A 72,089-nucleotide genomic window follows, 5' to 3' on the forward strand; every position below is an offset into this window, starting at 1 on the left:
TGATTCACAGGTATAATATTTCCCATTAGAGCCTGCTAATTATTTCCACACCATTAGTGGCAGCTCTCTAATGAGGGATATGGGCAGACTGCACTATATCACAGCACTTTCGCTCTCCTCTGCAAGGTTCCATTTGGGGGGGTATGTGGTAATCACCCCATCCCCTTCCTTTTGCCCTCCTAACCCACAGGGGCACAGGGCTAAGGGCATGTTCAAATAATGGCAATATTACATTTGGATTGAATTTCTACTGAAATAGGTGTTGAGGCGGATTCACTGGAGGAATAAGTGAAGTGTTGGCCAGGGCTGTTCTGATGTAAGATCTAAGAGCAGGTTCTAAAAAATTTATTTTTACCCAAACTACTGAATTTAATATAGTTTAGGAATGTTAGTTAAATGGTTTAAAAAAAAAAACACATGTCAAAACGTAAATAACCATGCGCACAATGCTTGGATAAAAGGACAAGATGATTAAAACGCTGGCATAAGTGTATACATGAAACGAAAATCAATTTAAAGTGCAAAAAACTTGTTGCTGATCAGTTTTTGCTTAACCTGTTTTCCTTTATCTTTTTATGGTCATAATTGCTTTAAGGCATTTACATGGCCACACACTTTGTTCAATGACTTATATACACTGTGAAAAGAAAACTGTGTGGAAAAAAACCGGTGTAACTGTAATGAGATCAAACAAAGAGTCAGTAAAAGTGTGACATTCTTGAAAAACCTTTTAAGTAGTTTATCTTGATCTTATACTGCAAGTCGTGAATCAGTCGTTTTAGAATTTTGTCTGAAAAACTTTGGTTTAAGCAACATTCAGGAAGCCATTTTGTTGTCATGTGACAAGCAAACCAGAACACAGGAAATTATGTAATGGAAGAACCCAGTATGTCCTTATGAAGTTCCTTAAAAATAACTGATAATTTGACCTTTCTGATGACATCGCAAATGGGTATAACATACCTTCAATTAATGCAAATGTTTTAAAGTTTTTCTTTTTTATTGACCTTTTTAAAAAGGTAAGCAAATGTAAACGACGTAAGTACTCTTGGAACTGGACACTTCCAGAGTGAGGAAAAAGGCTGGTAAAACCATTCTGGACCACACTTGAACTGTTGCCTTCTGGTTGGCGCTACAGAGCTCTGAGCACCAGAACCGTCAGGCACAGGAACAGTTATTTCCCCTCAGGCTATCCATCTAAAGAACGATTAAAACTGCCCCATTGAGCAATAATTATGTGCAATACACAGCTTAGTCTATTTATATTTATCCAACATACCACACCTCTTCTGCCATTTCATTCCCTTGCTTCTGTATATAACACGTTTGTATATTGTACATGTCTAATATATGTATGTATGTGTATATATATATATATATATATATATATATATATATATATGGAAATCCTTATTAATCATTGACCCATAAGAACATAACTTTAAATAGCACATGTTTTATTTAAATACTACCTCAATACATAGCGCAGTTAAAACGGCGTAAAACCGGTAAGGAACAAGTACTGCAGCCACCAATTTTAAAAGTAACCAATACAGTGCAGAGATAAAAACAAACACTTCCTTTTAAAAACAATCTGCTTATACATTTAAAACAATGCAAATTTAAAGAGATATGTAGACAACCCTCAAATATATACTCAAATGAAAAACTGGTCACCCACTTTATTCACTTTCCTCCAGTTCCTTCTTTAAACTGTGGACAAAGAGATCAGAAGTTAAAATGTGGCATCTTATTAGAGTTAATCAAATGCATTAGTGTGAATGGTGCCTATAGGTTGGGAGCTCAATCTAATGTTATAATACAATTATGAGCAATAGTTACAGCTTATAATAAACATACCTTTTCAAATAAGAGTGGACATTGTCATAGCTGTGGTACTTGCCAGATACACAAGCACACCGGTGGCACTGCGCCCCTCTCTGGCACGGCAGAAGCTGCAGTTACAGATACCCCTGCATGGGGGCAAAGCCATTCCTAGAAGGAAAAAAAAATACCTCAGCAACAATCCTCACCTTAAACATCATTAACAGTATATAGAAACGTACTAGTGTTTGTTGCAATGGAATATCGAAGACTCAAGAGCTTTTAAAATGCAGTTGATGTTACACCATATTGAAAGTAACGTTAAAAGTAGGGCTGTCAATCGATTCAAATTTGATCCAGAATAATTAATCGCATACAAATATTTGCAAATATTCCCCTCATATAATATAATTAAATATATATAAAGATTATACATATTTATATAAATATATAATCATCTTATATATAAATAAAAAAATATTCAGATAATTAAAATGCATTACATTCTTGTAGCAGAAGAGTTAATAATTGATAAGACAATACAAAAAGTGACTTTAGAATACAATGTATTGTTTACTACCATATTATTGATCATAAGTCAATCATTGGCATACAGTTCACAGCAATCCATTTCACAAGTGAATTTGTCAAGCAGTTGGAGATTTATTATGCTTGTTTAAGAGCCCGTCAATCTACACCTGCGTCAGACGTCTCGGATGTGTTGCGTCATAAACATAAAATGTCATTGTTTCAAGTTAAATACTCAATCTTTAAACATATCTCGAGATCCCCTAGTTCGCATTTGCGCTCCTTCAAGTGTTTTGAATGCAAGGACTGTGTTGTGGGTTGTTTTCTTCACTGTATAAACTGTACTTTGCTCATACAGCTGAAATTTCACTTACTGCCCCTCTAGAGTAAACAGGTGGTACTACAAGCTTGCATTTCTCAGGAATCTTCCTTATTATGGTGCGATTAATTGAGTTAATTATTTTAACACATTAGTTTTTGTCAAATTAATCACACCGAATTAACGAGTTAAATCGACAGCCCTAGTTAAAAGACAAACTTTTTATAGTCTGTGCTACTAAATAGTGCAGAACATGACTGACCGGGTTCAGGAGGGCATCATGGACCTCTTCTCCATAGCGGTTTCGGAGACAAGGCCCGCAGAACTGTCCTCGTACACCCACACATTCAGGGTTACAGCAGTTAGTCTTGGTGTCAATAGTCTTCTGACGACACTGATGGCAAGTGGAACCCTGATGAACAAAAGCACAACCCACATAGTCATGTTCAGGCTCATTTCACTGGGTTGCAAACAGCTGTCGTGCAACCCTGCATTAGTGGATGTCTAGGCTAGTGTTTACATCTGGTATTAATATCAGTCTCAGATGATCCAAATCGCAGGCGGTTTCAAAATTATCGGATCACACAAAATGCATCTCGATATTAGTTGTAAACGGGGCTTTAAAAAAATATATATTTGATGCGTCTAAAGGAGACTCACGGTGGCACGGTTGTAAACCTTCTCTCTGACGTTAACACAGATGTTTTCCAGCTCCGCTTTAATGATCTCCTCCACAGGCCGCACCACATGAGGAATCGTCAGAGCTGTTGTAGCTGCGCCGACGTGGCTCTCTCTGCTTAAACACACCAAAGAAATTACATACCGACTCGTTCACCTTAATGCAAACAAGAGCAAGAAGCAGCTATCATGAAATCCTTAAATGAATATTCTGAGTCAAATACGAGTTAAACTCAACTGACAGAATGAGTGGCATAAATATTTATTCAGATGAAGAAAAATATGAGGAATGGGGGCAATTTTTGATGGTATACGGTTGTCAAAAATGTGATGCTTATAATTTTATAAGACCGCTTAGATTTGGCAAGTGATTATCAAACTAAAATCATGTTAACACATATTGTTTAAGTCTTGTTAAAATACTTACTGTTGCAAAAGTATAGCCACATTTACAGATTTGCCCCATTTACTTTCTCTGCAAGTGCCTCACTCTAACCCAATTTGTTTCTTTTTTTTTTTTAAAGAGGGAAAGGTCTAAAAATATGTTTTGTGATAAATTAAGATTATGCCAAAAATGCTGTCAATTGAGCTTCACTTGTATTCAACCAAGAATATTACCTTAATTACATTATTTTCCCTTACCTCCTCTTCGTCACAATCATCATTTCTGTGTCTGCGGACCAAGCTGAACTTGTCATCAAGGTCCTCCTCAGGAGTGGTGGATGGTGGCCCATCCACCAGAGAGCGTGAACGTGTATGAGGGTGAGACGTCCGTTCTGGGTTTCTTCTGCGAGTTGCATTGGTTTCCATTGAGCGGCGTGGAGCACTTCGAGGCTTCACACACACACACAATTACAAATTGAAGGTTAAAAGAACAGAGAAAATAAACCAGGAAAGCCCAGTCCTGAAATCTTACCATGCTGACCAGAGACAAATAAGCCCTCCTCGAAATGAGTCCAGGAACTTTATCCAGTTCAGCTATTAGTTTAGCAAGCTAAAAGATGAAGAAAAAAAAAGGTTAAAACTAGTTGCGTGAATGCCGAAACACACATAAACAGTAAACACACTACAAAACTGTGAAAATGTCCGATTTGGTGAGGTATTGCATTTAAACGGTCATTGACATCTAAAGTGAACATAAACAGCATTTTAACTCTAAACCCCCCCCAAAAAAAATTGTACTTTGGGCTATATAATGAAAGACTTATTTCTAGGGATGCACCGATTGTGAAATTCTGGGCCAATGCTTAAAATATCATTTTGGCCCTCTTACATTATGCCGTGTCATGTCCAGCCAGTGGCTGGTATTATAATTCCACTTGTAGGATCTTCTCTGAAACTGCAGCTGGGTAGGCAACTGTTGTCCAAGTCGACCGCAAATAAACATCGGCCACTGCCATCGTATTTGCCGATAGGCCGATGTCAGTCAACAAGACGAATATCGGCTGATACTGATGTTTGGCTGATACACCGGTGCATCCCTACTTATTTCTTATGAATAATCTTTTATTTTACATCAGTTTCAGGAAAAACAAACAAAAAAGAACTTCGATTTTAACAAAATAGTCACTACCACCATTTGGTATTGAATTTTCAGGCAATGTAATGGATATGTACCATACCCACAATAGAACATTATTCCTAACGTAATTTGGGTCAAACCACCCACCCCTACGAACACATAAAACTATATATGTTGGATATGGAAGACCCAAAACATTTTATATATTCATCATATTTAAGAGTTAGTGTATGAGTTCACATCCTTACCATAGCTTTGTTCTCTTTAATATGTGTAATCAGTGCTCTCTTCAGCATAAAGTTTTCACTCTCAGAGTCGGACTGTGGATCCTTTGGTTCCGGTTTAGCCTCAGGTTTAGGCTTGAGGTCGTGTGCTGCAGGCTTTGAAGGACTGGCTCGTTTGTTCGGGAACTTCATGGCTACCCTGAGCGTGAATGATCTGCGAGTTTTTCTGGGAGGTGAACAGGTCTCAGTGTCGGAGTCCATATTCTGAAAAGAAAGACACGATGTCGGTCATTTCATCATTCAGGTAATTGTCAAATCCACTGCATGCCTCCTCAGTCACAGGTTGGATGTTAAACACATTTTCACTCGGAGCAGAGCTTCTTGTCGGTCTCATACACACACATACATACATACATACATACATATACATACACACACACACACACACACACACACACACACACACACAATGCATGTACAAAAGGTCAAAGGTACAGAAAATGGTCTTCTATATTTTGGGTAACTAAGCAAAACAGCACAAATGAAAGTGCATGTCATACCGAGTTCCCAAAACCATCTGATCCAAAACTGTCACAGCTGTCATCCGAGGAGGAGGTTTCCATAGGAACCATAGCAGTGCTCCTGTAACTGCTCAGGTTCATTCTGGTGGAGGTGGAAGATCCCTGCTGCCCTTGTAAGAACAGAATTAAGAGAAAGTGTTTATACATTATTATAAAGAAAGTGGCATTTATATTCCAGAACCCCCAACCCCCCCAAAAAAAACAGTTTAGATCGGTTTTGTCTTAGTTTGCTGTTTGGAAACAATAGAGGCTCTATTATGAGCAAGGAGATGTCGTTGCTAATAGTATAGACATTTTATTTGACTCAGACGCACAGGTTATATTAGTTGTGGAATGCAAACAACTTTAGTGCTAGTGCTGGCAAGTTTGGACTTGATTGGTCCGGGGAGCATTAATATTGCTGTTTTAATCATATCAAAAAGGAATACAGTGAAAATCAAATCTGTTGGTCAACATTTATCAAACATTTTCTATCTACTTGCAGCTATGTTGACCGCAAGCGTAGCCCTTTAAATGTTAAGTATCCAATGTAAACCTTTTTTATTAACATACATGCGATATTGACAAACATTTCAGTTTATTATAATATATATATATATATATATATATATGAGCAAATATGATTTCTTTTTATATCATTTTGTTTGTTTTCTTAAAGTTGTGTGAGTCTATGCCCTCACCCACGATTTACACCTTCACTCTCTACAACTTCACAAAACCAACACTTGAAAACAATCATGCCCTCGATAACCAGAATATTCCATAAACCTTCCAAATATAATCTAAAATATAAACTAAAATAAAACACGAACATACGTGTATCTTACGAGTAATAAAAAGTTCTGTAAAACTCTTTGTTGAAATGATTGACTCACGCCGAAAAATCCTATATTTGTTTCATCCAAAATACGAGACAGCCAATAAACAGCACACTGCTTGGGTGAGACAGAAAAAAAATACATATTTAATTTTACCTTAGAACGCGTCGCGTCGTGTCGTCGTGTCGTGTTGTAGTCTGCTGGTGTATGCCTGAGCTTTCTCTGTGTCTCTTGAGCCCTGCAGCGGGGAATTTCGTCTGATAGTTTGCGGGTAATTTGAAAGGGGCGTGGCTCTCTTCCGTGCCACAGTCAAGTCCTGAAAGATGTATAAAGTTAATAAATTAACAACATATAGGTTTAATATTCTGGAAGGGTGTGATCCGTTATATTATACATTTGTTGAACATTGGTGACCTTGAATGTGCTCTTATTATGACTGTTGACTAAGGGGGTGAGTCTAAGGGGTGTGGTTCGTTCATTATGTTTTTCAGGTGTGCAATTTAATAAACGACTGCATGCTCCTGTGTGCGTGGGCACGACAGTCAAACGAAACTCGATGGCTACATGAGTTTATTCCTCCGTCATGTTTTAGCCGGTTTTCTACCCTTTATGTTATGATGGCAAAGTCAACAGGTTATGGGCCCAGGAAGGAGTTTGGAAGCCGGTGGAACCGTTTATGTTTTGACGGGGATGAGAAAAATTATGAACTGTGGGAAACTAAGTTTCTGGCGCACCTGCGTCTGCTCAGTTTGAAGAGCACCATACTGAGCGAACCACCTAATGATGACGGTGTAGAAGAAGACGCAGAGAAAAATGAGGACGCGTATGCAGAACTGATTCAGCTGTTGGATGATAAAAGCCTTTCCCTTGTGATGAGAGATGCAGCGGATGATGGAAGAAAGGCGCTAGAGATTCTGAGAGAACACTATGCTGGTAAAGGGAAACCACGAGTGATCAGCTTATATACAGAGCTTACGTCTCTTCAGAAAGCTGTCAATGAGAGCGTCACAGATTATGTCATTCGCGCAGAGACCGCTATTACAGCTTTGAGAAATGCGGAAGAGACTTTAAGTGATGGCTTGTTGATTGCAATGGTTCTGAAGGGCTTACCGGACTCTTTTAAATTATTTTCCATCCACATAACCCAAAGTGATGAAACGATAACTTTCACGGAGTTCAAAACAAAGCTGAGGAGTTATGAGAGCACAGAAAAGTTTAGTGCTGCCTGCTCAGAGGATGACAGCGTGATGAAGGTGAAAGCAAGAGACGGGTGGAAGATGAAATTGACCTGTTTTAACTGCGGACAGAAGGGACATAAGCTGTGGAGTGCATTTCTACTACGAGTGAGCATAGAGAACAGCGACAGTGGTGTAATTTTTGTAAAAGTTCCACGCACTGGGATGTGAATTGCAAGTGGAGAAAGCGGGACAACGTGAAGCAGGTGATGGATGAGAACACACCTTTGTTTTTAAGGTGGGCCAAGTGGATGCCGTCCTGGCCAGCGGGGTGAGGGAAAAAGGTCTCATGGTTGATACAGGAGCCACGTCGCATATCATCCAGGACATTACACAGTTCAAGGACTTTGATAAAAGTTTTGAGCCACATAAGCATATCCTAGAGCTGGCTGATGGAGAGAGGACCAGCGGTATCGCCCTGAGGAAAGGTACGGCCAAAGTTCGCCTGAGAGACAACAATGGTCAAGTGGTGGAAACGATGCTGATGGGGGCGCTGTACGTCCCATCTTTTCCACAGGACATCTTCTCAGTCAAGGCAGCGACGTCCCAGGGAGCAACGGTCATTTTCAAAGAAGGTCAGAACAGACTTGTTCATAAGAACGGTGTAACATTTGACATTCAGGTGTATGATAGACTGTTCTATTTAAGCACGGTTACAAATGATGTTGATCAATGTCATGTATGTTACAATATCCACACATGGCATGAAATTCTTGGTCACTGTAATTATGAGGATGTGTTGAAGTTGGAAAATGTTACAAAGGGGATGAAAATTAAAGGTAGAACTGAAATGTCTAATTTAAAATGTGAAGTGTGCATACAGGGAAAATTTGTTCAGAGCAGGAACAGGGAGGCAGATGAAAAAGCAAAAGTTCCTCTTGGACTTGTGCACACAGACTTAGCTGGACCTATGGAGCCGGTAGCAAAAGATGGTTTCTGTAATGCTTGGCAGACAACAAGGCAGACGAAGGTTGAGGATCCACAAGCAGTAACTTTATTTAACTAAACAAACACAAAGGAAAACCCACGATGGGGAAATAAACATAAGCAGGGAACTCGGGAAGGAAACACAGAGCAGGCTTAACAAACATACCAACAAACATTACTAACATGCAACGATCGACAGGGACTGAACAAACAGGCAGGGTATAAATACAAGACAGGACCAATGAACAACCAGAACTCAAAATGACATGATGAGGTGATGAACAGAAACCAATGGGAAACTAACGAGGACAGGTGAGAACAATGAACAATGAACACAATGGCTAACAAGACTATGGAGGTACAGAAGGTTCAAAAGTGAAAACTATGGAGTGCCGAAAGTATCAAAATGGAAGACAAAAGGGAAACAGTAAAACAGGACAAGGTCATACGTTACATAGCCCCCCTAAGGATCGGATCCCAGACGATCCAAAAACGAGAAAACAAAACCCAAGAAAAAACCATAGAAAACAACATTATGGCACTGGGGGCAGACAGACAGACCAGGGGGGGCACATGAGCAGGGGGGCAGTCCAAGGGGCACAGAGGGCAGGCAGGAAGTCCAAGGGGGGCAACAAGGGGAAATTAAACAGTCCACGGGGGCACAAAGGGACAGGTTTCGATGGTCTGGGAGCTGGCCACCGGGTAGATGCAGGAGGCCTAGGAGGAGACCACTGGACAGGGACTGGGTCAGGGGGCCTGGGAAGAGGCCACGGGACTGGGACTGGGTCAGGAGGTCTGGGGAGAGGCCATGGGACTGGGACTGGGTCAGAAGCCCTGGGAGGAGGCCACAGGACAGGGACCGGGTCAGGAGGCCTGGGAGGAGGCCACAGCATAGAGGCCGGCTTTGGTGGCCTGGGAGGTGGTCGTGGGCCAAGGGCCGGTTCAGGGGACCTGGAAGGTGACCACAGGACAGAGGCCGGTTTTGGTGGCCTAGGAGATGGAGTGGCCACAAGGGAGGCCGGCGGAGCCGCGTGAGGTGGAGCCCAGGAGGACCTCTGAGGCGGAGCCGAGGGAGGTGATGGCTCAGAAGGCCCAGAAGGCGGAGCTGAGGGAGGCTCAGGAGGTGGAGCTGAAGGAGGCTCAGGAGGCGGAGCCGAGGTAGGCGGCGCCGTAGGAGGCTTTAGGAACGGAGACCAGGAAGGCTCTGGATTCTCTGGGGGCAGAGACGTAGGAGGCTCTGAGGGTGGAGCCGTCGAAGGCTTGAGTGGCTCGAGAGGCGGAGCCGCAGGAGGCTCGGGAGGCTCTGAAGGCGGAGCCGTCGAAGGCTTGAGTGGCTCGAGAGGCGGAGCCGTCGGAGGCTCGGGTGGCTCAAGAGGCGGAGCCGTAGGAGGCTCTGGAGGCGGAGCCCTGGAAGGCCCGAGAGGCTTGAGGGGCGGAGCCCTGGAAGGCTCGAGAGGCTTGAGAGGCGGAGCCCTGGGAGGCGCGAGAGGCTTGAGAGGCGGAGCTCTGGGAAGCTCGGAGGGCGGAGCTCTGGAAAGCTCGGGAGGCTTGAGAGACGGAGCCCTGGAAGGCTCGAGAGGCTCGGGGAGAAGAGCCCTAGGAGGCTCGGGAGGCGGAGCCGTAGGAGGTTCGGGAGGCAGAGCCGTAGGAGGTTCGGGAGGCGGAGCCGTAGGAGGTTCGGGAGGCAGAGCCGTAGGAGGTTCGGGAAGCTCTGAGGGCGGAGCCGTCGGAGGCTCGGGTGGCTCAGGAGGCGGAGCTGAGGGAGGCTCAGGAGGCTCAGAGGAAGGCTCAGGAGACGGAGCAGAGGAAGGCCTAGGAGGTGGAGCCGAGGATGGCTTTGGAGGCAGAGCCGCAGGAGGCTCGGGGAGAAGAGCCCTAAGAGACTCGGGAGGCGGAGCTCTGGAACGCTTGAGAGACTCGGGAGGCGGAGCCCTGGGAGGCTCGAGAGACTTGAGAGGCGGAGTCCTGGGAGGCTCGAGAGACTCGGGAGGCGGAGCCCTGGGTGGCTCGAGAGACTCGGGAGGCGGAGCCCTGGGTGGCTCGAGAGACTCGGGAGGCGGAGCCCTAGGGGGCTCGAGAGGCGCTGGCTCTAGGACGGGCATGACCACTGGCGCTGGCTCTTGGACGATCACGGCAACTGGCACTGGCACTGGCTCTTGGACGGTCATGGCTACTGGCGCTGGCTCTTGGACGGTCATGGCTACTGGCGCTGGCTCACTGACATCGGAGGCTACAGGCGCTGGCTCACTGACATCGGAGGCTACAGGCGCTGGCTCACTGACATCGGAGGCTACAGGCGCTGGCTCACTGACATCGGAGGCTACAGGCTCGCTCACCGTGAAAGGCGTGGGCTCTGGTTCGCTCACGGTGACAGGCGTTGGCTCTGGCTCGCAGACCGGGGCAGGCGTTGGCTCTGGCTCGCAGACCGGGGCAGGCGTTGGCTCTGGCTCGTTGACCGTGGCTGGGTTATGCCGGAAGGCGGAAGCCCGTCTTCTCTCCCTCCTACGAGCAGACGAAGTGGACCGCGCTGGTTCTAGGGATACCGCTGGCGTGGGGGATTGTTCGTTGACTGATGGGGTTGGCGTGGCAGGGAGCGCCAGAGACGGCTGGGGAGTCTCCGCTGTGGGTGGTGAGGTTGGGTCCTCCTTGGAAACGACCACAGTAAACGGAGAGCTGCTCAACAGTAGGGTCGCCTCCAGGAGGTCGCGGAGGGTCCAGCCGCGTGTCGCCAGAGGCAACAGCTCCTGCAGCTGAAGGGTTCAGGTTATCCCGGAAAAAACCACCAAGGCAGAGTCCGGGAAGTCGGAGAGGCTTGCCAGAGCAAGGAAGTCTCGGATGTGGCTTTCTATGGGACGGTCCCCCTGTCGCAAACAGAGCAGCCGGTAGTTGGCCTGAAAAACTGCTGGATCCATTGTGTGGTCGATCGTTCTGTAATGCTTGGCAGACAACAAGGCAGACGAAGGTTGAGGATCCACAAGCAGTAACTTTATTTAACTAAACAAACACAAAGGAAAGCCCACGATGGGGAAATAAACATAAGCAGGGAACTCGGGAAGGAAACACAGAGCAGGCTTAACAAACATACCAACAAACATTACTAACATGCAACGATCGACAGGGACTGAACAAACAGGCAGGGTATAAATACAAGACAGGACCAATGAACAACCAGAACTCAAAATGACATGATGAGGTGATGAACAGAAACCAATGGGAAACTAACGAGGACAGGTGAGAACAATGAACAATGAACACAATGGCTAACAAGACTATGGAGGTACAGAAGGTTCAAAAGTGAAAACTATGGAGTGACGAAAGTATCAAAATGGAAGACAAAAGGGAAACAGTAAAACAGGACAAGGTCATACGTTACAGTTTCAGATATATCTTGGCATTTACTGATGACTATTCAGGTGCAATCTTTACATATTTTTTGAGAGTAAAGAGTGATACAGTCAAAGGAACAGAGAAGTTCATTGCTGATGTTTCACCTTACGGTAAAATTAAATGTATGAGATCTGATAATGGCACCGAGTTTACATCCAGGGAATTTCAGTCCCTGCTCAGTAAAAATGCAATTAGACACGAAACCTCAGCTCCCTATTCACCCCATCAGAATGGGACAGCTGAGAGGAGCTGGAGAACTTTGCTTGACATGGCAAGGTGTATGTTAATCGAGAGTAGCTTACCAAAAATGTTATGGACGTATGCAATCCAGACTGCAGCTGTTATTCGCAACAGATGTTATAACAGACGTGTAGAACAGACCCCATACTATATGTTGACTGGAAAGAAGCCTGATCTTTCAAGAATGAGAATATTTGGGTCAGAGTGCTATGCATACAAACAGAACAAGAAAAAGTTAGACTCTCGATGTGAAAAAGGGATTTTCATTGGTTATGACAAGAATAGCCCTGCATATGTAGTTTTCTATCCAGACTTCGGGAAAGTGAACAAAAGTAGGTTGGTGGAGTTTATCACAAAGAGTGGGACAGAATGCCACACTCAGACAGATCAGTTAACGTGTGAAGATGATGTGCGTAGGGAAAGCGCCGAAACTCACCTACCAAAACCTGAGAAAATAGAATTAATAAATCCCCAGGACATAAGATCTGAAACGTGTGACCCAAGCCCCAACACAGGTGAAAGGGAAAGTGTTGAGAGCAGGCGTTATCCACAGAGAGAGAAGAGGCCTCCACAGTATTTGAGGGATTATGAGTGTGGAATAAAATGTGATGATGACCACGCACTAGCCAGTATTGATTATTGTTATAGAGTTGCATGTGATGTACCCCACACTCTAAAGGAGGCTATAAGTTCACCAGAGTCAGAATTGTGGAGTAAGGCCATGCAGAATGAGATGAATTCTCTTAAGGAGAATGATACGTTTACCCTTACAACATTACCGGAAGGTAAAAATATAGTGGGGGGCAGATGGGTCTACACATTGAAGGAAAACCCAGTTGGGACAACATACAAAGCTCGGTAGGTGGCGAAGGAGTATAGTCAAGTTGCAGGCATTGATTATAATGAAACTTTTTCTCCAACTGCTGACATGACATCAATACGTAGTTTAATGCAAATTGCAGCTCAATATGGTTTAGAACTGCATCAAATGGATGTAAAGACTGCATATTTGCACGCCCCTATTGATACTGAATTGTATATGGAACAGCCAGAAGGATTTGAGGTCAAGTCAGAAACAAGTGAGAGGCTTGTCTGTAGACTTAATAAATCACTCTATGGTTTGAAACAGTCAGGGCGGAATTGGAATAAAATGCTAGGAGATTTTCTGATTCAAAATGATTTTATTCAAAATCCTGCTGATCATTGTGTATACAATAAACAAATTGGAGGTGAGAGAATCATACTGATAGTCTGGGTTGATGATCTTCTTATTGCAGCAAGTGATAGTCAGATACTCAGAAATGTGAAAAGAATGTTGGAGGAAAGATTTAAAATGAAAGATCTTGGTAAACTTACACATTTCCTGGGTATTGATTTTGCACAAGGAGATGGTGAGATAAAAATGAACCAGAAAAGGTTCATTATTAAGATTTTGGAGAGGTTTGATATGATTAATTGTAAACCAAGGTCAACTCCATGCGAAAACAGAATGCAATTTGATAATGAAGGTGAACGTGTTGATCTAAAGCGGTATCGAGAAGTGGTTGGTAGCTTGATCTATCTAATGACTTGTACTAGACCAGATCTAGGTTTCATTGTCAGTAAGCTGTCACAACACTTTTCTGAACCAAAGAACCAACACTGGGTAGCTGCTAAGCATGTATTGCGATATTTAAAGGGAACTGTGAACAAGGAATTGTGTTATAAGAGAAATGATGTAAATCTTAATCTCTTTACATTTAGTGATGCTGATTGGGCAGCAGACCAGAATGATAGAAGAATTACAACTGGTTACTGCTTTAGTTTGTCTGCCACTGGTCCTGTTATTTCTTGGAGATCCAAGAAACAATCCACAGTTGCTCTTTCCACATGTGAGGCGGAGTTAATGGCTTTGGCAGCTACTGCACAGGAAAGCTTATATCTTGTCCAGTTATTAAACAAAATGGACAATGAATGTATTTACACACCAGTGACAATTTATGAGGACAATCAAGGGGCAATTGCTTTGTCAAAGAACCCTATATGCCGTCAAAGGTGTAAACATGTTGATATTAAGTATCATTTTGTTCGATCTGCACTTGAAGATGGAAAGATAACTATTGAATATTGTCCTACAGCAGCCATGGTTGCAGATATTCTGACCAAACCTGTAACCAAAGCCATACTTGATAGATTTGTGTGTTTTATTTTTGGTGTGATGTAAATGTACATGATAATTGTATGTTATTCATCCTAAGAGCAAGTGGGGGTGTTGAACATTGGTGACCTTGAATGTGCTCTTATTATGACTGTTGACTACGGGGGTGAGTCTAAGGGGTGTGGTTCGTTCATTATGTTTTTCAGGTGTTGCAATTTAATAAACGACTGCATGCTCCTGTGTGTGTGGGCACGACAGTCAAACGAAACTCGATGGCTACGTGAGTTTATTCCTCCGTCATGTTTTAGCCGGTTTTCTACCCTTTATGTTATGATGGCAAAGTCAACAACATTAAATATGAATTTGCTGATAAAATGCTATTGGACCCTTGAAGTACCTGCATCAGGGTGACATCATGTTTATTTGACATTAAACTCGCTTCCAGGACTTTTAGCCGTGGCGCCAAATCTCTGAGCTCATTTGCATAAGGACGCATAAATCGCATCGAAATACTTTTATGACTGAAACATTATGACTCAGATAAAACAGACCCGTGTTACTTCAAAGTTACACTTAATTAGCAGTTTAAAAATCGACTAAATGTATCCAATATAATAATAAATAAATCTTAAAGAATAACAGATAAATTAAATAATCCTCTATAATACAACATAAATCTACATTTGATTGCAGGCAGACACAGTGTGATAGAAAAGGCCCATGATTATGATATTGATGAAATATTCAGCATATATCTCAAATAAAACTCATTAAATGTTTCATAAATTGGCAAAAGGCAAATTCAAATTTAAGCCTGAGAGTAGTATACACATTATAATATTTCAATAATAGAAACTTTGACCTTTTTTTCTGAAAAGGCTTCATAATTTAAAGCATTTAAGATTAGTGTTTCCAATTTCATGATACACTTTTACCTGTTCTTACGGTTGTTCTTGTCAATAAATAAGATGCTTTTATTGAAGTGCATTTACAGTACACTAAAAATCCCCTTAGAACTATTGGGGTTAAGTGCCTAATGAACAATATTGACAAGGTCATCTCCAACCCATTCCTACCACAGCCTTGCATCACTACAAATCCTCTACATCCCACTTTGCAAATCTGCAACATTTGCCACGCCCACCTCCTCTCCCTCCTCTCTGTGGACGACCTCTGGCGGACCTCCCTTCCTGGTGTTTATGTTCCTGTTTATTAGATTTCTTTATCTACTTTAATCCACTCCCCATAACTGGCCCCACCCTCTTCAGATGCCCCTTTCTTCTTTGGCCCTTCAGTCACCAGTTATATAAGACTGGCTGTTTCATGGTCGTCTGCTGTGTTGGAAGCCTGTGGATCCTTTCTGTGTCACCTGATTATACCTTTTGGCTTCGCCTCTTCCTCCTCCAGTGATTTTAATTATGTGGTCATAATAGATTTTACTGTTGTAGTTATGTTTAGCTCCTGCACTAGGTGGGCTCTCGCACTCGTAGGTGCTCTCTGACATTGTGCTAGATGGGCTGCTGCCCATTGACCCCAGATGCATGGTGGAGAGTTTGAATGAGAGCATGGGGGAGAAACTCCATGAGTCTGTGCACGGAGAGTGCTGCGATAAGGCGATCTCCTCATGGCAGTGGCATAACAACCGAGCACTTCATTTTATCCAATTTAACGAGTGTGCTAAATCTAAGTGCAATTTACATGCCTAGGCAACATGCAACTGGCTGTGTATGGAGTGTTCACAATATTTGGGTCATATGTGCCCAAACAATAGGTGTATTCGCAAAAGTATATGTCAGCTCGATCCAGTCTGGACATTCTCCGTTGACCTCTCTCATCAACAAGGTGTCTCAGTCCCCAGAACTGCCACTCACTGGATGTTTTTGTTGTTGGCACAATTCTACATTTACATTTACATTTATTAATTTGGAAGACGCGTTTATCCAAAGCGACTTACAAAAGAGGAAAACATAAGCGAATCATCTTATAGAGACATTGGTATGAAAAAGGGCTATACTACAAAGTTTCACTAGCATCAGAATAGTATTCAAAACAGATTTAAGTGCAACAAGAATAAACTACATAGTTTATAACTAAGTAACATAAACTATGATTAAACTACAGACTGTTGTGCATGAAAATCCCAGGAGATCAGCAGTTACAGGAATACTTATACCAACATTCATGCCATGATCCAAATCACTGAGATACATTTTTTTTTCCCATTCTGATGGTTGATGAGAACATTAACAGAAGCTTCTGACCCATATCTCCATGATTTTATGCATTGCAATGCTGCCTGACGATTGGCTGATTAGATAATCTCATGACGTGTACAGGTGTTCCTAATAAAGTGGCCAGTGAGTGTACAGCTGTGGCCAAAAGTAAATACATTTTGTGTTTCGCAAAGTTTTGTGCCTCAGTTGTTGTGGTGTTGATTCACATTGTTTCTAGATTATTGTGCAAAAAGCTTCATTGGCCAAAAAATTTTACTTTATCACAAAAAGTGATAATTCTATCATTCTGATTGGATTATAAGAGCAGACTGTAAAATGAGGGAAGAAGTGTTTCCAATCATTGTGTTCTTATTAGCAATGGTTACCTCTAAAGAGAGATGTGCAGCCATTCGCTTTGCATCAAAATGGCCTCAGATGCAAGGAAATTTCTGCAAAGAATATTGCACCTGAAAGAACCATTTAATGGATCATCAAGAACTTTAAGGAGAGAGGTTCAACTGCAGTGAAGAACGCTTCAGGACGTCCCAGAGAGTCCAGCAAGTGCCAGGACCGTCTCCTCCTGAGGAGTCAGCTATGGAATCGTGTCACCACCATTGCAGAGCTTGCTCAATATTGGCAGCAAGTTGGTGTGAGTGCATCTGCATGCACAGTGAGGCAAAGACTTTTGGACAATGGCCTGGTGTCAAGAAGGGCAGCAAAGAAGCCACTTCTCTCCAAGTAAAACATCAGGGACAGACTGAAATTCTGCAGGAAGTACAAGGATTGCACAGCAGAAAACTGGTGCAAAGTTATTTTTCTCTGATGAAGCCCGCTTCCGACTGTTTAGGACATCTGGAAAATCGAAAGTCCGGAGAAGAAAGGTGAACGCTACCATGAGTCCTGTGTCGTGCCAACAGTGAAGCATCCTGTGACCATCCATGAGTGGGGTTGTTTTTCATCCAAAGGCGTGGGATCTCTCACAATTCTGCCCAAAAACACTGCCATGAATAAAGAATGGTATCAAAATGTCCTGCAAGGGCAACTTCTCCCTACGATCCAGGAGCAATTTGGTGATGATCCATGCATTTTCCAGAATGATGGAGCACCATGTCACAAGGCAAAAGTGATAATTAAGTGGCACAGAGATCATTACATTGAAATTTTGGATCAGTGGCCAGGCAACACCCATAGAGAACCTGTGGTCAATCCTAAAATGGCGAGTGGACAAGCAGAAGCCCACAAATTGTGATCAACTCCGAGCACTAAAAAGGCAAGAATGGATCGCCATCAGTCAGGATTTGGCTCAGAAGCTGATATCCAGCATGCCATAGCGAATTGCAGAGGTTATGAAGAACAAGGGTCAACACTGTAAATATTGACTCTTTACATATATTGAATGGTTTTGCCCAAAAAAAAGCCTTTTATGAAATACTTATCATTGTTTTCCAGTATAACATAGAAACATGTGAAAAAATCATCTACAAGCCGCAAACTTTGCAAAACACAACATTTATGTCACTGACAATATATTTGGCCACAGCTGTATATCACCATCCTACCCAGCCCTACTCCATAAGATACAATCAGACATGGGTAGTAATGCGCTACATTAACTCTGTTACATTTACTTGAGTACATTTGTGGTAAAATGTTTGTACTTTTACTTCATTACAATGGGCGGCGTTCTTATCATTACATTACTGGGTTTAATTTTAGTTAATGTGTAAATTATTGAATGGGACTTTTACGACAGTGGATGTTCACACAGCTGCGCACGCTAACACTGACTGTCTCTGAAGATGAATCCATTACTACTGCAGCATCATGCTCTTCTAACTAAGAGAAACACTTTCTTCGCTCTGCACAGTAAAAAAAGAATAGTTTTGTCATGCAATGCATTCATTTAACAGGATATTTCAAGATTCAATTTGCAGCTCCAACTTAAGGCAGCACACAGATTTAAGTTTTAATCTAATGATACACAGGCTTTTCTGTGTAATGTGATGGTCATTTTCAGGGTGATAATGTAATTGGGCTCTTATGACATGTCATTTTTAAGTGTACGTTTTTAAATCTGCAGCAATATATCAATGTGCTTTGTCCCGTGTCCTGCATGTCGTGAGCATTATTTACGCATTTACCCCGTGCCCTTGCGGGGATACTGGAAACTATCGCAGCAACTTCAGGCTGATTAACTGTATCAATTCATGTAAACATCCAAATTAAATGTAAATGCCTTTTGCTCTGCCGGTAACAATATTGACAACTGGAGCATGAACAGACAGCATTTCTGCGCATACTGCCCTACGCAGGCTGTGTACTCTGAGATTAGAGAGCAGTGGTACTGCTGTACAGAACTAAGTATCTAAATTATTTCGACACTGAAAACTGTAACTACACTAAACTTACAACTAAAAGCTATGAAATAGCTTTATATAGAATTTTGACAAATTCCTCCAGATCTGACAAGAGCCCTTAAAGTGTTAGTTCACCCAATATTAGGGATTGACAGGCTCAGTCACTATTCACTTTCAAAATATATAGAAAAAAACAAATGACTGAAAGTAAATGGTGACAAAAGACAAACATGCTGTCTAATATCTACTTATTGTGTTGCATGGAAGACAGAAAGTCAAGCAGGTTTGGAACAAAATGATGGTGAATGATGACAGAATTTCCATTAATAATAATAATAATTCTGTAATAAATGTTAAATGTGTATGTTAAATTTAGAGAGTTAAAGTCTATTATGTCATTTGTGAAAATAACAAGTTACTCACTACTTGAGTACTCTTTTAATTGGATACTTTATTACTCTTACTCAAGTAATTATTTATGTTAGCACATTTACTTCTACTTGAGTAATTATTTTTTAAAGTAATTGTACTTTTACTTGAATAAAGTTTTTGGCTACTCTACCCACCTTAGCATACAATTAACTACAAAAAAACAAAACTTGGATAAAACATTTTAATCTGTGTTTTACCTGAGTTGGACCTGCTTCTGTTGTATGCTTCTCTGATGTTGGTGCCGTTTCAATGACAAGCTCTACAGGTTTGATGACTTCCCTCCCACTGGCTGGACTCCACTTCAGTGTGTGCACATGCCTTGTGCACTTAGGAGATCTCACATTACTCTGACATGAAACCAAGAAGAAGGTTAAAAACAATGATGCAAATCACTCATGTATGACAGCACATAAGTCCCTTATTCGTCCATGGCAGGTTTAAAAATGATGCTTTCTGATTGGCTAGAACAAATTGCCATTTTAATTTCTTAACCAGATATATTTTTGAGTAAAACAGGATACGCAATTAGAAAAATGTAGTCTTGATCTTGATTTCATCCATCTAAATGATTTGATAATGAAAAGTGGTTTTCAGGGTATCTGCAGGTATCAGCACATCCAATTTAATACTTTTTTAATACCATTTTTAAGACCTTTTAAAAAAATGTAACAATCACTATCTGGGTTAATGCATATATTTAAAAACTAGATGCAGTATGAAGTCACATATTAACATAACATGTTACTAATGCGAGTGTAAAGGGCTGGTTTGATACTGTATGCCTAAATCATTTTTATGCAGACATCTACAATAGTTATTTAAAGTTCATTAGTACTAGACCAAAAATGAAATATATATGCCATCATGCAACATGTGAAACTTTTTCCTTTACCTGAGCTATATTTTTGCTATAACGGGGAACAGTGTTTGCAAAAGCTGGCAAATATTTTCTTAAATCTGTATGAGTGGTGCTTTCATTTTGTGAATTAACAGGATGTGCAAAAAGTACAGTAATTCACTCACTCACTTTGTTTATATATATATATATATATTTTTTTTATATTGTGGGTCCCAGTCAAGTTTAGTATTATTATTATAATTTTAAGGGTTAGATTTGTTTTATATAATAGTAATATATTTCTGAATTATTTACTTCACCTTCACTTGGACCTTTTATTTTGGCAAACCTGTAGCCTTTACAGAAAGTGCAGAGTTTATTTAACAGTTTACATTGTTCCTCATTTAAAAATCTGGTTAAACACTGTCATCTCTTGTTTTCTGTGATACTGTGTTGTGTTTTAAGATTTGTATGATATATTGGCTTTGACTTTGTTCTATAGGGCAGCCAATGGAACAGCACCCTCCTACTTCAACTCCCTATTCCAGGTCTATGTCCCCTCTCGCTCCCTGTGATCTAAGAATGAGCGATGCCTGGTGGTTCTATTGCAAAGAGGCACAAAGTCACTCTCCAGATCATTCCCATTCTCTGTTCCTTAGTGGTGGAATATCCAACAAATATCACATATATATTCTTCAGCTATCACAAAAAAAGTAAAATTTTGTTCCAAATTGCATATAGACTGTTTAATATGTACATAGTTATGTAGTAGATATTAAAATTATTATTCAATTATTTGTTTAAAAAATCATATGAATGTAAAGTTAATTCCACCATATTGTTGGATATCCTAAAATAATCTGTGTTGTAAAATATTTTATTTTAACGCTGCAATTTATGTTCGTATTCATTTTAAAATAAGTTAATTCATAGTGGGACTTTTATTTTGAAAACTTACATCACGGCATCTCATCTCATCTCATCTCATTGTCATAGCAGAGTGAAAGCACAGGACAGCGTTGGTTACAGCTACATAAGCACAAATTCCATCATTTGAGCCAAAATGATGGATTGTCTTTTTTTTTTTTTTTTTTTTTGGAGAAATACAATTTTTGTTTAGGTTTTCAAATGATGACACTTTTATATCGAAATTCAAACAATAAATGTTATATTGATGGTTTTTAATGGTGCATGCGAGAGATTGCGGTAGCTGGCCATTCAAACAGGTCGGTGCCCAACGCCCTCACTCTCCAATTTATAGCACAAACAAAATCATAAATGAACATCTAAGTGTATGTTGAAACTTAATGAAATATATCTTCTCTCAAGTAATCGCCTAGTCTGTTAATGTTGAAATGTCAATGGAGAAAATTATTGGGGAAAATCTCAAGCCCCGGCGATGTACACTAAACGCACACACACCAACGGAAAACGGCATGCCAACTCTATTCTCTGATATCTGCGAGGCGTGGAAGGTGTTCATTCGTAATGTTTTTATTCATCCTTACACCCCAAGGACAGAAATGTTCAAAAAAAAAAACAATTAATTCCTCGGGAAAGGTCATTTAATACTTTTTAATACTTTTTAATGGCGTTCATTTTCACCGAATTGATTTATTATTGATATATATATATATTTCATATACTCTTTACTTATTGTATTGTATATTGTGTATTCTATATTGTGTGTATTGTTTACTGTACATTGTATATAATTATTGTGTTGTGTAAGTATGTGTACATTTGATATGTAAATTGTGTTGTGTATGTATGTTGTTTACTGTAATTGGTATATGTCTCGTCACTGTCATGACTGCTATGTTGCTCGGAACTGCACACAAGAATTTCACCTACTGTTGCACTTGTGTACATGGTAGTGTGACAATAAAGTGATTTGATATGATTTGATTTGATATATACCCTGTATATAGAGTGCCGGTATAGAAACAAATAATTTTTATTCCATTGCAAAATATACAAATATACAAATATATAAGTACGTAGTTTGAGAGTGTAGGGTGACCGACTCGATTGCATAATTGACAGTGCGTCTCTGGAGTGGGACGGTCGGTGCAGAGCTCACCAAAAAAAATTGCTGATAAACTGAATTTTTAAAAAGTTTAAATAACGTGGACTGATAGCTTCAACATATACCATCGATTAACAACCTCGGTGCTCACGGTGAAGCGAAACTAGGGGTCTCTCTTGAGCACCGAATATACCTCTGATCTATGAAAAAAGGCCAATGAGAAGTTGGCAGCCAGTATTTGCATACCCCGCCCCCGGACATACGGGTATAAAGGCGAGGAAATAATAGAGTTCATTCATAATTTTTCTGTGGAGCCGGAAATGGTTCTGGCCACTACAGCGGTTCTGCTCAGCGACGTGGCCGGGAAGACACAACGTCTCGTTCCCTCCATCAGGGAACAGAGGTTACATCCGTAACCTAGACGTTCCCCATCTGTCGCTCTCTTCGTCGTTGTGTCAGAGAAGTGACACTAGGGGTCCAATTTAAATCCGCCATGTGCTGAGCCGTGTACGTGTTCTGCTGACACAGGAGCGGGCAGGTATTTCTTACGTGCCAAACGACCGGCTGTGTCAGACTGCACGTACCCTTCCCCAATGCCCCAAAAAAGTTGTCTGAATCCTTCTGGTTACCCTAGACAGGGGAACAAGGCGACGCTTGCCAACCTGGGAACGGGACCTCTTTTCTCTATATATTTCTCGCATAGAGTAATAGACAGCCGGGGCCCTTACATGCATTGAGGGAAGGGGTCTTACCCAATTTCCTATTCTTTCAGGGGGAAAAGACCCTGCAGAGACCACACCTACCCAGCGGGGAGGTAAAGTGGCGAATACATCATGTGTGTTTTTAGGTGACACGTGGAAGTGGCGCAGTGGTAGATCCAGCCTCAGCGAGGGGGAGTTGCTACAACATGGCGACCGGGGGTCCGGGCACCTCTTAGGAACCTGATGATTAAGTCATGCTTACCAAGGGACTTGCCGTCTACTGCGTTGTGGTGAGCCGAGATAGCAGCGACATACACCTTTAGGGTGGAAGGGGACAGCCTCTCTTGCAGGAATAAGTGCACTGGCCTAACTGCGCACCTCTGTGGGTCTTCAGCCCGGGAAGAACACCAATCTGCGAATAAGTGCCACTTCAGGGCGTAGAGATGCCTGGTAGAAGGGGCTCTGGCTTGGTTGATCGTGTCTATGATGGTAGACCGGCTAGATCTTCCGCGTCCCGTCCAGGGACCAGACGTGGAGTTTCTAGAGGTCTGGATGCAGATGCCAGAGTGTGCCCTGCCCCTGAGAAAGAAGGTCCTTCCTCAGGGGAATTTGCCAGGGAGGGGCTGTCGCGAGGAGTGCGAGGTCCGAGAACCAGGCCCAGTTGGGCCAATAGGGAGCCACTAGTTTGACTTGTTCCTCGTCCTCCCTGACCTTGTACAGCACCTGTTCAAGAAGGCTCACTGGGGGAAATCTGCTGCAGGGGCACACCTGCCCGTAGAAAGCAGCGGTCTATCCAGGGTTTTAGTGTTTTGCGGCAGGCGGGGGTGATTGTCACACGGTGCGTGCCACGGCGCCATGCTCATCTCAGGACTCGAGTCTGAAGCCAGTGCTGAAGCGGTCTCATATGCATGAACTCCAGCGGCGTGGCTGCGGTGGAGGATGCTATATGCCCCAGGAGCCTCTGGAAGAGTTTTAGAGGGACCGTTGTACCCGGCCTGAATTTGGCGAGACATCTCAGCACCGACTGTGCACGCTCGTTGGTGAGACGTGCGGACATTGAGACTGAGTCTAACTCCATACCGAGAAAGGAGATGCTTTGAACCGGGGTGAGCTTGCTCTTTTCTCGGTTGACCTGAAGCCCCAAGCTAGTTTCTGTGTGTGCATAGTAACTCTCGGGAGTGGGCCAGTATGAGCCAGTCGTCGAGGTAATTGAGTATGCGGATGCCGGCTTCTTGGAGATGGACAAGGGCTGCCTCTTCGACTTTCGTGAAGACGCGAGGGGACAGAGACATGCCGAAGGGGAGGACTTTTGTACTGGAACGCCTGGCCGTCGAGCACGAACCGTAGGAATGGTCGGTGTCGCGGCAGAATTGAGACGTGGAAGTACGCGTCCTTCAGGTCTACCGCTGCGAACCAATCTAGGTGCTGGACGCATGTCAAGATACACATGTGCGTGAGCATTTTGAACGGGAGTTTGAGCAGTGCTCGGTTGAAAACTTGCTGGTCCAAGATCGGTCGTAAGCCACTGCCTTTCTTGGGTACAATGAAGTAAGGGCTGTAGAAACCCTTCTTCATTTCGGTTGGAAACCAACCGTGCAGGGGCCGGGTTAGGGACTGAGGAGGAGGTCTTGTAATGGCGTCCTCTGGACTCATCAGAACCGGCCGGCCGGGGGACAGTCGTGGGGCTGAAGGCGGATCTGGGACCGCGTCCAGCGTGCCAGGACTGTTGAGATCTGGTGGCAGAGTACCGTGAGAACAACATTTGAGGGCCAGATGACCCAGAGACAAAAGTAAATAGCTCTTATATTGAGAATTTGGTATCGCTGCCCCATTTAAGGGTAGCGGCAAATGAAATAAATTCAAAAGAAGATTCTCCTCCCGGCCCTCCACCGGGGAATGGAGTGGTCTTACCATCTCCGGAGCTAACGTCTTGGGCTCTGGGTCGTCCATCTCAGGAGCACCTGGGAGCCTTCTGGGTCCTCGAGGGGGTCCGTGAGACAGGGGGCATCTACTTCCTGCGGGCTGAGAGCTGGGCCCAGGTTGAGGCGGAGCAGCTTGTTGTTTCATCGCAGGGGGACACCCTCGGCGAGCAGACGGGGCATGGCCCATGGCGGCAGGCTTGCGGCGGGGCAGGATATGAGAGATCGCCTCCGTCTGTATCTTCGCCGTGGAGAACTGCTGGGTAAAGTCCTCGACGGTGTCGCCAAAGAGGCCGAACTGGGAGACTGGCCGTCGAGAAAGCGAACCTTGTCGGTCTCACGCATCTCGACCAGGTTCGTCCATAGGTGTCGTTCCTGGACCATGAGGGTGGACATTGCCTGCCCGAGTGACTGCGCTGTGACCTTTGTGGCTCTAAGGGCGAGGTCGGTTGCTGAGCGCAGTTCCTGCAGCACGTCGGGATCAGGGCTACCCATGTGCAATTCTTTAAGCGCCTTGGCCTGGTGGACTTGCAGGAGGGCCATGGCGTGCAGGGTGGAAGTGGCATGTCCGCGCTCCGCCGTCGAGGGTAGCAAGAGCGGATGAGCGCATGGCTCATCATGCACGTCCGGGAAGAAAGCAACCGCGGGAGTGTGGCGCAGCTGTGAGCGGTGCACAAGCCCGTGGAACCAATCAAGTAGCCGTGAGGGGGAGGGGACGGGATTTGCATAGTGGACCTCTGTGCATCAGGCTCAGACTGGGCGCGCAGACCCAAAGGTGGCGGCGCAGACGAGCCATCAACATCAGACGCCGCTGTAATGCTCTCTGATGCAGTGGTGATTATCGTCATCCAATTCCGGGAGCTCAAGGGACCGGCAGGAAGGCCGAGAAGCGGGCCGCACTTATCCCGAGCTCAGATGGGAGCAAGCAAGCGTGCCGGGGAGGCGGGTGGTTCGCGGGAACACAGCCCGTCATTTTCCCCAAATCGCCTCCAATCCTGTAGGAAAGAGGTGAGGCGTGGGGGGCGGCTGAAGTGGCTTTCTCTCATGACAAAAGTAGCCGCGACCGCAATGCTGCCTCAGCTATGTTCTCTCACTGAAAACATAGACCATTCATAAAAATGCTGCCTGCGTGTAATCGCAACCCAGGTACGCCAGGCAGTTTTTATGACCGTCAGAGGTGGGGAGAAATCAACCGCATCCAGAAACTACACAGTGGCTGAAACACGTCTTTAAAAAGGACGTTCAACACCGCTGTGTATTGCTCTTTTAGAGAAAATCACTCTTTTAACTCTCTTAGAGTTTGGGTTTCTGCACTGTCGAAGCGCCCAGGGGCAATTTGCACTGCCATGCAAGAAGGAGAAATCGCAGCATGCACAACCATCGGCTCAGAAGAAATTTTCTGAATGAACTCTAGTATTTCCCCGCCTTTATACCCGTATGTATGGGGGCGGGGTATGCAAATACTGGCTGCCAACTTCTCATTGGCCTTTTTTCATAGATCAGAGTTATATTCGGTGCTCAAGAGAGACCCCTAGTGTCGCTTCTCCGTCACAATTTCAAAGAGAGCAACAGACGGGGAACTCATAGTTTACAAAGCAGTCAAATGTTTGTGTGCCTGCTATTCCGACTATCCATTTATCAATCACAAATGGAGGCTGCACAAACAGTAAAGCACATCAGGCATGACCGTATTATAACATACTCAAAGGTCTTTCTACTCAGGAAACATTTAAAACTTGTGTTGGTGGAGTAAACATCAGTTGTGAGGTATAAACAGCTTTATAACACAATCATATCAGCTATACAACATAAACTCAACTAATGTCTTGTCACCTGCATTCCTCAAAACTGAGCGCAAACATAATGGAAATATAATTGACAGTGAAATATTGTATCTCTCACCTTTGTCATCTTTAATACATCTACCTCTGGTCTGTTAGCATTAAAGGTCAAGTCTCTGATATTCACTATTGCCACCTCATCTCCATCACGCTCCATGTAAATTTTCCATTTACAGTCCTGCAGAGGTCACAGAGACAGAGTGAGGTACAAATGAGACATCATCAGATAGGATGAGGTTAAAGTGTCTTGTGCAGGTAAAAGTGGGCATACATATGATGCTTGTTTTCAACAAACAGATATATAGACCTGGACATTTATTAGCTGTGTGAGTGTAATATAACCCAACAGTACAACCTAGAGGAAACATTGGGTATTATCAAAATGTGTACATTTTCCAAAGAAAATATGAGTATCACTTGCCTGCGCAAAACTCACCTGCACAATGCTAAGGCATTGTGGGTGGTTGCTAATGTGTTATGAGTTCTTTTAAATGTGCCTATCCATAATGTCAAAATATTATTATTTTACTTCACAGTCACTAGGGTCTAAAGAGGTCTTTCTCTGTTCTCTATTTTTCAGATGAATGGCTACCTGCATGTTGATTAGACCACCTGACTTTGATTTGATGGACAAAAGTTTCTTAAAATATGAATTCTATTTTAAAAACTTTAAAAAAAAAATTAAAAAGTATATATATATTTTTTAAATAGCATAAAATAATATACAACATGTTTAAAAATTGTATGCATAATGGGAGGACTCAAAGCTACGGAAGATCAGAGTGCAGAGAACTGAGCGTGTTATTTTCTAAGGCATGACAAGAGCCTGAGACCCTAACATCCATTCTCATTCACATTAGCAATGGAGATAAGGCCCCTTACTGCGAGGGCACACTACAAATGACTGAGAGAGGTGCATGCTGGACCGAGTGCTACACCCTGACAGAGCGGTAATGATCTGTCCAATCTGCCAGCTTGCAGCTCAGGTCAAAGGTAACAGCTTAATGCACGTGGGCACGGTTTACACACTATACACTTACACAGCATCTCATGGAAAAAATAGATAAATCGACCTCTGTATTTTCATCTTGTTTTAAACTAAATATATTGTAGCATCATTAAAACAAGGAACATTTACTTGAAAAGTAAAACTATATACAATATTATGTCTTTTAACTTAAAATAACTTAAATAATTTGTTTACCTAATTAGCTATGATTTTTAAATGTATACCCTACTTTGAGTGTCTTGGACTACCAGTTTAGTATAATAATTTATAGAGGTTTTACAATGCCCCTCAGAGGATAGGGAGGAAATGTATTATCTGATATAGTTTTGCATTCCCTCACAATAGTTGTGCATTCCCTCGCAATACCTTTATCCACCCCTTCAGAAAGTTAACTATGGTTTTACTACAGTAACCACAATTGAACTTTGGTATTTGTAATGAAACCAAAGTAACCACATTATTTACCATGATTTTCCTACAGTAACTATATAGTTCAACTATGGCATTTGTAGTAGGTAACCATATTATAACCATGCTATTCGTAGTAAAACCATAGTAATAGGCTTAATACAGAAAAACCAAAACTATTTTTACAAAACTTTTAGCCAAAAGCCACAATTTCCACCAAAAAACATGCCCTTATGAAAATTAATAATGGTTTCACTATAGTAAACCTGCAGTAGACATGCAGAACTATAACAATTTTCATTTCCACATTATTACTACGGTTAACCACAAATATCATAGTTAAAATATTAAGTTAAGTTCACCTATGGTTACTGTAGTAAAACCATGGTTAATTTATGTAAGAGATGGATAAATGTATTGTGAATTGTGAATGCAAACAATTGTGAAGCAACCCAAAACTTATTGCGAGGCAATGCAAACAAATGCGAAGCAACCCAAAAGTTATTGCCAGGCAATGCAAACAATTGCGAAGCAACCCAAAACTTATTGTGAGGGAATGCAAAGTGTTTTGCGAAGGAACTTAAAACTATTGTGAGGGAATGTAAAACTTATCATGAAAGAACACAAAATTTAACATAAGGGAACACAAACTATTGTGAAGGAATGTAACTATTGAGAGGGAACACAAAGCAATTCGCGAAGGATGTAAAACTATTGCAAGGAAATGCAAAACGTATTACGAGGGAACACCAATCTTATTATGAAGGAATTCAAAATGTATTGTGAGGGAACGTAAAACTTATTGTGAGGAAACACAAAACTTATTGCAAAGTGTGATAGGGCGGAGGGCGGGGCTGAGACCGCCAACCACGAGCGGGGAGGGGCTCACTGCCGACCGCCTGGAGCAGGAGAACCGCTACCAGGGGTGGGGGAGACCCTTTCTGTTCCCCGAGAATGCGGCAGGGCGTTCCGTCCGCCAGGGGCTGGAGGACTGCCTCCGATCCACTCGGGGAGGTGCGGCTGTTGTCCACTAGAGGGTGGAGGAGTGACCGAGTTTCCCTCCCCCTGTCCGCTCCCAGATTCAGGAAGGCGGGGCTCCCCGGCCTGAGAAAACGAGGGAGGAATGTGACAGGGCAGAGGGCGGGGCCGGGTCGTGATTTTACACACCCAGTCCCTTATCAGACACATCATCGGAGGTGAGCTTCCCTCCCTCCAGGACAAATATATCAGGCGGTGTGTGAAAATCATCAGAGACTCCAGCCACCCGAGCCATGGGCTGCCCTCACTGCTACCATCAGGCAGGCGGTATCGCAGCATCAGGACCCGCACCAGCCGACTACATAACAGATTCTTCCCCCAAGCAATCAGACTTTTGAACACTTCATCTCTCACGATCAATATACATCAGCACTGCACTTTATTAATCTTATTATCTCACACTGGACTGTCATAATTTTATTCTCCACAATACAACTACTGTATATATATTTTTTTAATATACTTTTTATTTTTATTGTATGTGTATTATATATTGTATGTATTGTTTACTGTACATTGTATATTATTATTGTGTTGTGTAATTATATGTACATTTGATATGTAAATTGTGTTGTGTAAATATGTTGTTTATTTTAAATTGGTATATGTCTCGTCACTGTCATGACTGCTATGTTGCTCGGAACTGCACAAAAGACTTTCACCCACTATTGCACTTGTGTATATGGTTGTGTGACAATAAATTGATTTGATTTGATTTGAAGCCAGTTCTCGCCTCCTCCTTTACATTGAACTCCTTTACACAAAGGAACACAAAATATACTGTATTGTGACAGAACTTAATACTTATTGAGAAAGAACGCAAAATGTATTGCGAGGGAAAGTAAACCATTGCAAAGGAACCCCAAACTTTTTGTGAGGGAACATAACAATTGTGAAGAAAAGAAATATTTAACATGAGGGAATGCAAACTATTATGAATGAATGCAACTATTGTGAGGGAGCACAAAGCATTTCGCGAAGGAACATAAAACTATTTTGAGGAAATACAAAACTTATTGCAAGGGAACACTAAACTTATTGCGAATGGAATGCAAAATGTATTGTGAGGAAACACAAACTATTGCAAAAGAAAACAAAATTTACTGCGAGGAAACGTAAACTACTGTGAGGGAACGCAAACTATTTTAGAAAATAATTTCCCTCCCTGTCCTCTAAGATACTAGGTTTATACTTAAAACAAGATAAAAAAAATATCTGTAAATGGGATAAGGATAAGGTTTTGTTGTTAATTGATTTTTTTTGCATAAATATCAAAACATTTTGTTCAATATCTGAAAACAAGTCTTAATATCTTAAGCTAAGTCATTTAGCTTCTTATGTAAATGTATCATGTTTTAGGGATCTTTATATTCATTGGAAAACAAGACAAAAATACTAATAATTTTTTTTTTATAGTCTTAAGAGAGCTTGAGCGCATGCCCGTTTGTGAGGTGAGAAGGGAAAGTGTGAATAGAGAATTGTGAGAATGTGTTTGGTTGCTTTTGGAAGGGACTTAAAGGCATAGCTTCCATGCATGCGCACACTAATACATTGGCCGAGCACAGACCAAGCATTTTCCAAACATTAGCCATGCCTAATAACGGCAGCAGAAACAATGTGCAGTAATGACGGCCAGCGTGGTAAGCTTCTAATGACACCTCATACATAATTCAGCACCTTTCCGGCGACTAAACCCTGATATCCTCATTAACAGCAACACTCAGTGCTGTCAGACGGGCAAAGCACAATCGCAGGGCCTCATTTAGGCTTTGAGAAGTGCAGCTGGTTCCACGATACCGCCAGAAAGAGAGAGAGAGAGCAAGCGAGCGAGCAAAAAAGGCAGAAAAAACCCCAGAGCAGAGCGGGTTTGTTTTATTTTGTGCAAAAAACCTTGCAGTTTGTAAAAACAAGGCTGACACGAAGGCTGACACCAGGCAGAGGAAAATAATTAGCTCTCATTTTCTCAGGCTCCTGTTTCCTTCTCCCTGCTGAGCTTCCTCCGAGCCAAACCACCACATGTCAGGAGAAATGGGAGGCAATTAGCGGCTCCACTTCAGCCCCGCCGCACGCGTTGAAAGGGGACTATTTATGATGGGACAATGAACAGCTGAAAGATTAAATAACATTTGCCTTTTAAAAAGAAAATGACTTCTGGCTAAATTTTTGATTAAATTCAAACGGCAAGTGCAGACGCAGTCATTCTCTAGTGTCGGGCCTGAACAAAGGCTCGCTGGAAAGAGGGGGTGTCTGCTATGCTTCACTTTAGATTTAAAAAAAATGTATTTATCTTCTGCTTTTTTTAAGTGAAAGAAAGAGAAGTAAAAAAATGAGAGGCTTTAGAAGCGAAAATTTATTTAGCGAGAGAGTGGTCAGTCTTCAGTGGGGGCAATATCAGGCATATTTACTGGAGGAAGACAACTTCCAATCAAGGAGCTTTGCAATCCTGACAAAACATCTCAGTTAGGAAAAGACGTAACATATACAACAAAAGCCCCTGTAAACACAGGAACTGATGCCTAAAGAGCAATGCAAAAGTAATGACAGCAATTAACAATAGGGTTACATTCTTTAAAAAATATCAGAATCGTGGCCGTCAAAGGAAAATTCAATGCGGGCAACCATATGGTAATGAGCTTTGAGTGGTTCGGCGGCAACCTATTGGAATATAGAAGTGCTCCGCTCTAGCGAAATCTAGAGAACACAACACTGTAAACTTTGGTTCCAACAAAACAATAGTTCCGAAGACAAAATGGAGTAGAAATGAATTACTGCCATGGCGGTTTTCCCGTAATATACGATCTGTCCCTGTTTGTAACAAAAAATACATAATTTTAATTACTTTCTGTCATCGATCGATTTATTACATTAACATTTAAAATATTTCATGAGGACACACGCTACTTGTGATATGTCTGCAAAAAGATACTGGTCGACATGTCTGGATGTTTTGCGGCCCCTTTAAATATAGATCACAAGACCAAACATTCCAAACGAATGTTGCCACCTATTTCAACTACATCAGAGCATCCACAATCTTCAATAGTGTTGTTGGCAGGGCAGCCAGAGGGAATTTTGATGCTCTTGCCTCCTCTGGTCTGAACGCACGGCAGTGTTTCCAGAAGCGCATCTCTGCAGCAGCGCTGCCCTCTACTGACTGTTCTACCAGTGTATTCCCAATCAACCGGCCCTTTTTACAGCGCGATATGTATGCACTTCCGGTACAGTTCGATTATCGAAATAATTATTCAAAGAAGCCAGTTATTTTGAATCAACAGCGCAAAACACACGGTGCTTCCGGTATAGTCCGATTCCGAACGAATCCTTCTAATATGCCGGTTCTTTTCAATCTACTGGAAGACATGAAAACATGCAGTGCTTCCAGTATACAAGTAATCTTGTACTGATGTGCACGTTATCAATGTCCCACTCAAAATTAAATCAGAACTGTTGAAGTCTCACAAGCCTGAATTACAACATTAGACAACAAAACACAGTCTAACTGTCTCTGGAACTGTTACTGTTTATTTAATGATCACCTGTGACCTATCAAATCAAGCAGTGCAGTTATTGACTGGTTGTACATATGACAATGTATAATTAATGATACACAAATTTTGTTATAAGTGGAATTTTATAAAAATTAAAAAAAAAAAATGAATTAAATATGCCATCACATTTCGTGTTGGTTTAGATTTATTTGTTTAAAATAGAGTAAGGATCTATTATTGGATTGTATTTGTCTCTAAAAAGTCTGTTAACACACTTTTACAAGAGCTGTATTAAATCTAATTTGTTATATCAGCTCTGTACAAATGAAGGAGAATGTGCATTACAGAACTGGAAGGAAAGAAACAAGCCCAGGATATTGCATTATAGCTAACAGGGAGCGCAAGGGATGCCCCTCTGGAAATTTCGGTGGAGGATTTAAACAAAGATGATGGTATGAAAGCCATTTTAGACAAATTGGACTCTGTGTTCTTAAAAGAGAAAAAGGATCAACAGATTTGACTGGTAAACTGCCCTGGATTGGGCACCGATGGCAAAAAACTCTTTGCACAATGTGCACGGATACAGTCCCTACCAGCTTGTGTTTGGACTGTCAATCCTTACTGATAAGCCACAAGCTCTGGAAGGTACTAGTATAAGTACATGTGTAGGACAGCACGTTTCAGATTGGCATGCTGCAAGAAGAGCATTTACAGAGGCTGAATGCTCTCAGAGAATCCAAAGAGCCCTTCGGAGACAACTGCGGCCCACAGACGAAAAATACGAAACTGGGGACAAAGTATACTACAAACATGCAGACAGTGCACAGTGGAAAGGTCCAGGTGTCGTCATTGGCTAGGATGGGGCATTTATATTTGTAAGGCATGGAGGTACTTACGTTCGTGTGCATCTTTCCAGGCTCTGAAAAATGGAGAACTATCGCACAGTGCAGGAAGAATAGATGCAGATAAACAAAGCATTGTGGATAACACTATTTCACAGCCTCCAGGATTATCTGGAATGGACTATGCCAGTGAAACTGACAGTGTGGAAGAAGCACCTGCGAATCAAGGTGGTGAACTTTGGGAACAAAATGACACTTTAACCCAGCCAGGGGGAGAGTTGGGAAATCATATTACTAGACTAAAAGCAAAACAACAAAATTACATATACTGACAGAGAAAGCAGTGAATTACATACAGCACAAATTCTTGGCAGAGCAGGAAAAGCTACAGGAAAACGTAAAGACTGGTGCAATCTACAGTACATTCACCCAAAGACGGTTATAGGCACTACTGGGTCAGCTGACCTGACACATGTGGATGACCTTCAGGTTGTTTCCCTAGATAGTACGTTGCCAAGTAGTAATCACCATGAAAGTGGTGTTGGTCATTAAAAATTAGACTTTTGTCACAGCAAAGAAGGCTGAGCTGGACAATTGGAAAATAAATGGTGTATTTAAGGAGGTGAAATATGTCCTCAGTTAAAGAAATACCTAATGGTTTAGTGCCAAAGGCTAGGTTAGTCGCAAGAGGTTTTGAAGAAATAAATGTCAGTGACCTTCCTAAAGACTCACCAACTTGTGCTAACCCTAAGGATTGTGATGTCAGTCATATGTCAGAGGAAATGGCAGCTGCATTCCATGGATATTATGGCAGCCTTTCTACAAGGAAAAGAGTTGGATAGAAATGTCTACATTCGGCCTCCACCAGAAGCGCAGTGCAAATGAACGCTGTGGAAATTGAATAAATGTGTGTATGGGGTGGCAGATGCCTCTCTGTACTGGTACAACAAGGTTATAGGTACCATGGAGCAGCTGGGGGGTCGTGTGTCACAGATTGACCCTGCAGTGTTCTACTGGATAGTTGACAGTGGTAAATTAACTGGAATTCTTGCTTCTCATGTTTATGATTTTTTGTGGGGAGGTTCCAAAACATTTTCCTCTTTGGTCATCCCACAGTTGAGATCTGCTTTTCAAGTCAGACATGAAGAACACAACAGTTTCAGTTATGTAGGAATGGATATCTCTTCTGGACATGGTGAAATACATGTACATCAAAGCACATATATAAAGAGTCTTCAGTTCATTGTTATGGATCTGGCCAGAGCTGTGCAACGTGAGGCTCCGCTCACAGACTGTGAGACTGACATGCTGAGGTCTAAGATTAGCCAAATTCTTTGGGTTGCCAGACAGAGTACGTAGACCAGATGTAATGTGTGACACGTCTATCCTTGCTTCTACAACAAAACATGCTACTGTTCAGACTTTACATGATGCAAACATGATTATCAGAAAACTGAATTTTCAGAACCTAGGAAGTGTCAGCTCCCTAAAACTGTTTGTGTTCAGTGATGCCTCGATGGGAAATGTTTCAGATGGTGGTACTCAGGGTGGCCACCTTATCTTGTTGATGGGAGAAGATGGAACATTCTCGCCTATCTCCTGGCAGTCTAAGAGAATCAGAAGAGTTGTCAGAAATATTATGGCAGGAGAAACCTTGGCACTCACCGATGGAATTGATAATGGGATGTGTTTGACTGCAGTTTACTCAGAAGTTACATCAGGTGACAGAAATTTGAGTAACTTGACAATTTGTGTGACCCATAATCTTTCCCTTCTAGATGCTGTGAAGTTCACAAAGTCTGTCACAGAAAAGAGACTTCGTCTTTAGGAGCATAAAGGAGCTAATCCATTCTGGAAGTGTCCAGAAAATCCTTTGGTCTGCCACAAAGAATCAGCTTGCTGACTGTCTAACTAAAAAAGGGTACCTCTACATTACTTCTTCTGAAGACTTTAAGTGAGGGTGTATGGGAGCATGAAAAAGTCTAAATAACAAAAAAAAAAAGACAAATATCTATATTAATTTCCTTTATAAGGTGTTCCTGTAATATATGTATTGAGTGTTTTTTTTTAAAGGGGAGATTATTAAGTTGAGCTATAGTCTTGTGTCTATAGAGAGAGAGGGTGTTGGGAGAAGTGAATGGGAGTAAGTTAGTTTGTGTGTGTGGATGGTGCAAATAAAAGCTTCAGACAAAAAACATTTGAGAATCATCATTTAGAGTTAACAAGCACCATTCACATTTAGAATGTAAATGTTAGATAATTTTGTCATCCAATGTATTTAATTTATTTTGTTCATCTGCAATCCCTGTCTCGGTACGGCTCAGCTGAGGGAAGAAAGAAATGACACAGACACCCAATGCTATCAGAAGTTTATTGTTCAGCACTGTGTTATATGGTCCAGAAAAAACACATTCCACTGGACCCCCACCAATGAAATAGTTCTTTACCTTATATGGGGGTGACATACATGTTTGAACTATGTGTGAAACTTGAGAGTAGAGACAAGAAACATTCTAACAAGGGGCAGCTTTGCTTTGTGATGACACAGCAAGCTACATCACCCAGAGAAGTTGTTGAGAAGCATTAATTATTTCACATTGCCCACTTTGATCCTGAATGGATCACGTAGCCTTCTCAACCAACATCAGTATTAGGTATACACACATAATGGAGCATGGTGATATTATGCCTGTTTATCATCACATTCAACTTTTGCATTAATAATTGTAGCAAACATGGGCCAAAATAATAACATAAGTAGAATGCATACAGCAATCGATATAATGGAAGACATCCAGGGTGCGAACCACCCAAACACATTGAAAAATGTCCCCATATTCCCTGATGTTATCAGCTAATTCTTTATTCAACTTATCCATTTCCTTTCATACCTTCATGAATTCACCATCATCAATGTGACCCAGGATCTATGTATAGCATTTGTCACTAAACATTTTACATACTCCTTCTCCATCTTTAGCCAAGAGGTAATCAAACATTTAATACCTCTTGGCTGTACAATACTGTCTAGATATACTTCAGGTTCACTTGAGGCATCACCTTCTATGTACCTGCGTTTCTGGGTGTTTACCCATACCTTCATAACAGAAACATCTTCCTGTAACATTACCATAAAACATAAACCATCATACATTATTTCTAGGAATTGGAATTACACTTGTGAATTACGTCTTCATGTTGACAGTTCCGTGTCCCTCCTCGGGTCCTCCTAATTCGCAGATTCCCGGTTGGGCACTGGCGCTGCGTGTTCAGCTCCTCCAGTGCTTTCACCGTTCACCTTGAATCAGTAAGGCCCTCCTTTGGAGCAAGCATCACGCGACTAGTGTGGATCCACTGCGGTTGAAGGTCAGTCAGCACCCCTGTTCTGGTCACCGGCAGTTCAGTTGTTGGGCCCACTTTGGTTCACCTGACTTTGTTGGTTTCAGACACTTCACCAGAATCTTTGAATCGTTTGTGCATGACTTGATGTCCGGGCCGGAAAGCAGAATGTTGTCAGCATATTGCAATAGACAGGTGGCAGCTTGGTGTCCTTCAAAGTAGCGTGCACTACAGCAGAGAACACAGCAGGCGAGTCTCTAAATTCCTGGGGCATTCTGTTACTATTGGCCTCCATATGTGAATGCGAACAGCGGCTGCATATCAGCCATGACTGACACTGAAGAATGCAGAACACAAATTAATAATAGTAAAATGAGTGTGGTCTGCTGGAATTTAGTTAATAGTAGTGCACATATCCGGTACCACTGGTGACAATGGCATTCATTTTTTCAAATCTTGCGTTAATCGCCATGTATTATTAGCTTTCTTCATAGGATTAATTGGTGATTTATATGATGAGTGAATGTGTTTCAAAATACCTTGTTACAGGCATTGCTGTATTATTGGGCCAATGCCTTGTTCTTTTTCTTTGGAAAGTGGATACTGTTGCAGTATTTTGGTAGGTTAGAGCAGTGTTTGGCAACATATGGTCTTACGTCAATAAGGCCCGCCTCATCTTTGAGGGCGGCCCATAGCGCTGGGTCGACGTTGAGCATTTCCTGTTTCGTAGCAGAAGTGTTGTCAGACGTTGAGCTGCAAACTTCTCCATAATGTCCTGTATACACAGACTGAAAATATACTGAGGGAAACAGCAATTGTAATGAGCTAGAATCCAAAGTTCTTTTTCTCAATTTTATGCATCGGATCACAGACCAGTAGGCAGAATGGAGAGTCAGGCAAAATCACAAAATCATGCATTTTAAACAAGTTTGTGTTATCTAGAGATGTTACGGTTAATTTTGGTGTCATATTACACTTCACAGGAATGCCATTAATTCCCACAGAGTTTAGAGTGTGTCCCGTAATAGAGCCCTCATAGTAATGCGCTGTTAATGAACATTTAGATGCGTCCGTATTGATGATTAAGATATGCGGGTTTTATATAGTAATTATTTGCATATAGTCAGCGTCAATGTTAGTGAAACGATTTTATATCCGTCTGGGCACTTGATTAAAGGAAATGCAGATGTTGTACCGTCGCTCGTATCTTTCTTTGAATCTGAATAGAATACGTCTGCGGCTGCAGCGAAAGAGTTGCCTTTAAATTGTGTTAAATCGGGATACAACAGTGCACATGATGTCTTTGGGAGGTTAGGGGTTAAAGCTTTATTCACAACAATATCATATTTAGGCAGCTTGTTTTGAAACCGAGACCGCTGTGAGCATTTGATTAGTCTCTTTTTGTTCAGGACCTTTGTCCCAGAATGGTTTTATTTTCTTCCACACCTCGTATGACACTTTTATGTATTTATAATCTCACTGAGGATCCTTTGACCCTTTTTACCATAGATTTGGATTTACTCATGAATTGATCTAATTAAGTTTTTTCCTTTTTTTTTCTTCCTTTTTTCTTTCTCCTTTCTCTGACCACCCAACCAAATTGCTGATATATGGCTCAAAACATCCATCATTTTGGATTTTCTTTCGATGGAGGATGGCTTATTTCCTGTCCGATAATGTCACCCTTTTAATAAACACTTCAATAAAATTCCCGATCGACACGGTTCATGCAGATAAAATTTCTCTTCGTCTTTTCCTTAGGACAATTCCCGTCCTCTTCTTATTCATACCAGACTAAGGATATCTTTTAAACTACTGCTGCGGTTGTGGGGTTTTCCCTATTTTACAATAGAGCTAAACCCTCCTTCCTATTTCATAATAGGGCAAATTCCTCCCTCTGAAGGGGCCCCCGAGCAGAGTTATTAACGGAGTTAATATCGAGCCAAATTAAACTACGTTTTATTCAATCTCTCATCAGACAGGAATACTTGATACTTAAATCAGTCTTACCTGTCTGGAGAGATCCCGGACGAGCCCCCAAACTGTTTGATAATTTTGTCATCCAATGTATTTAATTGACTTTGTTGATCTGCGTCTCGATACAGCTCAGCTGAGGGAAAAAAGAAACGACACAGACCTAATGCTATCAGATCCTTCTTCAAAGTTTATTGTTCAGCACTGTGTTATATGGTCCAGAAAAAACACATTTCACTGGAACCCCACCAATGAAATAGTTTTTACCTTATATGGGGGTGACATACATGTTTGAACTATGTGTGAAACGTGAGAGTAGAGACAAGAAACACATTCCTAAAGAACACATCCTATTCTTACAAGGGGCAGCTTTGCTTTGTGATGACACAGCAAGCTACATCACCCAGAGAAGTTGTTGAGAAGTGAAATTAATTATTTCACAGTAAAAAATCCAGTTGAAGTTTTGTATAGTGCCAACAAAATACTTTACTAATACCATTAAAAAAAATGTAATCTGTCTTGTAAGTGATATAAAAATATAAGGCCAAAAATAAAGATCATGTGGATACATTTTTACAACATAGGCTAAATGGATCCTACACATAATAAAGTGGTGAGTAATGGCAGTGTAATTTACTGTAGGGCCTGTGCCTGCTTTCCAGTGATATCCAAACACCAACTCCAGATTTACAGTTTTCCTCAAGTCCTTTGGACTCGGGAGACAGAGGCTCGAGGCCAGCCAAGCACGCTAGCTGACACAACGAAAAGTGTCATTTCATATTTGCTTTTTTGGACACCATCAGTTAGGTTAAGGTGTTGGTTTAGGGCAAGGATGTTTTGTTTACCTCTAATTAGCTTTTTAGTTTAAAGTTTTAGGTTAGGGAGGTACGTTTTCCTAGGTAAAATTCAATCTAATATTCACCTTAAAAACCTGGCTGATTATGACACCATTTCTAGGTATGTCATTAAATATTGATATATCGATTATTGTTTGGCAAGTTATTTTATCCATTTATTTATTCTACTGAATGTTTGACGTGATAGCATTGGGAGACCACAAGGGGGTGATATTAAATTTACTGAAGCAGGTTGCAAGGCACAGGAATCACAACATAGGATTTGTAGAGCTCCTTGCACAGGATGCTTATACACAACAGTTGCAAAGGTTTTTGTACTTAAAGAATAGAAGTGAAATTCATGAGTTTACAGGTTAGTGTATGAAACTGGTTTAAGTGCACAAACTGAAAGATTAGAAATTATTATGGGGGCCTGGGTAGCTCAGAGAATATTGACGCTGACTACCACCCCTGGAGTTGCGAGTTTGAATCCAGAGTGTGCTGAGGGACTCCAGCCAAGTCCCCTAAGCAACCTGGACCGGTTGCTAGGGAGGGTTGAGACACATGGGGTAACCTCCTAGTGATCACGGTCAGTGGTTCTTGATGGGGCGTGTGGTAAGTTGTGCGTGGAGTTTAACATGAGCCTCCACATGCAGAGCCTCTGCGGTGTCATGAACAGCGAGCCACGTGTTTAGACCTGCGAATTGACAGTCTCAGAAGTGGAGGCAACTGAGACTTGTCCTCCGCCATCCGGATTGAAGTGAATAACCACGCCACCATGAGGACCTAGTAAGTAGTGGGAATTGGCCATTCCAACATTGGGAGAAAAGGGGATACATTTAAAAAAATAAATTTAAAAAATGTAAAAACAAAAAATTAATTTTCATGCAATTTCTCTATGCTCCGTGGCGCTGCAGATTTTAGAGCTGTCTCGAGAGATGGCAAGACTGTGCTGTGTATGTACCTTCATAGAAAATATTGACTTCTAATTTTAGAAAACACCATGTCATCCGCCAGACAGTCTGGTGTGCAACCCCCTTTAATTTACCCTGCAGCGCACACATTACCAATGTTTTGTTGAGAAAAATGTTTGAAAAGAAAGACTATTGTGAAACGGCTATTCATATTTATGTCTGAAAAAATCCTGATATATATCTATAATCGTTATTTTGATATTTCAAATATCAATGCGGGAAAAAGGCATCGATCCCAAGCCTAACCATTCCTCTCGCTTTTGTCGCTCACCACTGGACATTTCATTGGGAAACTGCAACATAACTTGTAATGAAGCACGTAATTTCGTTTAGCTAAATTGTTGCCACGGTCACGTAATATTTATGAGATTAGGCTTGTATGGATGGATGGATGGATAGACAGACAGACCACATGACTTGATCAATGGGGGAAAGTGGAACAGACTCAGGTAGTCATGGGTAAGTTTCTTAATTTCAGTCTGCAAAAAAAAAAAAAGATTTGACATAATGTTTAAAACATTACGAGATGGAATTATGAAGGCGTTATGCAGCGCACTGACAATCAGCCAATGACCAACTGTGTGTGAATGTAACATAATTAGTACCTGTTAATGGACTTACACAGTGGTATTAATTGTTGTTTTGCTGCTGTGTCACTTATGAACATGTAATTCATACTTTGTGATATGCCATATACATCTAGTGTAATTCATTCAACTAATCGTGCTCTCTATGGAGCTCACATACTAATGCCTTACAGGTTTAGATGTGTGCTGACAGTTACTAGCATTTTCCTGGGAAAATTGCTCAGTGGTTGCTCTTACATAGCTTAAGAGATTTAAAGGGATAGTTCACCTAAAAATTAACATTCTCTCATCATTAGCTGGGTTTCCATCTTAATGTTTAACATTTTTTAAGCGCATTTCTAAAAATTTTGTTAAAGAAAATATGTATTGTTGCGCGTTTCCCTCCACTATGTCATCATGCACATTATCTTGAGGGGGCCTGCCTTGTCTTGATAAAGCAGCTGAATAACCTCCTTGCTTCGGGGAGAGTTTTATTCGCAGGATCTGAGCAATTTTATCTAGTTTTATTAAATGCTGCCAGGAGATGCCACAGAATAAACGTAATATCTGATATAAAAAGGGCTGAAATGTATGCGATGCCCATACACCGCCAGCCTCTGCCTCTGGTCTGGCGGATTGTGAGGACCCACTTTAAAGATCAGCTCTGGGTTAGTCTTCCTAATGCCAAGGGCATGAAGAATTGTGTGCCAAGGTTGGACCTTTAGTTGGGCCAGTCACATCGAATGGTCAAAAGTAAAACACATAATCGTTTTGTGAATAAACTCTTTCCATCACCTTAATGCAAATTTTTACTAATGCAAAAATCCACCTTCTCCAAGCGCATCAAATTTTATGCAGATTTTGAGAGTTTATTTGCATATCGTGCATTTCCATTCAGGATTTTTTATGTGCTATTTGAAAATGAGCATTAAAAACTGTTGGATGGAAACCCAGCTATTTACTCACTTCCATACCATCCCAGGTATGCATGACTTTCTTTATTTCGCCAAACACAAACTAAGACTTTTAGAATAATATTTCAGCTCTGTTGGTCCATACGATGCAAGTGAATGGTGATCAGAACATTTGAAGCTCTGAAAAGCACATAAATGAAACAGAAAATTAATCCACAAGACTCCAGTGGGTAAATCCATGTCTTCAGAAGCTATATAATAGTTGTTTGTGAGAAACAACTAAAAATTCTCCTCCTTGCCCAGTAGGTGGCGATATGTACAAAGAATGTGAGACAAAAACAAAAGAAAAATAATGTGAAAGTGGAGATTATAGTAAAACAAAAAGACTTAAATATTGATCTATTGACAAACATTTGTTTGTGTTCAGCAGAAGAAAGAAAGTCATACACATCTGGGATGGCATGAGGGTGAGTAACTGATGAGAGAATTTTAGTTCCCTGTCTGTCACTCACTCGACGTTGTGTCAATGAAGTGACACTAGGGGTCACACTTGGGAGCCCGAAAGCCTCTGATCTTTGATAAAAGGCCAATGGGAAAAGGTGAGTTGTATTTGCATGCCACTCCCCCAAACATACGGATATAAAGGAGCTGGGGTGCGAACCACTCATTCAGATTTTCTCTTCGGAGCAGAACGGTCACTATTGATTGAGCTGAATTCCCACAGCTTCCATTCACATCTGCTGTATTCTGACGGCTCATTATAGCAGCTTCTCCCCCCTCTGCACTGGTGCACTGCAGAGATTGCCCCTGGGTAATTCGGCAGAACAAACTAAAAGAGTATATTCTAAAAGAGTAGAAATCCTAAAAGAGTATATTCTAGAAGAGTGGCACACACGGAAACATCGCGTCTTTTTAAAGATGTCTTTCCGTCTGTGTGTTATTCCCGGTTGCGGTCATTATCGCTCGCCTTCTGACGGCCACAATCACTGTCTTTCGTGCCTGGGCCCTGCCCACGCAAAGACATCGTTCATGGATTGGTCATGTTCTCACTGCAAGAAAATGACTAAGGCAATTTTGCGGTCGCGGCTTGCCTTCGTAAAAAGCAAGCCACCCCAGCGGCTCCCCACCTTGGTCCTTCTACCTAGGAGGCCAGCACGGCTAGCACTGGGGGCAATTTGGGGACCTCAGTGGGACCATCTCTGCCAGGTAAATCCCCACGAACCTCCCATTCCCCAGCATGCTCGTCTGCCCCGATCAGGGTTCCGAATGAGTCCGCCGGCTCATCTCAGTGCGAGTTTGACCTCTTGTTCGGGGCCCGCGAAGTTGGCTCGTCCAGTCGGATGCAGAAACATCGGCTGGGCTTCCTCCTTCGGGTGAGGACGCCCAGTCACACAGAGGTGGATCTTTTTGCTTCGGAGGTTATCACTCATACTCATCTATGGTTTGCAAGGACAGAAGTGTCCAGCCCCTTGGGCCAGGATGCACTGTCTCACAAATGGCCGAACTGCCTACTATATGCGTTACACAGGATCTCCCTGTGCAAGCACAGAGTGCTACTCATGGCACCGCTATGGCCAGCCAGAGCATGGTTTCCTTTGTTGCTGAGACTTCTGTCACGCAATCCATGGAAGCTTCCCCCCAGGAAGGACCTCCTCTTCCAGCTGGAGGCCAGCCTCTGGCACCTGGATTCAGCTCGTCTGCAGCTTTGGGTCCGGCCATTGGGTTAAATCCTTCTCTGGAACATTGTATTCCTGCGGCTTTTTTCTGCATGGTGTGAGAAGCAGAGTCTCAATCCTGCAACATGTGACATTCCGAGCACCTTAAGCTTTCTTCAACATTTACTGGAGGAGGGCATAGTGGCTTCGACATTGAAAGTGTGTGTCGCTGCGATTTCTGCATATCGTGTTCCAATTGGGGGATCTTCTCTTGGATCTAACAGTCTTGTCTGCAGTTTTCTGAAGGGAGCATGCCGTCTGAAGCCTGCTCGGAATCCTCACTTTCCCGTGTGGGATTTGCCTCTCGTGCTTGCATTCCTTTGCTCATCCCAATTTGAGCCCTTGCAACGAATTGACACTAAATGTTTAACCTCGAAGACTGCTTTTTTGTTGGCTATTGCTACTGCGAAAGGAGTCAGTGAGTTGCACGTGCTGTCTGTTAGCAAATTGTGCTTGCATTGGTTGCTGGATGACTCCGGGGTGGTCATACAACCCAATCCTTCTTTTCTTCTAAAAGTCCTTCTACCTCAGTTCAAAAATCAGCACATTGAACTGGCCTCTTTGCAGACTTCTTCAGGGTCTGACTCAAGTGCTCAACTTTTGTGTCCTGTTCGTGCCTTGAAGTGTTATGTGGACACTACTGCTCAATTTAGACAGTCAGACCAGTTATTTGTCTGCTATGGTGGTGTGAAGATAACGCTCCAGTGTCAAACCAGAGGTTGTCAAACTGGATAGTGGAAACTGGCTTACAAGGCAGCAAGGCAACCATTGCCCTGGGGGCTAACTTGCCATTCCACTAGGGCCATCTCATCTTCATGGGCTGTTTTTAGAGGAGTTTTGTTGGCAGACATCTGCACTGCTGCTACCTGGGCTTCTCCTTGCACATTTTCTGAATCTGCATCCTATCTCAAATGAACGTTAGTGTACTACCTTGAAATGTATAATATGTCCTTTTGATGTCACACCAAGATCTCTCATGTCACTCTCTGATAGCAGCAGCAGTCTCTGTCCAGTTATGTGATTCTGTATTGTGACGGGGATACTATACTGTGAAATGGCACTGTCCTTTGGATGAGACGGATAGAACGATGGACAGACGGATATGCAGGTATATGGAAAGATAGAAGGATAGATGGATGGATGGATCAATGGAAGGCCGGACATACAGATGGATGCATATGTGGATATATGAAAGACAGATGGATGGATGGACAGACAGACGGATGGACAGCCGGACTAATGGATGGATGTGAATATATGAAAGATAGATGGATGTATTGATGGGTGGACGGACAGATGGATGGACAGATAGATAGATAGATAGATAGATAGATAGATAGATAGATAGATAGATAGATAGATAGATAGATAGATAGATAGATAGATAGAATAATGTCTTGTTTTTTAGTATATATTTATCCACAGATGTGAATCCTTGTGATCACAGGTGTGAAATTATTACCACTCACTTCCCCTGACCTTGCTCTCCAGAGTCCTGCACTCGACCACGCCCCTGCCCCCGCCTCCACATAAACTCTTCACATTTCTGCCTTTAAACACTCAAAAAATTGGCCCCCACTTCCATTGTTAATGTCTCAATGTAACTTTGATTTTTGCTTCTTTTTTTTTTTAAGAAAAGGTGGGATGAGTTGAAATAATTTTTTGTGGTAATAAACATTATGTCACAACTGCTGCTGATTGAGCTTAACTTTTATTTAACCCAGAATATTCCTTTACCATGAGAGGAGTTTCTTATTAAGATATTCTAGCAGAGGCTTTTTTGTGTGAAAATATTCTTATCACGTGGCTTGTTGTAGGAACGCTATTCTCCGTGGCATCCACGCACAACTCACCACGTGCCCCACCGAGAGCGAGAACCACATTATAGCGACCACGATGAGGTTAACCCAATGTGACTCTACCCACCCTAGCAACCAGGCCAATTTGGTTGCTTGGGAGACCTGGTTGGAGTCACTCAGCACACCCTGGATTCGAACTCACAACTCCAGAGGTGGTTGTCAGCGTCTTTACTCGCTGAGCTACCCAGACCCACTGTGTGAAAATATTGAAATGTTTTATGTTATCAACGCTAAAACTCATGTAGCAATACTTTAAAGGTTTCATTAAACAATGTTTCAATCTAAAATCTATAAGGCTGTTTTGGGGATTACTTTAGCATTGTCCATATAAGTGAATTCCTAGAATTAAAAGACTATGTGTTATACAGTTTAGACAGTAAATACAGACAGAATTAATGAATAAACAAACCTAGATGTATAAATATTGCTACAAGCAGCAATTAAAGGGGCAGGGCACTTAAGAAGCAGTATTAGCAGCTTAGCAAGCATTGCTGGCCAATCCAATGAGGCCAAAATCATAATATTAGATCAAGCAGTATAAAGGCAATTTGTTCATAGAACCATTTATGATAAGTTCTTACCACTAGCTGACACCATCCTGAACCTTCATATGGAATCTCAGAGCAATATCATAAGGTAAAATATACATTTTGGTATTAGTGTCATAATTATAGCCTAAATTACTGAAAAGAAATTGTCCAAAAGCAATTTTCCAGGTTTCTGTACCACTAGGATGCGCTGTGTCCAAAGTGCTCAGGTACCCTCAAGGCATGGAAGTGAGGACATAAACCAAATTTTGTTTCAATATGACAGTGTCACCGAGATACAGCCTCTCTAGATGATACAGGCAATATTTTGAGCAAATCGTACATACGGCCAAGGAGGAGTCTGAAAAAGTAGGTTTTCAATTCAATTCAAAATGGCAGACAGGAAATATAGTGGACCATGGCAAATGTGGTATCATTGTGCTCGGCATGACCCAAGGAAGATAAAAATAGGCCAAAGTAATCCTATAAAAGTCCTATAAAAAGTTATAAAAAGTCCAAAGTTATAAACATTTTATCATATATTTTGAACACTAGGTGGCGCTGTTCCCAAATAATTTTGTGTACCTTCAGGACATGGCCCCTATGACACATACCAAATTTCATAATGATAAGCCAATGCATTCAAAATGGCTTTTGCCTAATATAGCACACATTAGAAAATGTTGTATAATTTGACTCCTTCCTTAAGGAATCCAAAGAGACTATCCAAACTATTAAAAAGTTAAAAACAAAAATAGCAATTATTAATACCTGCTGACCACTAGGTGACACTATGACTATAACATATACCAAGTTTCGTGACAATAAGCCAAAGCGTTGCGAAGATACAGCCTCATGTCCATTTTGGTGGTCTCGCCGTCAAATTAGTTGAAATGGTATTCGAAAACAGTTTGGTCTATCAAAAAGCTTTAGTAAATTTTTTTTGCAGTGTCTAGATGATACATGACAAATTTCGTACAAATCAGACAAACGGTCTAGGAGGAGTTAAATAAAGTAGGTTTTTCTGAAAATTCTAAATAGCGGGAAAACGAAAGGGCGGGGCAAAATGTTATGGTATTTCAAAAGATTGGCCATGACCCAAGGAAGAGTTATAGACCCCAAATTTGGGTCAGTTATAGTTGAGTGTGTCCTTTATTAGTGTGCCACATTTCATAACTTCCTGTGTATGGTTCTATAGGCTGCCATAGCAAGAAGAAGAAGAAGAAGAAGAAGAAGACGACTAATGGATACAATAGATGCCTATGCACCTTTGGTGCTCGGCCCCTAATTATATGAATGACAATTTTGAGTCACACCAGTTAAAAGCTTTTATCTGTCCAACACTGTATAAGTAGAATCTTTTTAGATAAATAAATTGCAATACATTTGTAAAGGAATCAATGCAAAGGAGGATGCGAGAACCGGCTTGACAATATAAATAATAGTTTTAATGATAAACCTAAAAGACAAACACACACACGACGGACATGTCCATAAACTATCTCTCTCTCTCGCACGATCCTCTGCAGATAAACCTAAAAGACAAACACACACATGATGGACATGTCCGTAAACTATCTCTCTCTCTCTCTCTCGCACGATCCTCTGCAGTCGACCTTTATCCCTATTTTTTCTCCTCCAGAGGTCTTCCTCTGACCCCTCCCCGTTTCTGGGGGATGGCAGGGCTCTCTTCCGCTCCTGGCAGCGGCTACATCGCTCCAGGCAGCCGGGGAGTCCAGTCCTCACTCGCCTCATGGACGGCGGCCGTTCACCGCGTCCGGACAGTCGGTCTACTCCCTCCTTCGGTGGATGGCAGCGGCGCGCCCCTGGGTTGACGGCAGTGTCGAGGACTCCGCAACGGGCATCCCTCCTCCTTCCCGGGCTTCGGCACCAGCCCCTGGCAGCAGTGTAAAGCAGATCAATGGAAAGGAGGAGGCAAGAACTGGCTTGACGATGTAAATAATATTTTAATTGGTAAACTTAAAACAGACATAAACACACCGTAATGTCCGTAAACTATCTCTCTCCCGCACAATCCTCTGCAGTCGACCTTTATCCCTCTCGGAGGCTTGATTAGCCTGATAAGGGACCGGGTGTGTATGATCACGACCCGGCCCCGCCCTGCCACATCTTTCTTTTTAAAGATACATTTAATAAGAGCCATATTGTAATAAAGATTCACTCAGTCGTTTTTTCATCCCTGATATGGCAGTCGTCTTGGACCTAGTGGGACAAATGTATTGTAGTATCACAAAAGCAAAAGTTTTCGTTCATTGTAGAAATGCACTGTTTGCCATCAACTATGAACAATTTCTTCTCATATCAGTGGCCTGCTCAATGTAAAATAACACAGCTTAAATAGGCTACAGATTTATGACTGAAGTCTTTATCTAATGTGAGTGTTCATCATTTTAAAAATATTTTTAAAAGTACAATTCACATCTTTACATGTAAAACTGTCTTAATGGGGAAAAATTACTATAAGCACCTTCCTGTTAGTCAGAGGAAAGTGTGAATATAGAAACAGAGGAACAAGATATCCATATAAATTCTCCTGGATGAAATATTGAAATACTCTTTCTTGTTCTCTTTTTATTCTCCCTCTTACTCTTTCTTCTTGTTGCTGTGTGACAGAGTTCATCACAGTCTTCACACTCCAATCTTAATGTCAGTGAAATGTCAGTTGTTGTAAGTGTACGCTGTCCTCGCTACACTGACACGCTGTTCTCTCTCGCTCTCTTTAGCATGTGGCTATACATCCACTTCATTTGCCATAAATAACATCCATAAGGACCCGGTGGGCGTCAGGCTGCCTCACCTAGTACAGACTTTACAGAGACCCAAGACAAGTGATTGCTGTAACCTCTACAGTGCATACAGATTTTTTCCATTTAAACTCTTCTTAGGGATTTTAAACTCTTGCAAATATATACTGTACATATTAGAAAAAAAATATTATTTAAAAAACTTGAAATAGGAGCGCTAGATAAAGAACCTTGCATATTAATAGCACTGTTACATCATACACATTTTGATACACTGCAGTTGCCTTCTGTAGCATTGCATTTGCATTAAATAGCATTATATACCACTTTATATCACGTTAAAGTGCTACAGTGACTGTTTTTTTGTGTTCTTTATCAGTGAAATATGCACACCATTCATTTTCTCCATAGGGATTTAAAAAACACTTGATGAAGAGTTTAGAGCTTTTCACCAGCTTCAAGATAAACCAACAAGGAATGCATTTCCCAAAAGCACCGTTAGCCTACTATAGTCACAAGTTCCATTATTACCAACATAATCCAAATGACTTGGTGTTTACAGAAACACCAAACTTACAGAGTCGCATGTATGTCATGTATATTTGATAAGGGGAACACTGATTACACAGTGCATATAAACATGGACACCGCTTGTGTGTCTTTCTCGCAATAAATAGCTTTCTAGTGTCCATATATATGTGCAATAATTTGACATCCATTCAATCGCCGCAGAAATTCTTACTCTACCCACTGCATAATGTCATTAATGACAGCTCTATATTGTTGAACCAACATGGTTCAAATGACGAATGTGCGACATAGTTACTACGGTTTAGGGAAACAGTCATTACTAGCTAGTTCATTTCTTTATGGGACCAAAGACAAACGAACAAGACATGTGTATGTAACGTCTTTTATGAATGAATTATGCATCCCATGAATCATTGTGGGCTGTATTTTCATGACCGTTCTGGGGTCTTATACATAATTATTGTAAGAGCTGATTCTTAGTGGAAATTGCATGCGCTAATTCTTAGCACAATTTTCATGTCAGCGCAAAGTGCAAGTGGGCTGTAGTGTTTGAGCTACCTGTGGGTGTAGGCGCGCAAACAGTGGGTGTATTGTATGTTAATGAAGTGGCGCAAATCCCACCAATCTCTTCTTCAGCACAGCTGCTGAACTCACACGACGCCTCTGAATTCGATTCCTCCACCCTCGATTCAAACAACAACCCTGAGCTGATTGCTGCGGCCACAGGAAGAACTGAGAGGAACGAGAAAAGGAATAGGAAATTAGAGAGAGTATATGATGAAAAGAAAGAGAAAAACCAAAGTACAAACACAGAAAAAGAAGAAATAGAAGAAGGGAAATTAGTGTGGCATATAAACTCCCGGTAGACAGACAAAATCTGAATTTGAAAGAAAACGATTTCAGAAGGAAAGAAGTGAATTTGAAGAGCATGAAAAAGGTTGAAAAAAATTGACGAGCAGCCAATGAACACTCATTTACCTAAATACTTAATACTTCTATTGTTTTTACATAAAGCTAATTGGGTCAGTCCGTATCAACACAACCAGAGGTCCCCGACTCAACATTTAGTTACTTATTGATTATTTTTTTTAAAGGTAAAAAAAAAAAAAAAAACAAACAAAAAAAAACAAAAACATAAATGATGGAAACCAAAATGTAAGGAAAACCAAAAAAGTTTTTTTTCCCTTTCAATCTATGGACTCAAACCATCGGCATGTAATGCAACTAGGGGAGCTGAATTCAACTAATTTTAGTAATAGACCTACCTGTAACGAATGAGCAGCGAAGGCAGACGAGGAGATGCAGATCTAGATGCAGCTTAACTTTATTAAAGAAGTCAACCGAATACACACAAAGGAAAACCCTCAATGAGGAAATAAACATAAAACAGAGAGCATGGGCAGGGACAGCATACCAGGCCAAACAACATTCAAGGATAGACAAGGACTGAACAAAGAACCAGGGTATAAATACATGAACAAGGGACAAAGGGGCCAATGAACTAACAGAACTCAAACAAGATAACAAGGGGATAAACAGAAACCAATGGCATATTAAAGAGGGCAGGTGAAAACAATGAACGGAGAACACGAACGCTAACAGGGAGACTGTGGAGCTACAAAAGGGACAAAAGTGAAAAGTAAGGAATTACAAAAGTGACAAAAATGGTAAACAAAGGGCAATGGTGAAACAAGACAAGGTATACATAACACTACCGATATCTATGTAAAAATAAAGACAATTATGCTGTTTACTATGGGATAAGTATAGTTTCAAAATTATTCACAAATGCGTAAACACATCCATCAATTCAATAAATGTCATACATGCATCTTACTATCCACACTCAAATGCCTTTCAACTTGTGTCTGTGAAATTCCGAATTAAATTAATGTGCAGCAATTTGTACAAATAGAGATATTTGTGAATACAAAAAGGCAGATGCCTGATACTGACCAGTGTGAAGATGAAATGTTGCGTTATTGTGCAAACCTCTCTGCTGTGCTTTGTGATATTCCTAGACAGGTGAAAGCAGCACTCCCCAGGGATGCAGTCTAGGAAGGCTTTATTTCTTTGCCTTTTAATGTCTGTGCAGTCATCTCCAATTAAATCAACATGTAACACAACTACTTCGACAGCAGCTACACAAACTACTTCGACTTCATACCAATAGTATACAAGACACGCTGGTCACTTGTGTCATTCTCTCTACCCGTCTGGTGGTTGAGTGGCTGTTTAAATGCTGCTCTCCCCATGCTCACTGGAATTAGTGACAGGTGTTATACATAATTTAGCTCAGGTGCAAGCACCCTCAGGCTTGACCACGCCCCCCGCTGCCACAGTGGCAAAATGGTACACACAAAAGCGCAGCGTTATGGCAAGGAAAGAATGGAAGCCGTGGAGTTATGACAGACTAATAATTTGAAAATATGGAGTCGTTCCATCTGCAGTAGTAGTCATCCAGGGAGTAGTCATCCAGGGAGCCGAGATAGTGGGGTCTCCTGGGATAAGAGCGCATGGTCCCTGAAGGGGGTCATAGGAACCTTGGGCACATAGCCATGTCGCGTTCTTAGGACAACATGAGTGTCTCCCAGACCAAACTCCAGGCAGGTGTCGCTAACAGAGAACGCTTGCAGGTCTCCAACCCTCTTGATGGAAGTGAGCGCGATCGGGAGGGCCGTCTTCAAGGAGAGGGCCTTGAGCTCGACTGATTCTAGTGACTTGAAGGGGGGTCTCTGAAGGCTCGAGAGGACCACTGAGAGATCCCAGGAGGGGAACACGATTGGCCGGGGAGGGTTCAACCTCCAGGAACCTCTAAAGGAACTTGATGATCAAGTCGTGCTTACCCAAGGACTTGCTTTCCACTGCGCCGTGGTGGGCCACGATGGCAGCTATATACACCTTCAAGGTGGAGGGAGACAGCCTCCCCTCCAACCTCTCCTGCAGAAATGAAAGCACTGACCTGACTGCACACCTCTGTGGGTCTTCAGACCGGGAAGAACACCAATTTGTGAACAAGCGCCACTTCAGGGCATAAAGTTGCCTGGTAGAGGGAGCTCTGGCTTGGTTGATCTTGTCTGTTACAGCAGGTGGTAGGCCACTTAGATCTTCCGCATCCCATCCAGGGGCCAGACGTAGAGGAACTGGGCACGGATGCCAGAGGGTGCCCCGTCCCTGAGAAAGAAGGTCCTTCCTCAGGGGAATTCGCCAGGGAGGGGCTGTCGCGAGGAGCACGAGATCCGAGAACCAAGTCCGAGTGGGCCAGTAGGGGGCCACCAGAGTGACTTGATCCTCGTCCTCCCTGACCTTGCACAGCACCCATGCAAGAAGGCTCACTGGGGGAAATGCGTACTTATGCAGCCCCCGGGGCCAGCTGTGTGCCAGCACGTCTGTCCCGTGGGGAGCCTCCATTAAGGAGTACCAGAGTGGGCAGTAGGGAGGTCTCTTGGGAAGCAAACAGGTCTATCTGTTATATGACAAGAGCGATTTATGTACACTACCATCACTGTGCTGTCTGAGCGGATAAAGACATGCTTACCCTGAATTAGTGGAAGAAACCTCTGCAGGGCAAGAAATACAGCCAGCAACTCTAGGCAGTTGATGTGCCAATGCAGCGTGGGCCCTTTCCAGGAGCCAGCGGCTGTGTTCCCGTTGCACATGGTGCCCCAACCCTGTTTGGAGGCGTCTGTGGTGACCAGAACGCATCGGGAGACATGTTGTAGGGGGACTCCTGTATGCAGAAAACAGAGGTCTGTCCAGGGGGCGGCAGGTGGGGGTGATGAACACACAGTGCGTGAAACGGCGCCATGCCCATCTCGGGACTCGAGTCTGGAGCCAGTGCTGAAGCGGTCTCATATGCATCAATCCCAGCGGCATGACCGCCGTGGAGGATGCCATATGGCCCAGGAGCCTCTGGAATTGTTTTGAACAAGGTGAGGCATTTCAGCACTGACTGCGTCGCTCGTTGATGAGGCGCGCTGTCATCGAGACTGAGTCTAACTCCAGCACCTGGCCGCTGCGGACGCATAGTAAATCTCGAGAGTGGGCCAGGATGAGCCAGTCGTCGAGGTAGTTGAGTATGCGGATGCCCGCTTCCCTTAGTGAGGCAAGGGATTTCTCTGCAACATACGTGACGACAAGAGCAGACAGGGACATAACGAAGGGGAGGACCTTGTATGGATATGCCTGACCGTCGAACGTGAACCGTAGGAAGGGTCGGTGTCGAGGCAAGATAGAGACATGGAAGTATGCGTCCTTCAGCTGTACTGCTGCAAACCAATCTTGATGCCAGACGTAAGTTAGAATGTGTGTTTGCGTGAACATTTTGAACAGGAGTTTGTGTAGGGCCCGGTTGAAAACTTGCAATTCCAAGACTGGTCGTAAGCCGTCACCTTTCTTGGGTATGATTAAGTAAGGGCTGTAGAAACCCTTTTCATCTCAGCTTTTTTTACACCTTTTAATGCAAAAATATATTCCTCCTCCAGCATTTGACTTGTTTCAGAGTCATCCTGCATACTGTTTGTTCATCTATCTCCATGTTTGTTTGTTCGTCTCTCTCACTATCAGTCATTGCATGCACAGATTTACATACCATGATATAGACGATATAGAAACATTTCTACTGATTGGCACTTTATTCCATCGCTATAATATGATAGATAGATTACAGTCTAAAATTTTATTTTTTTTGCTTTTTACATTGTCGCAGGACATTATCCTTGGTTATATGAGAAAAATTAAGACAAACCTTTGATTATTTCTGCTGATCTCAGACATTGTTTGTTTGAAGTGGTGCTTGTAAACTGTGCATGCCAAGTGACCTTGTGAATAAACCACGCCCCGCCTGATCTTACATCTTTAAAATTAGACCACCATCTAGTGGTAGCTACTTTTATTACACAAAGATACGTGTGGATCGTGCAAGGCAAAACTAATGGAAAGGAAGTCTCAAAATTCAACTGAATGAAACAGAAAACACACAAAAAGACTTCAATGAATGCACTCATGTCACTTTATCCACAAGTTTGTGTTTCATTTGGAACATCTTCATTTGGTTTCATATACAAACTGGAATTTATTTGTCCAAAAGGTAACATTTATTTTCACAAACATGTCTCTATTTGTACAAATAACTGCACATTCATTTAATAATAAATTACACAGACACAAGTAAAAAGACATTTGTTTTAGGCTAAAACTGTAACATGCATTTGTGAATTTTCTGCCAATTGGTAGTGGATGTAACCACACTTATGGATGAATTTAGGACTTTGGTAGTTGTTTGAGTGTGGATCGGTCATAGTAAAAACAGTAAAACTTTTGTGTTTAATTTTGGAATTTCTTCCTTTGGTTTTTGGCATAAACAAATGGAACATTTATATTCACAAATATGTCTCTATTTGTACAAATCACTGCACATTCATTTAATTCTGAATTTCACAGACACAAGTTGAAGGGCATTTGTGTGTGGATTGTAAGATGCATTTATGACATTTATCAAATTGATGGATGTGTTTACAATTTTTTTAATAATTTTGATACTATATTCATCCCACAGTACATTTTTTATGTTTTTTTTTTACCTGTAGTTTCACTCCAAAATCTTTCATGACAATTCTCATCTTGACCCCCCAAAATAATGGATTACTCAGAAAATATTGATCCATAGCATTTCATTTCAGTGTCTTCATTGATCTGTCAAGAGAGAAAGAAAGAATGAGGGGCACTCACTGGTGTTTTGGACTGCTCGATGAGTTTCCTCTCCCACATTTTCAGTCTCTCTCTCTCTCTCTCTCTCTCTTTTAGCTCTTGTTCTTTAGTGTTCAGATCTCTCTCCAGCCACTTCAGATGGTCTAGAGTTGCCTCGATCTCACGCCTACACACACACCATCATATTCATCAACACAACCCAACATCACTCCACATAAACATAATACATAAACAAATGTTTTTGACTTCTTTGATCAGAAGTCTAAAACATAATTCTTACTGTCAACATCTAAACAAGCAATTTAGCACCAGCTAGAACATACTAAAACACACTTTTGTACACATCATGTGTGTTAAGAATCAGACGAGAGCAGACAAGGAGTGAGGATCTACACGCAGTTTATTGAAAATTAACAAGGACAAACGACTGGTAAACACAGGAACAAACAAAACATCCACGATGGGAAACCAAAATATTAACAAGAGGTACAAAATGTAAACAAGAGGAACATCCACAAAGGGTACGGGCAGGACCAGATATTACCTAACAGTTAATATCCGACAAAGACTGAACAAACAACAGGGCTTAAATACACATAATGATTAACAGGTGACAATAATCAAGCTGGCAGTTATGAGGGCAGGGAATTGTGGGAAGTGTAGTCCGGGAGAAATGGCAAGGGAGAAACACAGGGCAGACAACAGGGAATCGTGACATAACCCCCCTCAAAGAGCGGATTCTAGACGCTCCTAACAAAGGAGTCCAAGGAGTGAAGGGAGAGCTCGGAGTGAACAGGCAGACCAAGGAGGGCACAAGGGGCAAACAGACAGTCCAAGGGGGGCACAAGGGGCAAACAGAGAGTCCACGGGGGGCACAAGGGGCAAACAGGCAGTTCACGGGGGTCACAAGGGGCAAACAGGCAGTCCACGGGGAGCACAAGGGACAAACAGGTAGAGACCGGGAGGTAGGGCCAGGATGGAGCCGGGGACCAGGGAGACCAAAGAAGGTCAGGCGGACGGTCAGGAGACCAAGGGGATGACCTGAAGGTTGGGGCTGGGTCAGGAGGTTGGGGAGACGGCCAGAGGATGGGGAGTGGGTCAGGAGGCCTAGGAGGTGGCCACAGGACAGGGACTGTGTCAGGAGGCTTGGGAGGCAGCCACATGACAGGGACTGGGTCAGGAGACCTGGGAGGCGGCCACAGGACAGGGACTGGGTCAGGAGGCCTGGGAGGCGGCCAGAGGACGGGGAGTAGGTCAGGAGGCCGGGGAGGTGGCCAGAGGACGGGGAGTGGGTCAGGAGGCCTGGGAGGCGGCCACAGGACAGGGACTGGGTCAGGAGGTCGGGGAGGCAGCCAGAGGACGGAGAGTGGGTCAGGAGGCCTAGGAGGCGGCCACAGGACAGGGACTGGGTCAGGAGGCCTGGGAGGCGTCCACAGGACAGGGACTGGGTCAGAAAACCCGGGAGGTGCCCATAGCACCACAGCCATGGAGAACTCAGAGGGCGGAGCCGTGGAAGATTCAGGTGTCGGAGCCATGGAGGGCGGAGCCGTGGAAGACTCAGGTGGCAGAGCCATGGAAGGCTCAGGAGGCAGAGCCGTAGAAGGTTCTGGGGACAGGGCCATGTAAGGCTCAGGAGATGAAGACGTGGGAGACAGAGCCAGGGAGGACTTCGAGGGTGGAGCCATGGTAGGCGGAGCCATGGAGAACTCCGGTGGCAGAGCCGTGGAACTAGGAGCCATGGAAGGCTCAGGAGGTGGAGCCATAGAAGGCTCTGGAGACAGTGCCGTGGAAGGTGGAGCCATCAGAGGTGGAGCCGTGGAAGGCTCTGGAGGCGGAGCCGTGGAAGGCTCTGGAGGCTGAGCCGTAGAGGGCGGAGCGTGGAAGGCTCTGGAGGCTGAGCCGTAGAAGGCAGAGGCGTGGAAGGCTCGAGAGGCGGAGCCGTACAAGGTGGAGCCATGGTAGGCTCGAGAAGCGGAGCCCTGGAAGGTTCGAGGATGACCTCAGAGGACGTGAGCACTAGCAGAGACTGGGAAGAAGGTGCCCTCTTCCTTCTCTTTCTTCTTTGGCCAGCAGGGAGCGTGGTCCTGGTGACAGTCGAGGCTACAGGTGCTGGCTCTGGCTCTGGGACGGTCGAGGCTGCAGGCGCTGGCTCTGGCTCTAGGACGATTGAGGCTGCAGGCGCTGGTTCACTGACCAAGGCATGCGTGAGCTCTGGCTCTAGGACGGTCGAGGCTGCAGGCGCAGGCTCTTGGACGGTCGAGGCTGCAGGCGCTGGTTCGCTGACCGAGGCATGCGTGAGCTATGGAAGGTTCTGAGGACGGAGCCGTGGAAGGCGGAGACTGGAGAGCGGAGGCCTTTCCTCTTCTCCTCCTCCTCCGGGCAGACGAGGCTGTGAACGCTGGCTCTGGGACGGACGAGGCTGGCAACGCTGGCTCTGGGACGGACGAGACTTCCAGCGCATCGGCCGTGGCAGGCGTGGGTGTGGGCGTTGGCTCGTTGGCCGTGTCGCCGGTGGCAACAGCTCCCTTAACGAATTGTTGAGGTTTCCCCTGAAGAACACCACCAAGGAATACTCTGGGAAGTCCGCCACATTTGCCAGCTCCAGAAACTCATGAATGTGATCCTCCACTGGATGGTCCTCTTGCTTGAGGCAGAGAAGTCTGTAGGCTGCTTGTTGAGTTGCTAGATCCATTATCGGTCGGTTGTTCTGTTACGAATCAGACGAGGGCAGACGAGGAGTGAGGATCTACACGCAGTTTATTGAAAATTAAGGACAAACGACTGGTAAACACAGGAACAAACCAAACATCCACGATGGGAAACCAAAATATAAACAAGAGGAACAAAATATAAACAAGAGGAACATCCACGAAGGGTACGGGCAGGAACACGGGCAGGAACACGGGCAGGAACACGGGCAGGAACACGGGCAGGAACACGGGCAGGAACACGGGCAGGAACACGGGCAGGAACACGGGCAGGAACACGGGCAGGAACACGGGCAGGAACAGACATTACCTAACATTTAACAACCGACAAAGACTGAACAAACAACAGGGCTTAAATACACAGGGATAATGATTAATAGGTGAGAACAATCAAGCTGGCAGTGATGAGGGCAGGGAATTGTGGGAAGTGTAGTCCGGGAGAAATGGCAAGGGAGAAACACAGGGCAGACAACAGGGAATCGTGACAAAATGTCACAGAGGTTTTCAAATTGGGAGGTTTACTAAATGTTGTTTTGCAAAGTTAACATGTTAATTTAATTAATACTTTACACAGTTTTTAGCATATCAAGATTATTTTATTCAATGAAAGATACACTTACTACAAAGTAATAATTTTTCAGATATTTTTTAAATTGAAAGTTTTGGATTGAGATATTATTTGATTTAGCAAACAAAATGTTTTATTTATAATATAATGCTTACTATTTATCGCACTGTAAAATAGGGTCTTTATACATGAAAATGTATAGCTGCCATAATATTTTAGAAAGAAGGTCCCCTCAAGGGGAGATCATATTTTGGGGCCCTTGGCATCAAAAAGCTTGAAAACCCCTGAATGACATGCAATCATGCTACAATAAGAGTTGTATGCTATGTCTGAATAATTCCACATAAATACAAAAAAATCTACATGATTATACTATATTTTAAGTATTTTTGGCCCCCGCAAAAAACTGAGAAGTTAAAATGTATGAGGTTTAAGGATCAATATACTTACAAATTTGAAAGTTTTTCATAATCATTGAAAAATTATAATCAAAACAAATATGGATTACAGTGCATCCGGAAAGTATTCACAGCACTTCACTTTTTCCACATTTTGTTATGTTACAGCCTTATTCCAAAATAGATTAAATTCATTATTTTCCTCAATTCTACAAACAATACCCCATAATGACAACGTGAAAGAACTTTTTTTGAAATCTTTGCAAATTTATTAAAATGTTTTTTTTTTTTTTTTAAATCTCATGTACAGAAGTATTCACAGCCTTTGCTAAATACTTTGTTGAAGCACCTTTGGTACTAATTACAGCCTCAATTCTTTTTGTGTAAGATGCTACAAGCTTGGCACACCTATGTTTGGGCAGTGTCTCCCATTCTTCTTTGCAGGACCTCTCAAGCTCCATCAGGTTGAATGGGGAGCGTCAGTGCACAGCCATTTTCAGATCTCTCCAGAGATGTTCAATCGGTTTCAAGTCTGGGCTCTGGCTGGGCCACTCAAGGACATTCACAGAGTTGTCCAGTAGCCACTCCTTTGTTATCTTAGCTGTGTGCTTAGGGTCGTTGTCCTGTTGGAATATGAACCTTCGCCCTAGTTTGTCCAGAGTGCTCCGGAGCAGGTTTTCATCAAGGATGTCTCTGTACATTACTGCATTCATCTTTCCCTCGATCCTGACTAGTCTCCCAATTCTTGCCAATTAAAAACATCCCTACAGCATGATGCTGCCACCACCATGCTTCACTGTAGGGATGGTATTGGCCAGGTGACGAGCGGTGCCTGGTTTCCTCCAGACATGACACTTGCCATTCAGGCCAAAAGATTTAATCTTTGTTTCATCAGACCAGAGCATTTTGTTTCTCATGGTCCGAGAGTCCTTCAGGTGCCTTTCGGCAAACTCCAGGCGGGCTGTCATGTGCCTTTTACTGAGGAGTGGATTCCGTCTGGCCACTCTATCATACAGGCCTGATTGGTGGAGTGCTGCAGAGATGGTTGTTCTTCTGGAGGGTTCTCCTCTCTCCACACAGAAATGCTGGAACTCTGTCAGAGTGACCATTGGGTTCTTGGTCACCTCCCTGACTAAGGCCCTTCTCCCCTGATCGCTCAGTTTGGCCGGGTGGCCAGCTCTAGGAAGAGTCCTGGTGGTTCCAAACTACTTCCATTTACAGATGATGGAGGCCACTTTGCTAATTGGGACCTTCAATGCTGCAGACATTTTTCTGTACCCTTCCCCAGATCTGTGCCTCGGTAAAATCCTGTCTCGGAGGTCTACAGACAATTCCTTGGACTTCATGGCTTGGTTTGTGCTCTGACATGCACTGTTAACTGTGGGACCTTATATAGAAAGGTGTGTGCCTTTTAGAGGTCGACCGATTAATCGGTCGGCCGATTAATCAGCCGATTTTTTGCATTTTTTAACATAATCGGCATCGGCCAATATCCAAGTATATCAAGCCGATTATTAGGCAGGTGCATCTGTGGGCAGCCTAGTGTTGTTGTGGAACACGTGTTCAACGCACACTGCCCCTAGAGTCATTTTCCAGCAGAGTGAGCAGACCTCAAGGAAGGAGCTAACTTCCTTGGAGAAAACAGTAAGGATTAAATTTGTATAACTTCTTTATATTTAATTAAAAACTTTTGATATGTTACTGCCAACTTCAAGAAAAAACGCGACAAACGCCATAGGCGACATGACGTTCGGCTACTTTGGATATTGATAGCATAGTTGAAGTTGCATTATCACAGCAGAAGGGTTGCTATCATGTCACAATAAGTAAGCAATAATTTTGCAATTACAGACAGTGAATCTGAGACTTTTATTTGTTCTGTTTGTGTGTCTTATATTTGAGAGGGTTGTCACTCAATGCAGAGAAATAAGTAATAAATAATCTACCAACGCGCTATATGCTATTCAAGGACTGGCTTTGGTAAGCTCGGACGTTATCGGTTCTGCTGTCGGTACTGGAGAAATTAAGAAAATACATTTATTATTGCTATAAAGAGAAAGTTATTTTATCTCGCCAGCCATTTCTATGTATAATAATATGAATAATAAAGAATATTTTCGCTGGATAATATTCATGAATATGAATAATATGAATACGATCTCTCACGCGGTGCTACAGCGAGCACATCATGAGCGCTGCATAATGAGTGACGACGGAGGACAGAACTAAACATTCAAACGTAGCCTGGTTTAGATCTGTGATATTAGTCTGATTTTATTTTACATTTCGCCTTCCAAAGATTATAAAAAGAATATTTATACATAAGCCGCATTCTGTCAAGCACAACTTCCTTCCCTTCACAGCGGTGCACTGACATTTCTCCCTAAAACTCAAACTTAATGTCAGAATCAGCACGATCTGTGTTTGTTGTAAAATGCTACTGTTGCTAAATTGCGGGGCGCGTTTAATAATAAAAAGAGCGCAAGAGATACCGTTCCCAAGGCGGCGCGCTCCGAAACACACCGCAAAGAGACAAGCAAACTATAGGCTACTTTGGGTTCCATGTGCGCGTCTAAACGATCAACTATACACAAAAATATGTCAAAACGACCGGCTTGGAGATTCACTTAAACACAGTTTATGTCTTAAATGGACGTAGTTATGGAAATAGTTGGGAGAAAATATGCTGCATCAGGAGCCTATTAGATCTGCACTCGGTCTTAAAGGGGAAGCGGTCTAATAAACAAGCTGACGATTGAGCCATTACTGCGAATCAAACAACAAAAGGCAAAGAGAAAATCACTTACAGGTCTTGAATGAATAACTTCTGCATTAATGAGTATTAATCTGCATTAATCTATCTATGATAAACTATGCAGTGTTATTTTACAATTGATTACTTTATTAGATTTCTTTTTAGATCACACCTGAACAGTAATGTTGGTAGACCTTCCAGAAATTAAATCACTGTGCCTATATAACGTTTATCTTTGTTTAAAATATATATATATATATATATATATATATATATATATATATATATAACAAAAAGAACCGTTAAGAATACCGTTAAAGTACCGGATCGATAAGCAATATCGGTAAGATAGTAATACCATTAAAACCTTAACGATACCCATCCCTAGTTGTGCCTGTGCTTCTCTTGGATGCTCTGCATATTGGATTACGTGTCTGGATTGCCCCTTAATTAAAGCTGCATTTGGATCTCAACCTTCGTGTCTCGGAGCAGTTTGTAACACCTGCTTTGTTTATTTAATATATTTGTTATACATTATTTATACAATATGTTTTTACATTATACATTTTTAATTTAAGTGTACAAGTGCAGATTGGTCAAGTGTTCAATAAATGTATTTGTTGAGAAATATTGTCTATCTTAAGTAATTATTTGTGTTACATTTTATCTTTCAAATAAAAGGTTCAAATAAGAGGTTAAAAACAAGCACATATCGGCCAAATATCGGCCAAAATAAATCGGCAGCAATAATAGCCATTGGCCGACCCAGATTTCAAAAGATCGGCATCAGCCTGAAAAAACCAATATCGGTCGACCTCTAGTGCCTTTCCAAATCATGTCCAATCAACTAAATTTGCCACAGGTGGACTCCAATCAAGTTGTAGAAACATCTAAAGGATGATCAGTGGAAACAGGATGCACCTGAGCTCAATTTTGAGTGTCATGGCAAAGGCTGTGAATACTTATGTACATGAGATTTTTTCGTTTTTTATTTTTAATAAGTTTGCAAAGATTTCAAACTAACCTCTTTCACGTTGTCATTATGGGGTATTGTTTGTAGATTTTCAAAGATAATGAATTGGAATAATGCTGAAACATAACAAAATGTGGAAAAAGTGAAGCGCTTGAATACTTTCCGAATGCACTGTATATTCTGTAGTTAATTACATTTAGATTAGGCAATAGAGAAGAAAAAATATGATATGTATTTAAGTAAAATCTTTCATATATATATATGTGGCAGGCAGGCAGGGCGATTTTTGCTTTCGTCATTGTATTTGCCATTCCAGCCTATTATCTGCGTCCCTGGGCTATAAAAGCCGCAACGTCTGTGCTGCTTGTTCTGCGTCACTTTTTGAACTGCTGCGTCACCACTTCCGGGAAACCGGATGAAAGCACCCGAGCCGGTAAGGATACACTGCTAGTTTGTAGGCCATGAAACGTATTTAGTTATGGAATGCGCGTCTTGACTAATGTGCATTTTTAGAGACGCAGATTTGTGTTGGAGAGCGTGCTGCAGTCTCTCCCGCTGTACGAGCTTGTTGCTATGTGGTCGCTGTTTGCGTGAACTGGAGGAGGACACTGGAGACGGTAGGGAGTAGGGAGTATGCAATTTTTTCCCCATTGCATTATATTTGTCTATTTGAACTGTTATTTTGTATAAGTTGCGTTTTCTTCATTTCTTTTTAAATAAAATTGTTTATTTTTGGTTGCCATTTGTCTTTGCTCTAAGCAACTGGTTATTTACCTCACTTAGTGGCAACATTTATTTCCCTTTATTTGGGATTGATTAAGAGTTGAATACGCAACCCATAACAAGTAATAATTTATTTTGATGTACATCTTTTTGTGTGTTGGCAGGACTTGAGCACTGGGGGCAGAGGACTGGCTTATTAGGTGGTGGTATCTTCCTCACCGTGTGTTGTGACCACCTCACCATGTGCTGTGATTGGTATTAACCCCTGTGTGTGTGTGTGTGTGTGTGTGTGTGTGTGTGTGTGTGTGTGTGTGTGTGTGTGTGTGTGTGTGTGTGTGTGTGTGTGAGCGTGTATTTATCACTTTGTGGGTACCAAATGTCCCCATAAGTATAGTAAAACCCAAAATGTTTGACCTTGTGGGGACATTTTGTCGGTCCCCATGAGGAAAACAGCTTATAAATCATACTAAATTATGTTTTTTGAAAATGTACAATTGCAAAATGTTTTCTGTGAGGGTTAGGTTTAGGGGTAGGGTTAGGTTTAGGGGATAGAATATAAAGTTTGTACAGTATAAAAACCATTATGTCTATGGAAAGTCCCCATAAAACATGGAAACACATGTGTGTGTGTGTGTGTGTGTGTGTGTGTGTGTGTGTGTGTGTGTGTGTGTGTGTGTGTGTGTGTGTGTGTGCACAGTGAAGTGCAGTGATCTTCATTTGCGGGTGACGTTTCCTGACTTTCTGCCTCTTGGTAAGCCTCGTCCTTGGCCCTGATGTTTCTTAACCAGTAGTGGCCAGTTGATCTGTAACAAAGTGCTCCATAACCAGTTTTACTATCGTTCTCTTTTTAAGAAATGCCAATAAAGTATATTTTTGTACAATGACAATGTCTCTGACTCATATCGGTGATACGGACCTGTGTATGCCTTCTGTAGGGGCTAGTGTTAATTCTTTCGGTGAAATTCCCATGGTGGCGTAGTCGGTGTGTAAATGGTACATCTTATTAATTTATTATAATTCTTTAGGAAACCCCCCCTTATTGCCCTTGTCTCACCTGCTACATATATATATATATATATATATATATATATATATATATATATATATATATATATATATATAATATATATGTGCAAGGGTGCGATATGGGCCTACATCAGCACTGCTGTGATTTAGGGCCATATAGCACAATTGCGAGTGTGATATTGCTTATATACAACAGTTCAATGAACAAGTAAATACTTTTTTTTGTGTGGAAAAACTGAGTACAGTCATAAAAACGCATTTGAGCATGGAACTAATTTATTGCGTGACAGATCAGAATCTGCCATTGCTGGTTTAAAACAAATGATGCGTCCAAGCCCCCATTAGTATTTCAAAAATCTGTTTAGTTTTAATGCTGACACTGTTAGTTTAACTGCATTTCCCAGCTGTATTGTTATAGTACTAGTAATTTCAGCCATCTTGGAGTGAGAGACAATGCCAATGTTTTTAAAGAAACCGCTCACTGACTCAATTCACGTCAAAATGTACTGGCTCATAAGTGCCCTTGCCCTCCGATCCAACATGGCAGACCACTGAAATTCCAGTTTTGCATGAAATCACGCACAGAAAGAGAAGTATGGCTGGAGGCATTGTCATGCTGGAGGATCATGTCAAGATGAGCCTGCAGGAAGGGTACCACATGAGGGAGGAGGATGTCTTCTCTGTAATGTACAGCATTGAGATTGCCTGCAATGACAACAAGCTCAGTCCGATGATGCTGTGACGCACCGACCGCCCCAGACCATGACAGACCCTCCACCTCCAAATAGACCCACACCAGAGTACAGTTCCTTCGACAATAAACGCAAGTCCGACCATCACCTCTGGTGAGAAAAAACCACGACTCGTCAAAGAGCATAGGCGATGTTGTTGCCGGTGATGTCTAGTAAGGACCTGCATTACAACAGGCCTACAAGCCCTCAGTCCAGCCTCTCTCAGCCTATTGCGGACAGTCTGAGCACTGATGGAGGGATTGTGCATTCCTGGTGTAACTTGGGCAGTTGTTGTTGCCATCCCAGACCTGTCCTGCAGGTGTGATAATCGGATGTACCTATCCTGTGCAGGTGTTGTTACACGTGGTCTGCCACTGCGAGGACTGTCTACATTGCAATTTATTGACCTGTAATTAAGTAAGGATGAGAGCAGGCTTCACTCAGTGTATATAATGAATTTTAAGAGTGCTGGCCTTCTGAAGAAGGCACACGCCGAAACGCGTCTGTGCAAAATAAACAATATATGCATAGTGCGGCCACTTTGTCTATTTTATAATTTATTGACCTGGCCACATCTGTAGTCCTCATGCCTCCATGCAGTATGCCTAAGGCACGTTCACACAGATGAGCATGGGCAGGGCTAGACTGGGAAGAGAAATCGGCTCGGGATTTTACAAGGTAACTGGCCCAAAAGTTGTTGAGTGGGGGTGGGGGGTGTTGTGTTCACTGTCCTTTTCTGCTTATCGTGCCGCTGTTTTGTGGTCCGTTCAGCATATTGCTTATTGCGGCCCATTCGGCCCATTCACCTGCTCGATTCTCACGATGTCCTGTCCGTCCCTGATCAGCCCCAAAGTGCGTCGGCCGGAAAATGCCCGGTATGCAAGATTGCCAGTTCAGCCCTGAGCAGGGACCCTAGGCAAGTTTCATTTGATGTTTTTCAGAGTCAGTAGAAAGGTCTCTTTGGTGTCCTAAGTTTTTTTAACTGTGACCTTTATTGCCTATTGTCTGTAAGTTGTTAGTGTCTTAACGACTGTTCCACAGGTGCATGTTCATTAATTGTTTATGGTTCATTGAACAAGCATGGAAAACATTGTTTAAACCCTTTACAATAAAGATCTGTAAAGTTATTTTAATTTTTACAAATGTATCTTTAAAATACAGTGTCCTGAAAAAGGGACGTTTCTTTTTTTATCTGAGTTTATATCTGAGCCAAAAGTTTGGAATAATTAACAGATTTTGCGGTTTTGGAAAGAAATTGGTACTTTATTTCACTAAAATGGCATTCAACTGATCACAAAGTATAGTGAGGACATTACTGATGTAAAAACAGCACAATCGCTATTTGAAAAAAGTCATTTTTGATAAAATCTAGACAGGCCCTATTTTCATCAGCCATCACTTCAACACCTTATCCTTGAGTAATCATGCTAAAATGCTAATTTGCTACCAGAAAATCACTTGCCATTATATCAATATAGCTGAAAGCTATTTGGTTCCTTAAATGAAGATTAACATTTTCTTTGTGTTTGTTTTTGAGTTGCCACAGTATGCAATAGACTGGCAAGTTTTAAGATCAATATTAGGTCAAAAATGGCAAAAAAAGAAAGGTTTTTTTCTAGATACTCGTCAGTCAAAAATGCTTGAATCTTTTCAAAGATTTCATACAAAGGTATACATTATAGTCTTCAAAGACAAAGGACAACTGGCTCTAACAAGGACAGAAAGAGATGTGGAAGACCATATGTAGAACTAAACAAGAGGATAAGTTCATACTAGAGTCTCTAGTTTGGGAAATAGACACCTCACATGTACTCATCTGGGAGCTTCATTGAATTCTACCCGCTCAACACCAGTTTCATGTGCAGCAGTTAATAGAAGACTCAGGGATGCAGGCCTTATGGGAAGAATTGCAAAGAAAAAGCCACTTTTGAAATAGAAAAACAAAAAGAAAAGGTTAGAGTGGGCAAAGAAATACAGACATTGGACATCAGATAATTGGAAAAGAGTGTTATGGATTTTAACCCCATTGAGCTTTTGTGGGATCAGTTAGACTGTAAGGTGCGTGAAAAGTGCCCGACAAGACAAACACATCTATGGCAAGTGCTACAGGAAGTGTGGGGTGAAATGAGTATCTGGACAAATTGACAGCTAGAATTTCAAGGATCTGCAAAGCTGTCATTGCTGCATGTGGATGATTTTTTGAAGCAGTTTAAGAAGTTTTCAAATTGTAATAGTACATTTTCATGTTTGTAATGTACTGACTATAAATTGTGATCAGTTGAATGCCACTTTGGTGAATAAAAGTACCAATTTATTTCCATAAGAGCAAAATCTGTACATAATTCCAAAACTTTTGGCTGCCAGTGTATATATTTATAATATTTTTTTAAACTCCACTGGGCTTTAGGTCAAGCATATCAGAAAAAAACCCTTGATGTATAGTCACATATACACATTATTTAGTTTATTTATTACTGTCACATATTCCCTGTTGTCTTTTGTTTTTGTGCTTTTATGTTGAAATTATTGTTTAGTTCCTGTTTCCTGTTAGTTTTTGTAGTCCTTTGTAGTTTCATTTTATGGTCGGTTTTCCCCTGATTGTTTCCACAGTTGTTCCTCGTTCCCTTGTATATTTAAGCCCTTGTTTCCCCGTTAGTTTGTCTGTTCTCACATGTGTTGTCATGTTCTGTGCCTTGTTTCCTGCGTTTTATTATATTCTGAGTTACCTTTTTGTTTCATTAAAGCTGCACTTGGATCCTTGTTCTTTGCCTGCCTCGTCACAATTACATACTGTAAGTAAAAACACATGTTGGAAAATTCTTTCTATATATTTCAATCATTTTGTCCAAACATTCAGTGACTGTTACATAATTATAAACTATATAATTAAATAACACTTCAATTAAATAAACAATTTAATAATACATTTTATTTTAATTAATTATATTTAAATGAAACATGTGTATATATATAATGTCTGATAACATAATTTCAATGTTGTTACTCAAGAGAAAAAACAAAGAATATCAAAATAATCAAAGTTTTCAATACAAAATATATTTTTCATTCAAATGATTTACTATTTTATGTTACCACATGCTCTAACAAGTTATCAAAAATGGTTATGAGGTCTTCTAATTTTTATTCTTTGGTGTTTCCACCTGTCACAATAACACCACTGAAAGATCTGAAATATATGAGGGATATGGTCAAATGCTGCCAAATGTACAATAACAATTTGTCCATATGTTCCTTTCACATATTGTTCTGCTGATATATAACAGTTTGTGTAAAATTACCCAATTTTATTTTTGTTTTTTATTGTAGGTGAGTAGGCCTACAGTCAAGCCTGATATTGATTATTAGTGTGTGATAATTGACTGAACCAGCAGAGGGCGCTACCCACTCTCTTCTGACAACAGTTATTTATAAACGTATGGAAATGATTTCTCTGTCTTTTTCCTGACAAATGGAGTTGAAATATTTCATTCATATATGCTCTCAATTTCCCCTTTTTCATACACATCATTTCCTCTTCTTAGTTATTATTTTATTTCTTACTGTCTGTCTGTCTTTCTTTCTGTCTTTCTTTCTTTCTTTCTTTCTTTCTTTCTTTCTTTCTTTCTTTCTTTCTTTCTTTCTCTATGTTTCTGTGTTTAGTTTTAGAATTGGAGGGAAAGTTACAATTTCCTGGCTGACTTCCAGAAGGTCTTAATATAGAATCAAACACCCAGAACTTTCTGGACCACCCTTCTCCAAAGTGTGTGAAGGGACAAAGTTTACTTCAGATCTTTTAGGATGATCACATGACTGAATGTGGTTTTGAGTGAACAAAAACTAGTTTTTTGTCTCGTTTTTTAAATTTGTATACTGTCTTTCTTCACTGTAGTCTGTGGATTTTTCGAAATCCTTTTATTTATCTATACCCCTATACCTTTCATCGTCCTAATTTAATGTTATTACATTATTTTTCTTTTACTCTAAGGTGCAAGTAGCATGTATGTGATCTGAGGGGTGACTGAGGGTCTAGCCCAGGGGTGGGGAACCCTGCTCCTGGAGGGCCACTGTCCTGCAGAGTTTAGCTCCAACCCTAATCAAACACACCTGCCCTTACATTTTTCAAGTAATCAAGTGTCCTCAGGTTTGTCTGATTAGGGTTGGAGCTAAACACTGCAGGACAGTGTCCCTCCAGGAGCAGGGTTCCCCACCCCTGGTCTAGCCTATGCCTGGAGTGCAGTAACAGTGCAGTAACAATAGTATATATGAAGAATTTCAGTCAGGATTTAGGCCTCATCACAGTACAGAGACTGCACTTATCAGAGTTACAAATGACTTGCTCTTATCATCTGATCGCAGCTGCATTTCTCTTCTAGTGCTTTTAGATCTTAGTGCTGCATTCACACGATAGATCACAACATTCTCTTGAATAGGCAAGAGAATTATGTTGGCATTTGTGGAGTTGCATTAGCATGGTTTAGGTCATATTTATCAGACCGCTACCAATTTGTCTATGTAAATGAGGAATTGTTAAACCAAACAAAAGTAAAAGAGTGCCACAGGGATCAGTTTTAGGGCCTCTGCTTTTCTCCTTGTATATGCTTCCCCTGGGAGATATTATCAAGAATCGTGGAATAAGTTTCCACTGCTATGCCGATGATACACAACTTTATATTTCTTCAAAACCTGATGAGATTTCACAATTCTTCAAATCAGAGTGTATCAGAGTGTATCAATGAAATAAAAGATTGGATGGCCAGAAATTTCCTTCTACTCAATTCTGACAAAACAGAGGTACTAATTATTGGACCAAAAAACTCTAAAAATAAGCCACTACAATATCATTTGACTCTCGATGGATGTACTGTTACATCATCTTCAACAGCGAAGAACTTAGGTGTTATATTGGATACCAATCTGTCCTTTGAAAATCAAATGACCAATGTTTGTAGAACAGCATTCTTCCACCTAAGAAATATTGCTAAATTATGGCACATGCTCTCTGTTGCTGATGCTGAAAAAAGAATTCATGCGTTCATGACCTCAAGACTATATTATTGTAATACATTACTGGGAGGATGTCCTGCAAGATCAATAAATAAACTTCAATTGGTTCAAAATGCTGCAGCCAGAGTGCTAACGAGAACCAAGAAATATTATCATATTAGACCCATTTTATCATCGTTACCAGTTAAATTCTTTTAACTACGTACAAAGCTTTGAATGGTCTAGTTCCACAGTACTTAAGTGACCTTCTACCACGCTATATTCCATCACGTTCATTACGATCGCAAAATTCTGGCCTGTTAATAGTTCCTAGAATATCATCCAAAAAATGAGGTAGATCCTTTTCATATTTGGCTCCTAAACTATGGAATAGTCTCCCTAACACTGTTTGAGATGCAGACACACTCCCACAGTTTAAGTCTAGACTAAAGACTCATCTATTTAGCCAGGCATACACCTAATTTATCCTCCAACCCACAATTAGGCTGCTTTAGTTTAGTCTGCCGGAACCAGAAACCAGAAACATTAATCATGATTTATAACTCTGCAATAAATTGAATGGCATCTATGCTTATATTATTTTATTTGTTTCCCTGTCTCAACCTCAGGACTCCTATCCTGAGGTCACCAGAACCGGCTGGATCCAGCACCATTCCTGCTTCGTGTTGACTCCACTGCTATGTGTCGCTGAATGATGATGACTAAATGCAGCCGGTGCAAGCCAAACATCACTTCAGTCTATTATGATGGACTTCAGAGGATGAACTGATGCCAACTCCAACCATAAGACATGGGATACTTCATATGCCATTGTCTGAACCTTGGATTTAGAATGGACCACACAGAACTTTACCGAAATTACTGGCCAGGTTGAACTGCGTATCACATCCCTGATCTCTGCCTGCATCACCTCGGTCTATTGATGGACTACGATCTTGAAATGGAATGCATAGACTAGGTGACGATGTGATGCATTGTTTTTGAGTCCTACATGCCCACATTATATGTTTGAGTTATAAGTTGTATGACATGTACTTGTTGTATTTTTGTTGTCTAAGGGTGCACATTAGGCAAGAAAGAAATACAACAAGAGTTTTTCTTTTTTATTATTAATTTGAAGTTTGTTTGATTTTTCTTCTTACCTCTCTCTTGGTTCATGACTGCAGCATGGTTCCAGGGTTGGGTTTTAAGAGAATGTCCAGCCTTTCTGTTTCCTGTTTTATACAGTAATCATGGAATTATGGGTTATGTAGGACTAGGTCAACCAGGCCTTCTGTTGAGGTGCATTCACTGTTTATAGTATATGTATTGTTAATGTTAGATGTGGTAGTTTATAGTGTATTTGTTATTTGCTGTATTTATGTTGATGATTATTTTATGTTTTAATGTTAATTGTTAAGAGTTTGTTTATTTATGTATTTATCTTGTGTTGTGTTGATAATTTTTTCATCTGGGAGGGTCAAATAGTTTGATCCTTGGGTTAAAAATGTGGTGTCTTTGTCTGAATAATCAGTCCTGAAGTGGACCCTCCATGAAGAGGGTCAAAGGTTTTTCTCCATGGTATTTACGTTTGCCAAATAGACATATATAAGCAAAGAGGGACAAAAAGGCCAATAAATTGTTTATTGTTTATGATCATTGCCTCCTGATGCCTTTCTGGTCAACACCCCACAATATGGTGGCAGCGGTGGGATTTTACTGAAAGGGAGCAGAGCTTTGCTAAATCTTCAGGTGTGATGGCACCAAAACGGGTAGCACGTGTTGAGATGCTAACACAGGTGGAACCTGGTTCCGATGAAGAAGAACTGCAAGGTGTTAGTGGAGGTGCAGCAGAGCAGATATCCCTGAAGAATCCTTCTAGAGATATTGTTGAGCTAAAGGATATGTTCCAGAAAATTCTGGTAGATCAACAAGAAAGACAGGCTCATCAAGAACAAGAAACAGCGCGACAAGATACAA

At 41.9% G+C, this 72,089-nt stretch overlaps 2 protein-coding genes across 2 annotated transcripts; both read right to left on the reverse strand.

Annotated features, from left to right (window-relative positions):
• Window positions 1–1,498: 1,498 nt before the first annotated feature.
• Window positions 1,499–5,749, reverse strand: cdca7a (cell division cycle associated 7a). The gene is given in 11 exon segments (XM_052142355.1): window positions 1,499–1,713; window positions 1,861–1,903; window positions 1,906–1,983; window positions 1,986–1,995; window positions 2,934–3,083; window positions 3,332–3,434; window positions 3,436–3,464; window positions 3,992–4,183; window positions 4,266–4,343; window positions 5,120–5,359; window positions 5,656–5,749. Coding segments are annotated over 11 exon segments (1,026 nt in total). The 5' UTR covers window positions 5,728–5,749; the 3' UTR covers window positions 1,499–1,682.
• A 9,762-nt stretch (window positions 5,750–15,511) lies between these two features.
• Window positions 15,512–57,936, reverse strand: map3k20a (mitogen-activated protein kinase kinase kinase 20a). Its single transcript, XM_052141760.1, is given in 14 exon segments — window positions 15,512–15,644; window positions 15,646–15,720; window positions 15,722–16,022; window positions 16,025–16,069; window positions 19,620–19,658; window positions 19,661–19,769; window positions 26,484–26,564; window positions 26,812–26,928; window positions 39,486–39,576; window positions 41,064–41,137; window positions 44,784–44,918; window positions 50,157–50,267; window positions 55,266–55,410; window positions 57,818–57,936. Coding segments are annotated over 14 exon segments (1,575 nt in total).
• Window positions 57,937–72,089: the final 14,153 nt, after the last annotated feature.

Source organism: Xyrauchen texanus, chromosome 14, assembly GCF_025860055.1.
Source record: "Xyrauchen texanus isolate HMW12.3.18 chromosome 14, RBS_HiC_50CHRs, whole genome shotgun sequence".
Taxonomy (NCBI): domain Eukaryota; kingdom Metazoa; phylum Chordata; class Actinopteri; order Cypriniformes; family Catostomidae; genus Xyrauchen; species Xyrauchen texanus.